We start from the raw sequence: 72,089 nt of genomic DNA on the forward strand, positions 1-72,089 counted from the left end.
ACGCCAAAGGCAAAACAAAACAAATGAAATATAAATTAAGTGACTGAAACTCAGTCGAGAGGCAAGAATCAAAGTCAAAATTCAGGCAGGATATCAAAACCAGGCAAGATATGAATATAATTAGCAAAGATTTACAGATTGATAAAGCTTGGTGCAAACGCTGAACTTTTATCCCATTGAGCTGATAAACTTGTGCTTATGACCCTGGAGACCACTCCCCTAGAAACATGGGATATGACCCTAACTGCGGTTACACAAAATGACATATAGTATAGAAAAGGCCATAAGACCCTGCAATCTAGTCCTGATCATGACAATTAGTCTATGTAAAGTAGACTGTTTTGATTGGGGGTTGGGATGAGTTTGAGTTTCTAGTTAACATCGTGATGAAAAAGTGCAAAATTTTAAACTTTCCATTCAATATCCTTGTCCAGGTCCATTGAAATAAACATTGAACATAATATTTATTTATACACAGTATTTTTTCTTCTAAATTATCCTTATGTTTCAAAAGTGTAAAAATCACTTTTAGAACATAATAAAATACATACCCAAAATATTGACACTTGGAAATTTCTTGTCATCTCTACCTGTGCTACTTGCCTAAGATGGGAAGAAATCTAAGTAATCAATGTAGACCTAATGTTTTCTATTTGACATGGGTTATTTATTTAGTCTGGTATAATAATTACACCCAATCCCTTGTGGCACTGTTTTTCTTGTCAAATTGACCACTCTTATAGTCAAAGTGTTTTGCTGGGAAAATGCAGTGATGGTCACTACTGCATTGGCCTGGTTTAGCGACTCTAACATAGTTGTGTCAGGGCTTTGGTTTCTGGATGTGCACATACAATTTATTATTATTGTCACTTGTTCATTGTCCACCAAGTGAAGGTATCAGTCATATAACTACAAACCTCATTCATGTGGCCTGAGTGGGTGCAGGAAAGTTGCAGCTGTGTTGGTGTCAATGGCATATAACATCAGACAACAGAATAGGCCAAAATGACCAATTTTCTTATTTTTAGGCTCATATTTTGTATTTTTGTTATTTTTTATTATTCTTCTACATATTTTGTCTATTTTTAAAAATGTCTTTATAACCATAGCCACTGGATAGATGCACAGATGTACTGTCACTTGTTCTTTTATTAAGACAGGTATTTTTGTTGAATTTAGCTAATTGTAAATATTATTAGTATTTGTAGCTGCATTTGTCTAGTTTCGAAAACTTCTACAGCTTCTGCTTTCTAAAGGAGTTCAGGCAATGAGTGTGACTCAATGACACATATGTAAATAATTCCATAGTTCAAATGTCTCTGTTTTAAAGTTTTAGTAAAAATTCAAGGCAAAAGCATTTATACAAAAATTGATAATGCAAAAGAAAACTTTTATAAACAGGCCAAATTCCGTTACAACCAATATCGTTACAATGAAATTTTCATTACAACAAAGTATTTTTACAGCTCTGACAGTTTCCCCATAAGACAGAGACTATAAAAATCTTGTTACTCCAAAATACATTCAGATACTCATTACAAGGAAGTGCCCAAAAGACCTTGAAATGCCTGAATGAATTATCCACAGAACAGTCAAGAGAATGAATCATCCACAGAGCAGTTAGTTCTGTAGTTGCAACTCAGTTGGGCACAACGATCCCTAAACAGAAACATGGTAAATTTTTCTCTTTCTTCGAACTTTCCTCATACTTTTTTTTGCTGTTTGTTTTCTGTGGTTTTCAGTGATACCTTTTGCTTATTGCTTATTTAACTCATTGTCACTCTTCTACAGAAATGATAGACACAAAAAAACAACAACAGTTCACATTAGATAGATAGATAGATAGATAGATAGATAGATAGATAGATAGATAGATAGATAGATAGATAGATAGATAGAATATTAAATTAAAGAGTGATAAAAATGCAGGTAAAAACAGACAATAACTTTGTATAATATTAACGTTTACCCCCCCCCCCCCCAGGTGGAACTAAAGAGTCGCCTAGTGTGGGGGAGGAACGATCTCCTCAGTCTGTCAGTGGAGCAGGACATTGACAGCAGCACCTGCAGTCTGTCTGGAGATGATACTGTTTAGTGGATGCAGTGGATTCTCCATGATTGACAGGAGCCTGCTGAGCGCCTGTTGCTCTGCCACAGATGTCAAACTGTCCAGCTCCATGCTTACAATAGAGCCTGCCTTCCTCACCAGTCTGTCCAGGTGTGAGGTGTCCTTCTTCTTTATGCTGCCTCCCCAGCACACCAATGCGTAGAAGAGGGCGCTCGCCACAAGCATCTGATAGAACATCTGCAGCATCTGCATGCAGATGTTGAAGGACGCCAGCCGTCTAAGGAAGTATAGTCGGCTCTGTCCTCTCTTGCACAGAGTATCAGTATTGGCAGTCCAGTCCAATTTATCATCCAGCTGCACCCCCAGGTATTTATACTGTAGGTCTGCACCCTCTGCACACAGTCACCTCTGATAATCAAGAGGTCCAGGATGGGCCACCACCAGCTCTTTGGTTTTGCTGGTGTTCAGCTGTAGGTGGTTTGAGTCGCACCATTTAACAAAGTCCTTGATTAGGTTCCTATACTCCTCCTCCTGCCCACTCCTGATGCAGCCCATGATAGCAGTGTCGTCAGCGAACTTTTGCATGTGGCAGGACTCCGAGTTGTGTTGGAAGTCCGATGTATATAGGCTGAACAGGACCAGAGAAAGCACAGTCCCCTACGGTGCTGCTGACCACAATGTTAGACCTGCAGTTCCTGAGACGCACATACTGAGGTCTGTCTGTAAGATATTCCACGATCCATGCCACCAGGTATGAATCTACTCCCATCTCTGTCAGCTTGTCCCTAAGGAGCAGAGGTTGGATGGTGTTGAAGGCACTAGAGAAGTCCAGAAACATAATTCTTACAGCACCACTGCCTCTGTCCAAGTGGGAGAGTGATCGATGTAACATATAGATGATGGCATCTTCGCTCCCACCTTCTCCTGGTATGTGAACTGTAGATGGTTTAAGGCGTGGCGGACCTGTGGCCTCAGGTGGTGAAGCAGCAGCCGCTCCATGGTCTTCATCACATGTGACATCAGAGCGAAAGGCTGGAAGTCGTTCAGCTCACTAGGACGTGATACCTTTGGGACTAGGGTGATGCAGGATGTTTTCCAAAGCCTCGGGACTCTCCCCTGTTCCAGGTTCAGGTTGTAGATGCGCTGTAGAGGACTCCCCAGCTCCAACGCACAAGCCTTCAGCAGTCATGGCGATACTCCATCTGGACCCACTGCTTTGCTAGCACGAAGTCTCCTCAGCTCTCTGCTTACCAGGGCTGCTGTAATTGTGGGTGGGGGGAAACTCTCTCCTATGCTGGTTTTTCCATTAGGAAAAAACTCAAAATTTTTGCTGCTCTCGATTACATAAAAAAGAAAAAAGACGTTGCTAGTGAATTCAGAATTTTGCCATCAACACTGTCAACTTTCTTGGAAGACCAAGCAAAAATAGAAGAAAAATCTCGGGTTGCAAACCTTGAGCCTTGGCACAAACTTATGCAAACTGCTGCATTTGAAGATGTGGTTCAGTGATGCTCGTTCAAGAAACATTCCTATTAGTGGGCCATTCATTCAAGAAAAAGAAAAGTCACTGTCTATCTCTTTGAGCCACAAGGATTTTACTGCCAGATGGGCTTGACTAATCCGCTTCGGAATCGTTTTGGAATTGCAGCCAAAGCAGTCTGTGAAGAAGAATCTCCAGTTCCAATTGAAAAAGCAAACAAATGGCGTGCAGGTGAAATCAGGAAAATCATTTCAGCTTCTGAGCCTGAAGACATCCACAATGCTGATGAGACTGGAATCTTCTACCAGCTGCCACAGCATTGCACTTTAGCACTAAAAGGTGATCCATGCTGAGGAGGAAAAAAATCTAAACTAAGGTTGACAGCTCTACTTTGCTGCAATTCAGTTGGCAGCCACAAAGTTATTCCTCTCATCATTCGCAAGTCAACTAATCCTCTGTGTTTTAAGGGTGTTACTCCTTCCCTGGGAGTATAAAGCAAACCAGCGAGACATTTTGGGAAACTGGGGCAATAACTGGACAAGGATATGAAAAAGAAGAAAAGGAAGATTCTGCTTCTGACTGATAACTGTGCTGCCCACAGCATGCTTCCACATTTAGATAATGTTCGTGTTGAGTTTCTCCCGCTCAATTGCACAGCAGTGCTTCAACCATTGGATTTGGGCATCATTTGCATCCTGAAAGTGTATTATCGCATGGAAATGCTGATAAAAATTCTCGTCACCATAACTTGTAGACAGGAGGAGATGAAAATTAACGTGAAAGAAGGTATTGAAATGATTGCAAACGCCTGGATATAGAAAGCACTATAGCAACAAATACAGTATCTCATTACTATGAAATTTTCATTCCAACTAAATATTTTTTTTGGGCACTGGCACTTCGTTGTAACAGAATTTGACTTGTACATATTTCTATTCAAGTTTTGTATATTGTTACACTTGGGTCACAGATTTGCACAGAGACACAGGAGGTTGTAGAAAAAAAAGAAACTTTATTCAAAGCACTGCAAACAAACATTTGTCTCTTTTCAAAAGTTTAAACGTGCTCCATGACAAGTCAGAGATGACAGTTCCGCCAGGAGCAGAGAATGTCAGAGAGAGAGAGGAGCAAAACAATCAATTCCAAAACTGACAGGCGCTGTACAAGGCTTTTAAGTAAGCGGAGTACCGCGCGTTATAGCACAAGTAAGAAGGGTAAGGATCAATGTGAAGGTAGACTGTCAGCTGTTTCAGGGGTTTTCCCAGGGGCGTCTGTGTCCTCTGAAGGTGCGATCAGCCCTCCAGCTTACACCCCCCTCCTCAGCTTTATTCACATTCTCGTGAATCAAACGACTCTCTGTACCAGGTTCATACAGCCGTCTGCATTGACGTGCTCAGAGCCTGGTCGATGCTTTACCATAAAGCTGTAAGGTTGTAAGCCCAGAAACCATCTCATGAGAAAAGAGTTTGTATCTTTCTGATGGTATAACCATTGAAGTGGAGCATGATCAGTTACCAAAGTGAAATTTCAATCCCAAAAGTAATAACGAAGTGCTTTGACAGCCCATCTAATCGCCAAGCATTCCTTCTCAATTGTCGAATAATTGTGTTCCCTAGGAAGTAATTTCCTACTCAAATATATGATAGGGTGCTCTTCTCCATCAAAAATCTGTGACAGGACTGCGCTTACACCAAACTCACTTGCGTCTGTTTGTAAGACAAAATCCTTTGAGAAATCGGGATTCCGCAGAACCGGATAAGTAGACAAAGCAGTTTTCAAATCACAGAAGGAACGTTCACAAATTTCTCTCCATAAAATAGGGCGGTTTCTCCTGCCTCTAGTAAGTTTTGAAAGAGGAGCAGCCCTATGTCCAAAGTTAGGGATGAACCTTCTGTAGTAAACAGCAAGCCCCAGAAAGGCACGTATCTGTTTCTGTGTTTTTGGTTGCGGGTAAGCAAGTATCTCTTCCACTTTCCTTAACTGTGGCCGAAGTAAACCCCTGCCCATAGAATAACCTAAGTAATGAGTCTCAGACATACCCAGTTTACATTTCTTTGGGTTAGCAGTAAGGCCAGCCTGTCTCAAGCTTTCAAGAACAGCTTGAAATCGCTCTAAATGTGTTTGCCAATCATTGCTGAAAATCACGACATCATCAAGGTACGCCCCGGAATATTCAGAATGAGGATGCAGGATCTGATCCATCATACGCTGGAAAGTTAGAGGTGCCCCATGAAGACCAAACGGGAGTCTCGTAAATTCATAAAGTCCATCAGGAGTCACGAATGCTGTTTTCTCACAACTGCCAGCCTCTAGAGGCACCTGCCAATAACCCTTCGTGAGATCTAGCGTGGAGATATAGCTCGCCTGACCCAGTTTGTCCAACAGCTTGTCAACACGGGGCATCAGATAAGCATCAAATTTAGAGACCTTATTCAAGCGCCTGAATTCGATACAGAAGTGAACCGAACCGTCTTGCTTTGGGACTAATACGACAGGGCTACACCAGTCACTTTTACTTTCACGTATTACACATAATTCCAGCATCTTCTTGACTTCTTCGTGCACAATATTTTGTCGCACTTCCGGAATCCAATATGGCCCCATCTGTATGCAAACATCGGGTTCAGTAGTGATTTTATATTCTGCAAGGTTAGTCTTGCCTGGCAAGTCTGAAAAGACATCAGTGTTCCGTTCAATCAAAGATAACAGTTCTGTCTTCTGTGAGTCAGTCATATCGTTACCAATGGCAACATTGGTCTGAGAAACAGCAGCCAAGGAAGTGTAAACCCCTTGTCGGTCGTGCCATTCCTATCAAGAGATTAATTTGTAAAATCTGGAATGGTTTGCGCCGGCCTGGTATTCTAACCTTGTAATTTATCAGACCCATACGCTCCTCAATAATGGCGGGGCCCTGATATTTAGCTAGGAATTTGTGCGGGTCAGATGGAACCAGTACCAAAACACAATCACCAGGTTTAAATTCAAGGAGCTTACTGCGCCTATCGTGAGTTTCCTGCTCACGTTGTTGATGCTCCACAGCAATAGAAGAAAGCTTAGAAATTCTATCTTGCAACGAAACTACCCGATTTGCAAAGCTCGGCCCAAGAGCTGTTGACTCGTTTCCTATCCATTCCTCTTGTACAACATCCATGGATGCCTCTCGGGCACCTGCCAAATAACAGCTCGAACGGACTCAAGCCAGTGGACGCCTTTGGTGATTCCCGCACCGCGAGCATAACAAAAGGCAGGACAGAGTCCCAGGATGTAGGATCATTATGAGGGACTCGCCTGATCATCTGTTTTAAAGTCTTGTTAAACCGTTCAGTCAAACCATTAGTTTGTGGATGGTAAACAGTGGTACTCAATTTCTTAATAGCAAAGCTGTCACACAATTGTTTCATCACACGAGAAGTAAAAGGTGTGCCCTGATCAGTTAAAATTTCTCTAGGGATGCCAATACGAGTAAAAATCCCACACATAGCTTTGAGTACAGCGGAGGAGTTGGCCTTTTTCAAAGCAGCCACCGCTGGATATCGTGTTGCATAGTCAACCAACACCAGCAAATATTAGTACCCATTTTTAGTCTTAGGTAAAGGGCCTACAATATCTAATCCCACCCACTGAAAGGGGATTTCCAAAATAGGCATAGAACAAAGGGGAGCCCGAGGAGGCTTATAAGCGGAGACAATCTGACAGTCAGGACATGAAGTACAGAACCGTTCAACATCTTTTCCCATATTCAGCCAATAAAATCGTTTTGATAACAGCTCTTTGGTCTTATCAGCCCCCAGGTGCCCTCCCAAGATGTGAGAGTGGGCCAGCTGCAAAAGAATTTCCCTATGCACTTCAGGTACAACTAGTTGTTCAATAAATTCCGCCATTAAACGGTCTGAAATCATTCTGAAAAGACAACCGTCTTTTTCTAGAAAGTGTGGAGTTTTCAAGCCCCCGGTATCACGCTCTTGGTAATAAGAATCATTGGCAGAGTGAGCCTGTTTAAATGCATATTCTAATGAGCTATCAATATGTTGCAAGCGCACAAAGTCCAACTGCTTGCTAGTACTCGGTTTGTGATCGGAGGCATTTGCAATCTGAGAAGATGTAGATGGGCCTGCCTGCCACTCTAAGGAAGTGGAACATTCTGAGTGATTTGAAATACCTCCTCGGCATCCATCTGTGCAACCACTGCTGGTACCACTTGTCACGCTTGGGTCATAGATTTGCACAGAGACACAGGAGGTTGTAGAAAGAAAAGGAACTTTATTCAGAGCACTGCAAGCAAACATTTGTCACTTTTCAAAAGTTTAAACATGCTCCATGACAAGTCAGAGATGACAGTTCCGCCAGGAGCAGAGTATGTCACGGAGAGAGAGAGAGAGACAGACAGAGACAGAGAGAGAGAGAGAGGAGCAAAACAATCAATTCCAAAACTGACAGGGCTTGTACAAGGCTTTTAAGTAAGCGCGAGAGGGTTATAGCGCAAGTAAGAAGGGTAAGGAGCAATGTGAAGGTAGACTGTCAGCTGTTTCAGGGGTTTTCCCAGGGGTGTCTGTGTCCTCTGAGAGTGCGATCAGCCCTCTAGCTTACAATATCTTATGTTTCTTTGACTTCTCTATATAACAAACAGTCTTATGTTCATACATCAAAATTGCAGACATGATACATGAACGGTCAGAAAACCGTATGCAGTCGTCACCCCAAAGAAAACAAAGCAAATCAGACTGTTATGTTTCTAGCTAACTAAAGGCTGCCTAAAATTCTACTACTGCAGTTTAGAAAAAAACTGAGCACTAAGAAAGTTTCATTACAAGTAAGCTTTAGGGATTAAAAAGAATTATCAATTATCTATGAGAAACTCACACTCTAAACAAATTAAGCAATCACTCACTGTGCATTTTAACATTAAACATTCTATGATTGGCTCTTACTGTATTAACACTTGTATATAAAGGGCAAGTCTATAGTGATAAAGTAAAACTAACAGAAGCAAACCAAAATGATAAAATGCCTAACATGCCTTTCACAACTCACATTTTTCCTTATATTCAATTTAAATAATTAAAATTATGTGTACTATACATACTGATGCTTTTAGTCAGTCATCTAAAGTGGCAGGTGTACACTTTAAATTAAAACTATTCATAAAAAAATAAAAGTTAGCCATATGGATAGATATACACATTATAATAGGGATTGATGATCTGAAAGAGAGTCCTTGCTTTTACAGTACTTGTTTATATTGTGAATCTTTTATTTCACTTTTCCCAATCCCATCCAGATTTAATTCCTGCACTGTGCCAAGTTTTGAGGGTTTAAGGATTAGTCATTGGAATCAAAAGATTCGGCAGCAGAGGACTTTAGTGTTGATTTTATTTAAACTAAGGATTAAAACTTAATTTGAGGACCCTGGTCTTTGATACACAATGAAGCGGAAGGGTTTGAATTTGGCATTGCTGATTATTGTGATTTTTTTTTTCAGTTTCTGAAATATTCTTGCTATTTGGAATAAAAATGAAATAGATGTAAACTGTTTGCCTAAAAAGCTCACAGTCCAGTTCATTTGCTTTTTTTCACTCATATAAAACAGAAAGCAAACAGAATCTTAACTTTTCAAACCAAGTCTACGATAACCATTGCGTGAAGATGAAATCCTAATTAGTTTTTTTCTTTGCAATTTTATTTTTCTTTTGTTTTCTCTGTATTAATTTTGAAGTAAATTGTCAAATCTGTTATGTTTTTGTTATTTTATTGATGAGTAGCATGTCATTGCAATGTTCTGCTTTTCAAATCTAAAATATATATTAAAAAAAATTAACCACATCCATGCACACCCCACCTCCACCAAATTCAATTCCTGCATTGCACCCAGTGATGCTGGGATATAGTCAATCCCTTCAGATTCTTAACTGAATGTGTCTTAAAAAATTAATATTCATCCAAAGCTCCTATACCTATTCCAGACCATTTCTATATACTGTATGTTAGAAATGTGGAGAAAAATAATATGCAAAACTTTCCTTATCATTTGCATATCATGACCTCATCACTGTTTTTTAATACAATTAACGCTTATAAAGTATTTTAAAAATAAAAATGTGATAACTCTTTGATGATGTAAACAAAATAACTAAAAATGTTTCTACTTTTAAACAGTTAAGTAATAATGGTCTGGATAAAGTTCCCAGATGCAGTTGAATGTTATGCTTTGTGAACATTTCCTGACCTGTTGAAGATGTAATAACCTGCCGAGGCCCACCAATTTATTAATTGTGACCTGCTAGAGACCCTGAGGTAGCCCTCCCACTGAGCAAAACTTCCTCTCTCTCAGAACACTTAGTAAGATTAATTTGACACCTAGAGTGCTTTGAGAACTTGCTATTCTTATTAACAAATGTTTCTTTTCTTTTTAACTCGCCTACACAATTGTATTATAGAAAAATATACATAGAAAACTTTATTGGATGTACAAATAAAAAAGTGAATTTCTTTATAGAAAGAATATTCAGGTGTTCTTAAGAATCAGTTTTGCAGCAAACCCAATCGTGCATGCAATAACTACTTTTTTTTTCTGACTCCTCTCTCAAAAAGATCATGATGACAGATAATTTTTACCTAAATAGTAGATCTAAATATATAGTCCATAAAACAAGTCCATCTTTTAATACAGCCAAATAGAACAAAATAAACAAAAAAACTTTTGATAGAAGAATTCTGTGTTCAACAACCAGGATCACAATTGCTAGGTCTCCCTTTTTTAAACTTCTTGTGTTCACTGCCAGTGCAGAATTGCAAATAGGAATTTTTTTTTTATTTACGCACTCCTTTCCCAATACCAATGACAACTTATTTGGTGGAGTTCATATATTCATGTACCTTCTGCAGTGACCAGGATATGGCAGTATGTAAAAGCTGCATGTTTTTTCATATTGTGGTATACTGTAGGCGAATGGCCCCTCGCCTTTCCTTCTCTCTCTCTGTATCACCTCTTGACTTTGACTCGGCATCTTCAGGACATTAACATTGTTTTAAAGCTGTTCCTGTTGACTTTATACTTGGGGTCTTTGTCTTAGTGGAAAACACAATTTCCCCCAAGGTGTAGTTTTTTTGCAGACTGCATCTGCTTTTCCTCCAGTATTTTCTTGCATTTTGCTGAATTCATTTTCCCCTCTACCTTTATAAACTTTCAGTATTGGCAGCACAGGAGTATCCCTTTAGCATGATGTTTCCTTGAAAATGCATTTTATTCACATTCCTAGTACACAAAGCCATTTTACATTGTATATCATGGTTCTGGACAATAAAAATCTTCCTTTTGTGTGACGAAAGTCTAATGTTCAACAGAGAATGGTATCAGTTTATAATTTGTAATGGGTTCCTGAATTTTTGTCTTACAATAGCCATTTTTTCCGAGAAAGAAATCTTTCACTTAATGTGCTGTCATGTAAACTCCTGGGGCATCCTGGTTAAACAGTATGTACACACAAAAAATGTTGCATATGCTCGTTCCCATGCTCACATGGATAAGTACAAAAACTAAACTTGAAGCCACACACATTTTCACGGCAATCTCAGACCAAGCATATGCATGTTTCTGCTCAGTTTTGTAAACAGGCAGCACCCAGCGTCAAAGCAGTGCTACTATTTCTGTGTGCTTTCCCTTCCCTTTCTTTTTTAAATTTGCATCCATGACGCAAATCAAATCAAATACACAGAAATTAACTGCATATCATTTAAAAATTTAAGGCACTTGATTGTAATAATTCTTTAAAAATATAATGATGCACTAAATGGCCAAACTATTCCAACTACTAAGGCTGCATTAGCGTTATTTGAAGACATCACAAATGAAAGAATTAGAAGAGAGCATGTATTTAAAGACCATACAAATTTCTTGCCCCATGATGATGACTGGCTTCTAAGTCGGTTTAGATTTCCAAGAGCTATCCTCTTGGAGCTGTTAGAATATTAGGATGCATACTTGACATCATTTGTATGATGAAATTCATCAAAGTATGTATATTACATTTTACAGATAAATTGTTAACTTAATTTAAATAATGTATACTCTTAATAATTAAACATGTGGGAGCACGGTGGCCTGGTGAAAGTGCTGCTCCTTTGCAGTAAGGGTGTGTGGTGTAGCGGGTTTACAGCTCAACTCAAAAAGGCCACTTTTTAAATAAATAGTCACTGCACTCGTGACTTAGAGAGGGAGAGTGGTAGTGTGGAGGATCGGTTCCAGGAGCTTAATTGATGCCGGGAGCTGCTAATTGCCACACCTGATCCACATCCCCGTGATAAATAATAGAAGTGTGAGGCGGCTAGGGAAAAAAAAAAAGAAAAAGAACGTGAAGGGAGGTTAACCCCTTCACCGCCCTCTGCCGGATATATCCAGCACCGTTGTTTTAATGCTAACGCCATACTGCCGGAATTATCCGGCACATTTGCCTGTGGTTATATGAATGCCTGGCAAGTAGTATAACTGACGGTTTGGCGTGGGTATTATTACTACGTTGTATTTCGACAAGTCTGTGGTTGTTTTGGCCGGTCATGTGACGTGATTCGCATGTAACAGCTGTGAATATGGCGAAACGTAAACTGACTTCAAGTGAGGCTTTGCAGGCGATTTTGGACAGTTCTGATCATGATTGTAGCAGTTCTGAAGAAGATTTTAGTGACAGTGATGAGCAGCAACGTGCGCTGCATGATATTGTGAATGAAGACGCATCGGATGACGGCGCTGAGTGGGTGTATCCCCAGCATCTCAGCTGGGCTGCTGCCCGTGGTGAACTACCTTTTCTGCATTCGTTTGAGGCAACATGTGGCTTTATTGTTGATGTAAACAATTACACTGCTGAGCAGTTTTATGAGCTGTTTGTGTCACCTGATTTGATCAGACATTTTGTTCATCAGACAAATCTGTATGCAGCACAGTTTATTGAGAAAAATCCCAATTTACCTCCACATTCCCGTGTTCGTGCTTGGTTTGACACTGATGAAAACGAAATGAAAAAATTCATTGGGATTTTGATGTTGATGGGAATAATCAGAAAACCAGATATTGAGATGTACTGGTCTACAGATCCTATGTATGCAACACCTATTTTTGCAGCTGTCATGACACGTAACCGATTCTCTTTGCTGCTGAAATTCTTTCATTTGAATGACAACAGAAACGAGCCAGATAAGAAAGATCCAAACCGCGACCACTTGTTCAAGCTACGTCCTTTGATTGATCATTTATTTGAAGCATTTCAGTTGCCCTACATGCCAGGACCGTCAGTTGCAGTTGATGAAAGTTTATTGTCGTGGAAGGGCCGCTTACAGTTTCGACAGTATCTACCATTGAAAAGGGCACGGTTTGGTATTAAGATGTTTTGCTTAGCTGAGAATTCAGGTTACATTTATAGATTTCGTGTATACACTGGCAACTTGCACAACATTTAGTGGTCAATACTGCTTGAATAAATGTAAAAAATGTAAAAAAAATGTAAAAAAGTAAAAAAACAAAAATTGTTCAGATTTCGCCTGGCGTGGGGAATATTTAGGGAGTTGGCGGTTAAAGGGTTAATGGAGAAGGAGGCAGGAAGGAGAAAGCCGGTGCAGGAGCGTGAGAAAGAACAAGAGCAGACTTGCGCTGATTGCAGGCAGCTTGGGAGAGCTGAGCCCGAGTGGGATGTTTGGTCGGCACCCTAGGGCCGTTGGTAGTGGTCGCTCCTGCTGAGCACTTGTTTGGAGTAGGAGTGACCAGGAGAAGGTTGGCTCACCGCAGCGAAGGTCGCGGGAGTCAGGGTACTTGGGAAGTGGAAGCCCCAGCGTGAGCGTCCTGGTCGCTGGGGAGCACAAGTCTCGTCTGGGTGAGCAGAACCAAAGCCAGGGATTGAAGAGGCCACCAGATCAGTACAGGGAAGAAGGTCAGCTGCATGTAGGGTGTCTATATGACATAGACATATTTTTCTTCACTGTGTCCCTATTTTTTTTTCTCTGTGACCCTAATACACTTCCGTATAACACTCAGATGGTAGGCTGCAACTCACCTTTTCACGTTGACTTTAATATCTTACCACTTCTTTTTATTTTGGGCACATTGTGAGTTTCTGAACTTAAACTTTTGAGTGCCTCTGCCACGCTGTGCCACTCCATCAGTTACCTTTTATTGCTTTTATCACTGCTTCAGCCACCAAACAATACGTTTTTCCTTGCCTCCACATCACTGAGCAGGACCTCCATTTCACATTTGCTGAAATTCTTCTTTTTTTTACACATTTTTGACAATGAACGGAAGAGGCTATTTATACTGATTTGCATATTCAAATAGGTGAAATTCTGGGAGGAGTTTTCCATCTTTTTTTAGGTCATTTTTTAAAATTTTATTAAAGCAACATGACATGAAATATTAAATGTACATATACCATTAGGTTGTTTAGATTCATGATCCATGATGGGAGAGTAGAGCTCGGCCAACATTGAAAAGTATACAGTATATTGTAATGTTGAATATCTGGTTTGTATTCTAGTTTTGATTTTTAGACCTAGGAGAATTAATCAGAATTACTTTATAATGGATATGCAGGAACACCTAAAATGCTTCATTTGAAAACATTAACCTAAAGATTGTTTTTGTTGAAATGGAGCACTTCTGTAATAGCTGACAGTTGTGCCCCCACATGAACATGCTAGATTTTTACTGCATCCATATTGCCTTCTGGGAGGTCAGAAATTGTAATAATTTTAGTTGAAGTCAAATACCACTGTGGCATCTCAACACAGCAAACTGTCATGTGGAGTCAACTTTATATGCACTTTAGAATACCAGCACTGGATCAATGTGTATTTTGTAGCACGGATATTTCCATTTGATGTGTAACATAAAGAATAACAAGTCAGCAAACCTATCTGAAAAATGAGATGAATATTAATACAACATGCACACTTGACCTGCATCATAAAATAAAAAGCAATGGTAGGGTGTATTTATAGTGAAAATTTTAATTCACTCTAGTCATTTTTCAGTATCACTGATTTATTTTTATATTTTCTTCACTGAAACATCACTTCTGTGGCTGATGCTCCCTAAGGGATGTCAGTGGGATGCATTCTGTTCTTGTGCTGAAGATAATAGGCACAGCTGTTTGCTCCAGGAAATTAGATCATGTAGCAGATTCATTCTTATCACACCAAGACACTCATTTTAATCATGTCACAGATTGGTCCAGTTTAATTTTAAATAAATCTATTAGTCAAATCAAGCATTTGTTTTCTGCATTAAGATGTGTTTAACATAAATTTGTGATGATATAAAAGAAAACATAAGGGAATATCTCTTTTGATCCTTCATCATCTTTACACTTTAGTTTGCAATTCTTTCAGTATTTGGAAATTAAATGTATTTAGCATTCTTTTGGTTGAACATGCCCTGCTTTAAAACTATGAAAGTGTGATCCATAGAGCTGCATTTATGTGCATGTTGAGGTTTATAATTTAATGTAGTTGATAATTCAAATTGACAGATGTTTTAGGCTTAGTACTGCTTTGTAAAAAACATTTTTCTGTATATGATTTCACTTTAACAGATATCCTTTTTCTTGAGTATTATACAGTATTTGTATCCTTTTCCTCATAGTTAATGTATTGTAAATAGTAACAACAATGTATAATGTAGATACTAGGACATTTATTCCAGAATGGCAAATAGTAAAATATTGCTAACAATAAATTAACTTTGGCAAACATCACAGTCTACGTGGTATTACCTAGAGTATGCACTACATACTGCAAGCAACAAAATAGTACAACATAAATTATATGACTAAATCCAAAAAATATAAAAGAAAAGGTTTTTAGTTCCTACAAATTATATTTTGAGAAAAAACTGTAGATTATTACTATTAAAAGATAATGCAGTGTTCTAGAAACATAAGCTTTGGTCATCAAATGTCAGACACTAGCCATGAGTTCTTAATAAACAATTAATAAACCGTCAATATGAAGATCTTTAATGATTTTAATATAGCAGCTTATTTTGTTACAAAATGTTGTGTATTTCATTAGTCAATACAACACACAGTACATTGATGTCAAGAATGGGCTAGGACTCCACATCCATTCCATCCTTTATATCTGGTATTGGCTGTGACTCTGTGCTCAGCTATTCTCTTTGTATATCATTGGACCCAGTCTGTGTTATTATGCAGCAGGCATGTGACAGAGGGTATGGGACATAAACTGAGGGAACGCTGTTATTGCATTTCATTCCTCTTGTAACAGCCCTTTAATGAAAACAACCCTGTGTCTAAGAATTTTAGTGTTTATTGACTTTGGGTTTGCCTTTGGACTCTTTGAGTTTTGATTGATATTTGCTTTGATTCCTTTAACTTCTTTTCTGCTTTTGGATCTCCAAAACATTATAAGACTGATTAGAACCATCTACTCTTCACTTCTAGGATACCAATGCTGAAGGAAATTTTTTGTTAAAGTTCATTTTATAATGCTCATGCTTTTGGATAAATAATTAATTTATTATGACTTTATCAAAATTTTCCCCTGTAGTTTAAGTATTCTTTTTCCTTAGCTCCAATTTCTGGTTATTCCTCACAGGGATATATTTTTCCTTTCTAAAGACTGAAAATTATTGAAAGCTTTTTTTGTTTTTGGTCACATATTTGTGTAGTCTCCAGGAGCTAAAATTTTACCACTTGTCATGAAAAAAAAACTTTTCTCTATCTTCAAAGAAAGCAGCAACAGAGTCCAGATGAGAATGCGGAATATTTCTTTATTTACAGAGTTACACACAAATGTCTCTGTCCATGGAGTGAGCCACCAATTAAACAATTCATTTCTTTTTATGCTTTTTTTCTAATTGCAACACCTTTTCTAATAAATTACATTATCTGACTTAATATGCAGAACTTTATTATGTCCTCCAATCAACTAAAGCTGCCAATAATTTCTGACTCATGTCTGTCTTTTGTCATGTCTGACTCATTATTCTTAACACCATTTCATTAAGAGGGGTGTTTAGCACATTCTCCCATTGATCCTAGCACCGCTTAATAGGATGGGTATATGGGCTTTCCCTTCAGCTTATCCACGTTTTCTGGAAGGGTGTTCATTACTCATTACTACATTGGTGGCTTCTCCAGGATAAGGAAAAGACCTCACTCAAGTTTTAAGTTACATTTAGTTAACTCTAGAGTTAAATTCAGTTCTTTTTCTTATATTTTATATATTTTCATACACATGTGCATAGGAGGCATTCAATGGGCTTAGCTGAATGTTGTTAGCCGGAACAAGGGTTGACTGGGTGCAGTAATGCTTTTTCTCCTTCCCCAGTAGATCTACGGAACTACAACCAGGCTCTGACATTACTTCCAGCAATGCAGTAGACACGCCTCTTCCTCCCCTTCCTCTATAAAAACCGAACCTCTTCAGATTCCCAACAATCCTGTTTTGGAAACTGTCTTTTAAGATTACTCTGTTTGAGATTCTTTTTTACCCAGACTTGTCAAGTATATGGGTTGGATCCCTAAACCTCTTTAACGTCTCTGTCTTTCATTACAATATATATATATATATATATATATATATATATATATACCCTGTACATATATATATATATATATATATATATATATATACTTGTGACAGATTGTGAAATATTATTATATAATAAGCTAAAAATTACATACACTCAAGTTCAATTCAATATCATGTGGCCATAAAGGAAAATTTATGACTATTTTTGTTTAGCTGAATTGCGGAACTTTCAAAACTTTTCTGATGCAAATATCAACTGCCCACTTCCAAGTCACTGTCTATTTCAATGCATGTTGAGAAGAATTGTACTTTATGTAAGCCCTCAACAGAGACCACTAATTATATAACTATAAAATTTATCTATTTTACCTTATGCTGCAAGTCACTTAAATAAAAACTTTGAGCTGATATTATCAAAACTCACCTTAAACTACTTAGCTGTAGTAGTGAAGATTTCCCTCTGTTTGCTAAAGTATTGTTGAGCCCTGATTCTATCTGCTCTTGGCTGCAGTTATCCTGCTTACCTGCATGTATACCATATTTAGTAAAGGAAGCTATTATCAAAGACTATGCAGACACAAACATACACACGTATGTCTGGTAATGGTGGGCTACATCAAAAAAGCAACAGCCTAAATAACAACCACTAAACATGGACAAAACAGATATAAAGAATAAAATTAAAAAAAATAAATTTTAATTTTAAAACTTCTAGAAAATGAAAATTGGGATCTATGGAAACATAGATTTACCCAATCCTGTGTTTCTAGAATTGATGGAGCCTGAATGACATGATCCGTGAGGCTGGTGATTCAGATCATTCACAAATTCTTCTTTCTGGAACAGGCTCACGTTTCTTCTGTTCCAAGAACAAAGGCTTGACAAAACCCAGCATAGTTACTGGGGCATGGAACACCCTGAAACTAACCTGCAAAAGAACAGGTTTAATGTGAAAGAGTAATGGTTTGCAACCATAAAAATAAGGAGAAGAGAATTCAATAATACAGCCAAATGTCACACCGGAAATGCCTATCCCAGTTGCACTGTTTAAAGAACCAAGAAAGCCAATGAAAAGATCCATTAATGTTGAAAATGTCATACCTTTCCTGAATTATGATTAATCAACATAGAAGCATAACTCTTTCATCAAATACTGTACCAAAAGAGACATTCTGGCATGCCCAAAGGAGTGCCTGCATGAGTATTAATGTTTTACATCAGAGACATAAATATACTATATCTGAACAACCTTCTGAAGCTTTCTGTATAACAGTGCACAGGGAAAGCAGGGAAAACGTTTTCCTGACTTTTAAGTGACATACGTAGGCACACAAATGTTGCCTTCCTGGAACAGAAACCAATAAGCACCATCACAGATGAACTCCATAGAATTACAGTACAGGTAGGGAAATCTGCTTTGAATAACTGTAGCATTTATAAGAAAGAGTTTCTGATTATAAACTTGCTGATGGTACAAGAACCCCAGCTTTAACCCTTCTTTTAAAGATATTCCTATGAAGACTCTTCACTTACACAAGAACCTACATGTTTATTAATGTGTTTTCAATTCAGGATTTTGCAGTAGAATAGACAATGATGTTTCTTCTGCATTGTCTTGTAGTTTATTTGGTTGATTGTTTTACTATTATCTATTACACTGTTCATTACTGACTTAGTTCCCTTTTTTCCCCACATACTTGTTTTTACTCAACAAGAATTTCAGTGTACTCTGTACATATGATAATAACCCAAAAAACTATAAGCTTATACTCATTTACCTATCTTGCACTCTGGCACTTATTTGCCATAACAGGCAAACTCAGTAAGCTACTCGACTAAATTTTATTAATTTAAGGTTGCTTTTGATAACATTGCCTGCGAAATATAGATAAGTATAGAATTTCCCAGTGTTTTTGGCTGTGCGTATGCAACACACATCTGCATCAACACACCAAGTATAAATAAACAATATTATGTGAAAAGAAAATCTTTTCACAGCACCTACGGTATGTTCAGATACAGACAGAAGTTCAAGTGCATAAGTTAAGTGCTCCATATAAATATCCACATAACTTCTTCCCTAACCTTAAGATAATATGAGATGCCACACACATTGTTACAAATGTTGGGGCTAAATATCCAGGGTTTGCACATGACTCAAGGGTGTTTGGAAAGTCAAACTTGTCACACATATTTGATCAGTGTAAGTAACTATGTAACAAGTGGGTGCTTTTCCAAGTCTTCCTGTTGCAGATTTGAATGTGAAAGTAATACATCTTTGGTCTCTTACACTTAAACAATTAATTTAACACTAGTCATTTTCTGTGTAGGCCTCCACAAGGCCTGAATCCAGTCAGTTCAGAAAGGGCCTGTGTGTGACATCATTGTGGTACATGTTGTATTGCACAACATTGCCACAATGAGAGAAGAGACAGATGAGCACCAGTCATCATTAAGGAAGAAAATTACCTACCCACTACCACCACCACCACCACCACCATTATCAGAGATGGCCAGGCACTAAAAGATGCAGTATATTTTGTCGGGGGATGAATAAAGACCTTTCATTTGGTCCTTGATATACTTCCAAAAAATACAGTGGTGTTGAGTTAACAAAGTGGTGTTAATTTGCTAGGGACAGCATGGTTACTAAGGGCCATCTTAATGGCTTGCATCCTGAAGGCTTGATAATATCATTCTATTATAAAAAAAATTACGAAACTTGATCTTTGGAAGAGAGATCTTTTGAACAGACATTTTTGAACTGTACAGACTGCATCTCTGCTGTTAGTCATTAGCACTAAAACATAAGTAATGTGGACTATGGCCGGCCATTCATCCCGGCCAATACCCCCACGCCGCTAGATGGAACCCTTTTGGCAGCATGGAGGTGTGCCGAATTCCAGCAGGGCATCATGGATATTGGAGTTTTCCTTCACAGCCCTGCTGGATACCATGGGGGCCGCAAGGGGACGCTGCAGGGAGGCTCAGAGACTTGTATTTGCCCTATAACCCGGAAGTACGTCCTGGTCACAAGGACAGAGGAAATGACATGCTTCCGGGATGAAGAAAAGAAGTTTTTACATGACCCGGAAGTGTTATTTAGTCACATGTACTGAGGGACAGAAACACTTCCGGGTCAAGAAGTATAAAAGGACTCTGGGAAATCCCAGACAAATGAGCTGAGCTGGGTGGAAGGGTGGCAACGCATCTGGGAGTGGAGGATTATTGATTGTGTATTGTTTATTGGAGATTTGTGGAGTGGTGGTGCTTTGTGCACTTATTTATAATAATATATATTATTATTGGACTTTTATCTGGTGTTTGGCGTCTGATCTGAGGGTTCAAGGGAGCGAGAGTGCCTTCTATCTGCCACAGTTGGCGTAGTCTGCAGGATTCTCTGGCCATCGGTTTGGCAGAGGACCTGTATTTAAAAATTTACTGTGGACAGAACCCTAAGAAGGCAGAGTCACGACACGCGGAAAAAATCGCCAAAAACCCATTTACCGAGTCAGTCATAGGTAAAAAAAAGGCCAAGCAAAACTGCAGTACCAGCGGAAGTCCAGCGCCTAATATTGTCAGCGCTCAAGACGAGCCATGGAGCGGCAACGTGCTTCGGGAGAAGCATCCGGAAGAGGACAATGGCAATGAGGTGTGTGCCGGGAGCAAATTTGAAAACTTATTTAAAATAATGCATTTTGTCCCATGCGCATACCTCCCAGGGGTCCATCCGGAGGTTCTGCGGGAGGCAGGAAAGAATCCCAAAGACGGTGGGGTACTCACAACCATGGAGCCGATGAGCGAGAAAGACTTCCGCATGTCGGGTGCCGGCGACGGACACGTGACCCACCCCGAAGGATTGTGGGAAGGAGAAGGTCTGTGTCCAGCTGCTTGTGGCTTCACCCAGGAAAAGAAGGACTTGGTTTTTCCGAAGTGGAAAGAAGAGGCGAGCGAAGCACCGCTCTCCCTACAAAAAGGTAAGGAGGTCTGGAAAATGACTGATCGGTCCATCGATAAATTGAGACAGATGGATCGCAGTCAGCCAAAAGCGGCACTGCGGACCTCCGAAAAGAATTCCAAATCCCAGTCTCCCTTGTGGAACCCGTCAGAGCACGTGCCAGGAGCAGGCGTGCTCATTGGCTCCCAGCCGGAGGGTAAGGCTAGTGATCTCCTGAACATACCTCCGGCTGAATTAAATAACTTTTTGGACATGCGCGAGCTGGAGAAGTTGCTTCAGCCCATGCACAGTTTCTTACAGGTTGTGCAGACAATCCAGAAGATCGTCACGGACGTGGGAGCAGTGCCTGAAGCTCCTATAAAAAGACTTGACGAATACCTGTGGCGATCTTCTCAGGAGCCACCTGTATAAATTAATGCGGTGGTACAGGTAAGCGAGACCCGTACCGTAAATCATAGAGAGACACAGTGTGAACCGGGCCCGCGATTAATTAGTAGCGGGTACCAAGTCACTGCAAGCCCTACACGAGAGTATGGAGTGATAACAGAAGGGACGGGGGAAGCACCAATCGAACCGGAGCAGCTGAAAAGTACTGTGTCCCGGAGCGACATGGTGCTGAAGATGCCGCCCCATGTCAATTATAAATCAAAAGGGGTTCAAACAGGGAAGGGTCTCTCTCTGACTAATAGAGAGACTCAGACTGTGGGAAAACCCCAGATTAAAAAGGAGATCCCAAGTGAGAAACGGGGGTCTCCTGACACAATAGAGAAGGGAGCTGAGAGCTCAACTGCGGCGGTGGAGCCATCCTCAGCGGACAAAGGGGCAGAGGAAAAATTACCACACTTTGTCCAGTCACGCAGAGGGAGACCAGTAGGAGAACGGCGGCTGTGCTATGAGTGCCGCCGACCGGGCCATGTATGGCGAAGTTGTCCTGGGAGGACTAGGAATAACAGTTCTTATTTATATAATATTCCCCCAAGGTTCTCTCAGGAGTTTTCTGGACATCGCCAAGGCCCAACCAATAGCTCCTCCTGGAGGACGACGTCCCTCGTGGGGCTGGCCGCTTTGAACCCTGGTTCTTCACTGGGGGGGGGGGGACTACTGTGGACAGTGGCCAGCCGTGCATCCTGGCCAATACCCCCACACCGCTAGATGGAGCCCTTTCGGCAGCATGGAGGTGCCCCGAATTCCAGCAGGGCATCATGGATATTGGAGTTTTCCTTCACAGCCCTGCTGGATACCATGGGGGCCACAAGGGGACACTGCAGGGAGGCTCAGAGACTTATATTTGCCCTATAACCCGGAAGTACGTCCTGGTCACAGGAACATGAAGAAAAGAAGTTTTCACATGACCTGGAAGTGTTATAAAGTCACATGGACTGAGGGACAGAAACACTTCCGGGTCAAGAAGTATAAAAGGACTCTGGGAAATCCCAGACAAACGAGCTGACCTGGTTGGAAGGGTGGCAACACGTCTGGGAGTGGAGGATTATTGATTGTGTATTGTTTATTGGAGATTTGTGGAGTGGTGGTGCTTTGTGCACTTATTTTCAATAATAAATATTATTATTGGACTTTTATCTGGTGTTTGGCACCTGATCTGAGGGCTCAAGGGAGAGAGAGCGCCCTCTATCTGCCACAGTAACATGATAGTTATAATTGGATAGTAACCCTCACCTATTCTGTTTCTCATCTCGGTACTCAAATGTGGCACTTGGTGCCACGGCCCACCTGTCAAGTTGTTTTGCCTGCCTAAGGTAAAGTCATCCCTGTTGGAGGATTGCAGGAATCATGGGAAGGAGGGGTCCTTTCATCGGATTGGCTGGCCCGGCACTGTTTCAGCCATGGAATGGCCAAATGGGGGAGGCAGCTTGATGGATGAGGTCTCCAGGACTCTAAATATACCCAAATCTTCTTATGTGATATCATCTACTGCTAAATTCTGCTCCGTACTTCTAAAATTTTTATTTTTATACTGTATTGAGGATTTGTTCTGTTCTGTGTATTGTATTGTATTGTATTGACCCCCTTCTTTTGACACCCACTGCATGCCCAACCTACCTGGAAAGGGGTCTCTCTTTGAACTGCCTTTCCCAAGGTTTCTTCCATTTTTCCCTACTAGGTTTTTTTTGGGAGTTTTTCCTTGTCTTCTTAGAGAGTCAAGGCTGGGGGGCTGTCAAGAGGCAGGGCCTGTTAAAGCCCATTGCGGCACTTCTTGTGTGATTTTGGGCTATACAAAAATAATTGTATTGTATTCACATCTCATGAGATGGTCAAGTCACATCATACTTACAACCTTTGGAGCAAGTCCCGTGATACACATGCAGAGCAGGTTAGAGATAATGGAAGTAGGAAAATTCAAAAGTCTCAAAAAAATGAGAATAAAGATCACAGCACAAACAAACGGAAAATATTACTCGGTGAAATAACGGAACAGCAAAAAGAGATTGCATTGTGTTAAAAGGACAGGTGCTGTAAAGGCTTTTAAATGTTTGAAGCGAAATGCAGATCATGCGGCACGATGGCAGCAGCAAGCCAAAAGGAGGTAAAAAAACAACTGTTATTTATTTCCCATTGTATCACCATTTAAGAGGGGTTTCGGAGGAGCGACCACGTCTCCTTGGACTGTGTTCAGCCCACTTCTTCACAACGGCGCATAGCGCTGGCAGGTAGGTGTAAGTAAGCGAAGTGCAGATCATAGAGCAAAGTGGCAGCAGCAAGCCAGCAGCTGATCAAGCAAAGAGGAGGTAAAAAAAAAGTATTTGTTTCCCATTGTATCACTGTTAAAGAGGGGTTTCGGAGGAGTGGACACGTCTCCTTGGGATGCATTCAGTCCCTTCTTCACAACGGCGCGGAGCGCTGGGTGGGAGGGTGGGGGGGATAGGCAAACGAAGTGCAGATCACGTGGCATGGCAGAAGCAGCAAGCCAGTAGCTGATCGAGCAAAGAGGAGGTTAAAAAACACTGTATTTGTTTCCCATTGTATCACCATTTAAGAAGGGTTTCAGAGGAAGTGAAGCAAGCAAGGGGCAAAGCTCCCTAGTATTCCAATAAAACAACAGCCCTTTTAGTCTGAGATTTCAGATTTTTCGACATAAGTGCTGAAGGGTTAACACCTTTAGAGGAAAATACATTTTTGGGTCTTGCTTTTTGTGGTGAAATGCATTTAGAGGTGAGGGCACTTTTGAGTTCAGATTTTCTGGCAGAATGTATTTATAATGACAGTGTTTTTTCCAGTCACAGAAAATTTCCAAGATTTGATTTTTTTGTCTCAACCACTTACTTTTGAATCTCAGCGCTTTTTTTGAGTAGTGTAAGTTCACCTTTCAGTCACAAAGAATTCTCTTTTGATTTTTGCGATGGCTGACTGTTCTTTTAAATGTTCGTTTTAATGGCCTTTCTGTGGTGATATAATTGTGGAGCATTTTTGTGTTTTTGTCTCGTTTGCCTTCAGTTCCTCATATAGTACTGGTACTGTTGTTTACTCTTGCTCTTTTGTTTTGACTTGGTCTTCATTTTGGCTCTACTTGTATTGTAGAATATCAGTAGAAAACTCCTTTTCCGGATACTTTTGGCACCAACTATGGTATGCTCAGTTCCACTGGGACTACACTAGGAATTTAAAAATTATATGTATACCAGTATGACAAGGTTCAATGCAGACAGAGTACTGTCAATCATCTCTCACAGTACTACCTTACCATCTAGAAAACTTCAAAGCAGGCTAGACACTCCCAACTTCTTAGGTCTTACACTCTTTAAATGCCCTTACGGTATATTGCAAAAACTAAACACAATGCTTAAGTTCATCTGCTGTTTCAAGTAAGGTTATATTTTTGGGGTACATGCTGCTCAGTCATTTTCTACACAACATTTAGACGGATTTCAGTAATTAACTGTCTTACATATTTACTTTCAGCAGTATTCCTTCAGGACATTTTCCTTTCCTTGTCAGCTGATACTGTATTGCACCTCTTTTGGAAGATATGCTTGTAATCTTCATCCACTGGCACCAGGACTTCTTGCTCTTCTGGTGTAAACGTTGTTGCCCTCGGTTTCTCATACTTGTCCATGGTTGTCCGTCAGTTGTTAACTGAGGGTTTTTAAATTTTGCCATGTACAAACATAATTCTGTAGGAGCTAATTGAAATCCTGTATTTTGACACCAAATAATCCACTTGTGCAAAATCATGCTTTAGCATGCCAGGATTCTTTTTAAGATGCAGGATTATCCAATCTCTCTTTCTGTAATATGGCCATGGTTTAATATAAGAACATAAAACTTCACAAGCTAAACAAGGTAGAAGTACATGATTTGATGTCATAAGCCACAATCTTGTATACCAATAGACCATCTGCTAGACAAACAAATATAATAAAGTGGGTGAAGCAAATAGCAAAATAAATGAGGTGGTGTAAAAATGGAAGAACCTAACAGAAATATTAAAACGAATGTTTCTTTTTCTGAGAGACACATTTACTGTACCTGGGTAGTACTTTTGGAAATTTGATGGATGTTTAATTTATTTTGAAACTTGGCTGACTGGCATAATTTCTTTTGTTATGATATTAAGCTTCAGACCTAAAATTCTATTCAAAAATTATTATTTTAAGATCATATGTGTGATGCCTCGTGTGTCTGTACCCGTACAAACACTCAGACTCCAGGCATCTGAATATGTTACTAAATGGATCAGTGGTGGGGGAAACAAAAACACAGACCAAACTAGCACTTTCTTCCATTATACAAGTGTCAAAACAAGACAGTTCTGTGTCACACATTAGTAAAATAGAATCCACTGCAATCACAATGAAATATACACAAAAATAAGTGCAGATGAGGCTGTACGGTGTTTACAGTAGCTTACGCTGAAATGAAAAAAGAAAAAATAAGAAAAACAAACAAACAAAAGGAACTTCAAAAAATATTAGGACAAAAAAGACATGTCAAAATCAAAAAGTGAGAAAACCATAATCACAAAAATATAAGAAGCCACGACTATATAGTTTTTGCAACATGGAACCTCACCTTGTATCACAAGATAGTTAAAAGATGACCCCTGCTGGTTGGCCATCTATTTAAATGTCGAGCATTGCCTACGTAACCAATCATATCCAAAATCTACTCAGCATAACCAATTAATAACAGCTTTGCAACATCCACCACATGCACACTTCCCTTCAGGTGGGTGCCCTCTATAAATATACATCTATTTTTCACATGTGTCTTCTTGCCACTTTGAGAATGCACAAACAATTTCATCTTTCAGGTATCTTCTTCTGAACTTTAACCAGCACTTTAATTCTCTTATAGCTCTCTCTTTCTTCTGGTAACCTCTGCAACTCGTATGAACTTTAAAGGATGTCCTTGCATTTCAACCTCCATCCAAAGTGTTATTTCATTTTGCTGCTCTTTGAACCTTATCATTAATTATAAAAGAAAAAATGAAAGTTATAAATAAACAGATAGAACGTTGTTTGTCCCCAGGGGGATATTTGGCATTTTACAGAAGAGAGAAGAGAGGTTAGGGGCATGTTCTGATACAGCGCGTTGCTGTACACACTACATGACAAACCAACTCAAGATTCCAGATTCTGACCCAAGTGCAGCCATGCAATGGGTGACACCTCAGCACCACACTAGTCCAAATGGAATGAAACCGTGTGATGTTTTTTATGGTGGCTGGAGTGCCAATCCTGTCACCAACCCTCAGGTTTTTTCCTGGTGGTTGGAGGGCATACTTGTAGGATTTATAGGATTTGAACCAGCAACCTTCCGATTGTCAGTGCAAATCCCTAGCCTCACAGCCACCACTCCTGCCTCAGGTCAGGGTGTACGAGCAGGGCACGTACAGCATCGCTTCTCTGGATATTCACTTTGGTTGGTTAACTTGCCCCAGAGGTTAAAAACCTGTGGATGCATGGGTTTCTCCTGGTTAAATCTCCAGTCACAGCAATGCTGAGCTTGGGAGGTGGTGGTCAGCCCATAGCTGGTGTGGCTCTGCTGCCGCCTGTTCCTCCAAGTCATAATAGGCTCTTTGCCCCTCTCCGGTAAAGGATGGGTGCCAGCAGGTGAGTCCAGTAACGCTGGGGCTGTCATTGTCAAGAGGCAGTCCACTTGAAGACTTGTAGGAAGGTTTCAATGTTGTCCCGGGTTTTTATTATTATTATTATTAATAATAATAATAATAATATAGCAACAACAATAGTAATATTAATAATCTTCCAACCAGAGTTGTATAGGAGACACAGCAAAATAAAATAAAATACATCAACACAAGATGACTGTAACTGCATACTTTGAATGCAAAATATAAGCATTTCTCAAACAGTCTTAAAGTAACAATTGCATTAACCCTTGTAAAATATCATTCTTCTTTGTTTACTGCTTTCTTTGAATTCATTGACGGCTGAAAGTTCTCTGTAGTTGGCTTCTAGTTGACAGACTCTTTGATGTTGCGCATTGAGCAGGTGGTTATACTGCACTTTCTGCATATGTTGGCATGGACACAGTAAACAAGAATCATGGTTCAAAAATGATTACTATAGTTTAGTTTGGTTTATTTTTGTTTATTTTAAATTATATTAAATACATATGTTTTTACTTTAGTTTTGGTAAGATGATGATTTTGCTGTCACTGTCATAGGCTACCTGTTAGGCCGATGGGTCAAGTGCCAGGTAAGTCTGTGGCAAAATACAGTTTTCTTAGAACAGTTGACAAAAATACAGTGCAAAAAATTATAGAGCAAGCAACATTATCTCTCCATTTACATTGACATAAACCACTTATACAAGGCCACCACAAAGTAAAAACACACATACACACTACAGCCAGTTTATCAGCACCAATTCGCCTAACTTGCATGTCTTTGGACTCTAGAAGGAAACCCATGTGGCCACAGGAAGAACATGCAAATTTATGTATTATATATATGTGTGTGTGTGTGTGTGTGTGCGTGTGTATAGTAATTCTGTGATGGAAGACACAAATCACTCCGGAATATGTTGGGGAACCAACTGGATGAAAACCTTGTTTAATTGTCAACTGTAGTAAATGTCTGTCTGAGCAGATAATAAAGTATGTGGGAACTGTGTCATGATGCAAGGTCAGGTCTCACAAGACACCTCTGTTCTAGTTGGCCATCCAGCTTTATAACACCGGTCTTAAGGGATGGAATTTATCCTCAAAATTGCAGGCAGGACTACAACTTTACAACTTCTGGGTAGAATTTGTCCCAGAACCTGTTGGTATGAGTGCCAATGGTCCTGCACCATTTGTCAGAAGGGAGGAGTGAGAAATGTGTCTATTAAAGATAGATAGATAGATAGATAGATAGATAGATAGATAGATAGATAGATAGATAGATAGATAGATAGATAGATAGATAGATAGATAGATAGATAGATAGATAGATAGATAGATAGATAGATAGATAGATACTTTATTAATCCCAAGGGGAAATTCACATACTCCAGCAGCACCTTACTGATACAAAAAACAATATTAAATTAAAGATTGATAATAATGCAGGTAAAAAACAGTCAATATCTTTGTATAATGTTAATGTTTACCCCCCCGGGTGGAATTGAAGAGTCGCATAGTTTGGGGGAGGAACGATCTTCTCAGTCTATCAGTGGAGCAGGACAGTGACAGCAGTCTGTCGCTGAAGCTGCTCTTCTGTCTGGAGATGACACTGTTTAGTGGATGCAGTGGATTTTCCATAATTGATAGGAGCCTGCTGAGCGCTCGTCGCTCTGCCACAGATGTCAAACTGTCCAGCTCCATGCCAACAATAGAGCCTGCCTTCCTCACCATTTTGTCCAGGCGTGAGGCGTCTTTCTTCTTAATGCTGCATCCAGCACACCACCGCGTAGAAGAGGGCGCTTGCCACAACCGTCTGATAGAACATCTGCAGCATCTTATTGCAGATGTTGAAGGACGCCAGCCTTCTAAGGAAGTATAACCGGCTCAATCCTTTCTTACACAGAGCATCAGTATTGGCAGTCCAGTCTAATTTATCATCCAGCTGCACTCCCAGGTATTTATAGGCCTGCACCATCTACACACAGTCACCTCTGATGATCACGGGGTCCATGAGGGGTCTGGGCCTCCTAAAATCCACCACCAGCTCCTTGGTTTTGCTGGTGTTCAGGTGTAGGTGGTTTGAGTCGCACCATTTAACAAACTCATTGATTAGGTCCCTATACTCCTCCTCCTGCCCACTTCTGATGCAGCTCACGATAGCAGTGTCATCAGCGAACTTTTGCACGTGGCAGGACTCCGAGTTGTATTGGAAGTCCGATGTATATAGGCTGAACAGGACTGGAGAAAGTACAGTCCCTTGTGGCGCTCCTGTGTTGCTGAACACAATGTCAGACGTGCAGTTCCCAAGACGCACATACTGAGGTCTGTCTTTAAGATAGTCCACGATCCATGCCACTAGGTATGAATCTACTCCCATCTCAGTCAGCTTGTCCCTAAGGAGCAGAGCTTGGATTGTGTTGAAGGTGCTAGAGAAGTCTAGAAACATATTTCTTACATCATCACTGCCTCTGTCCAAGTGGGAGAGGCATCCATGTAGCATATAGATGATGGCATCCTCCGCTCCCACCTTCTCCTGATATGCAAACTGCAGAAGGTCGAGGGCGTGTTGAACCTGTGGTCTCAGGTGGTGAAGCAGCAGCCTCTCCATGGTCTTCATCACATGTGATGTCAGAGCAACAGGCTGGAAGTCATTCAGCTTACTAGGACGTGATACCTTTGGGACTGGGGTGATGCAAGATGTTTTCCAAAGCCTCGGGACTCTCCCCTGTTCCAGGCTCAGGTTGAAGATGCGCTGTAGAGGACCCCCCAGCTCCAATGCACAGACCTTCAGCAGTCGTGGCAATACTCCATCTGGACCCGCTGCTTTGCTGGCACGAACTCTCCTCAGCTCTCTGCTCACTTGCGCTGTTGTAATTATGGGTGGGGATGTCTCTTCTATGCTGGAATCAGCAGAAGGATTTGTGGAGGGTGCAGTACTCCGAGGTGAAAATGAGAGTGGGTTAGGGTGGTCAAACCTGTTAAAGAAGTTGTTCATTTGGTTTGCGCTCTCCACGTCTCTCTCGATGGTGACACCCCGCTTCGAGATGCAGCCAGTGATGATCTTCATCCCATCCCACACTTCATGCTGTTATTCTGCAACTTCTGCTCCAGCTTTCTCCTGTACTGCTCCTTCGCCGCCCTGAGCTAGACTCGGAGTTCCTTCTGCACGCGCTTGAGCTCATGCTGATCACCGCCTTTAAAAGCCCTTTTCTTCTGGTTCAAAATGCCCTTGATGCCACTTGTAATCCATGGCTTGTTGTTAGCATAGCAGCGTACAGTTCTTACTAGAACTACAATGTCCATACAGAAGTTGATGTAGTCAGTAGTGCAGTCAACAACTTCCTCAATGTTCTCACTATGTGATCCCTGCAGGATATCCCAGTCTGTAGTTCCAAAACATTCTCTCAGAGCCTTCTCTGCCTCCGGGGTCCACTTCCTGAATTATTGTGTGGTTGCAGGTAGGACCCTCACTTTTGGTTTGTAGTGAGGCTGAAGCAGAACCAGGTTATGATCTGCTTTCCCAAGCGCAGGCAGCGGGGTGGCGCTGTATGCGTCTTTAACGTTTGCATACAGTAAATCAATAGTCTTATTTCCCCGGGTGTTACAGTCCACATACTGGGAGAAGGCAGGTAATGTTTTGTCCAGCATCACATGGTTAAAGTCTCCAGCGATTAGCACAAGCGCCTCAGGGTGCTGCGTTTGTAACTTAGCAACAGCAGAATGGATGATGTCACTCGCTGTCTCCACGTCCGCCCGAGGAGGGATGTACACGATGACAACAATGACATGTCCAAACTCTCTGGGCAAGTAATAGGGACGCAAACTTATGGCCAACAGTTCGATGTCCCTGCAGCAAGTGGAGACTTTGACGTTAACATGTCCAGAGTTACACCACTGTGTATTAACATAGAGAGCGAGTCCTCCTCCTTTGTGTTTCCCACAGGTACTTGCATCTCTGTCCGCTCTAACTGTGCTAAACCCAGGTAGCTCCATGTTAGCATCTGGGATGGTGGTAGTTAGCCACGTTTCGCAAAAGCACAACAAACTGCATTCTCTGTAGGTTCTGACATTTTTCACCAGTGCAGCCAGTTCGTCGATCTTATTTGAAATTGAGTTCACATTTCCCAGAATCACAGAAGGCACCGAAGGCTTAAAACGCCACTTTCTCGCAAGCCGCTTCATTTTTAGCTTAGTGCCGGCTCTGCTGCCACGATACCGCCTTCTTCTTACCTCGTCAGATAAATAGGGAACCACACCGGCACTGGCATTTGTTCTCAGCGCTCGAAGTTGAGTACTTGAATAGACGAGTCTCGGCGTGTAAAAATCCATGCCCACGTTGTAAAAGTAAGTGTGTCCAGGGAACGAATCCACATAAAATAATGAGTGATCAATAAATAAAAATAGAAATACAGTAATCCCTCGCTATATCGCGCTTCGCCTTTCGCGGCTTCACTCCATCGCAGATTTTATATGTAAGCATATTTAAATATATATCGCAGATTTTTTGCTGGTTCGCGGATTTCTGCGGACAATGGGTCTTTTAATTTCTGGTACATGCTTCCTCAGTTGGTTTGCCCAGTTGATTTCATACAAGGGACGCTATTGGCAGATGGCTGAGAAGCTACCCAGCTTACTTTTCTCTCTCTCTTGCGCTGACTTTCTCTGATCCTGACGTAGGGGGATTAAGCAGGGGGGCTGTTCGCACACCTAGACGATACGGACGCTCGTCTGAAAATGCTGAAAGATTATCTTCACGTTGCTATCTTTTGTGCAGCTGCTTCCTGAAACGATATGCTACACGGTGCTTTGCATACTTAAAAGCTCGAAGGGCACGTATTGATTTTTGATTGAAAAACAAACTCTGTCTCTCTCTATCTCTCTCTCTCTCTCTTTTTGTCTGTTCCTGACGGAGGGGGTGTGAGCTGCTGCCTTCAACAGCTTTGTGCTCGCGGTGCTTCGCATACTTAAAAGCCAAACAGCCCTATTGATTTGTTTGCTTTTTTCTCTATCTCTGTGACAGTCACTGCTCCTGACACGCACTCCTTTGAAGAGGAAGATATGTTTGCATTCTTTTAATTGTGAGACGGAACTGTCATCTCTGTCTTGTCATGGAGCACAGTTTAAACTTTTGAAAAAGAGACAAATGTTTGTTTGCAGTGTTTGAATAACGTTCCTGTCTCTCTACAACCTCCTGTGTTTCTGCGCAAATCTGTGACCCAAGCATGACAATATAAAAATAACCATATAAACATATGGTTTCTACTTCATGGATTTTCTTATTTCGCAGGTGGCTCTGGAACGCAACCCCCGCGATGGAGGAGGGATTACTGTATAGAAGTAGAAAAGTACACCTACACATACAGTCATACACGGAGCTGCTGAAAAGGCTGCCACTCTCGGCGGCACCGGAACTAGACCACTGATAACTAAGGTTAAAAGATTACTAAGGCTTAAACATATTATTTCATTTTCTAAAACAGTGAGTTTTGAAAATGTCCTGAATAGAAGGCAGCAGGATGCCAGTAGTATTCTGTGCCAACTTGAACCACCATCTGCAGTGCTTTATGTTCTTGAGCTGAGCAGGTGCCATACCAGGATGCAGTACAGCCAATGAGGATGGACTTCACTGTGCACCTGTAGAAGATATGGGAAATTTTAATATGATCACAGCAGGGTTTGAACGCAGTTTCCTGGAGCTATAAAATACAAGTGCTAACCACTGAATTACTATGCAGTCCAAAAGAAGAAACAAAATTTTAATAATTCCTGGTAATGATGTCTTTTTACCTAATAATGTTTTAAGGTCTAAGTGGTGCTTTTATGAGATGCGTTATTTGTTAAGTTAATTGAGTCAGTTCAAAAAATATCATTGTACAAGTATGACTTCTTTTATGATTGTACCATTAAAAATATGCTATTCAATACTTTCCAAAAAAATTATAGAAAAAGGTGATAGACTATAACATAACATGATGAATATGCACAGCAGTAGATTGACTCAGGTGTGAACAGAATGGATTTTGTAAGATGCTCTGAAGAATATTTCAGTTTTCATTCTTTAAACTGAGCATCTGAAGTGAATTTGTTCAGTTTAGTACAACAGGCCACAGCTTTATGGGGGGGTTATATGGGGGGTCACAACTACAAAGCTTACAGTAATATTTGGATCTCTGATTTGGGCAAGTTTAATAGCACATCAGCACCTGGGCATTGAGAAAACCTTAGGATGCCTGATTTAATTCACAGGCCATAGTTTAAAGACCTTGACCTTCTGAATTACCTAATATAAAACCTCAACATGCAGTATTTAACATTTGTATATGGAGAAAAATTACTATTCACTAGCTGTCAAAGCTGAGCTCAATTAAGGATGGGGTGATATTAGAAGAACAGAAATTAACAGAATGTAACAATATTCATTTACAGATCCTAACATTCATTACTTATAAAAAAGTAAATTGGCTTTTAATGGATTGCCAACATTTGAAATATAAAATAATTTCTATTTATTTTAGTGACATATTCTTACTAATAAAAAGGATATAAATTAATAAAGAGACAGTCATTCATGCACAGGTTCAAGCTTTCAACATTATCATAATTAACTGACTTTGTATGAAAGCCATTTTTTTGTCTTTTCAAGGTTCAGAGGCTCCCAATTTGTTCATGCTTTAATGGCCAGCTTTGATTTTTAGCTTGTTTTGCAGAAATAAGCCAAAGCCTTTAGTAATAGGTAAAGAATTGCTTGAAACATGACAGTTTTATAGGGCTGAATAATGAATGAGCCAAGAAGGTTGTCTATAATGTACAATCAAACATCAAGAGTGCAAAATAAAAATGAACATTTATTTGTATTTTATTTTCTAAACTTAAATAGAACTCTTAATTCAGAGCCGCTTCAACAAAAGTGCACATCTTTTTCACTGTGCTGACAATTAGAGAGCTTTAAGATGAAAGATGTGCCATTCAATTTTCATGCAAGATTGCTGAAACTGGTGCAGCCTCATTAACAGCCTGTTGTAAATCGAATGTGAAGGGCATGAAGTGGGAAATTGACTAAACTGCTATTTTATAATGGTGGTCTGGAATGATGAACACTTGTGAAAAGTGTAGAAATCTGTACTTCAGATAACATGGTCATGTTCATCATAGTTTTGATACATAAACTTATACAATATATGGTTTGCCTTTGTTAACTTTCAAACAGCTACCTCTGAGCCTCTTAAATTAAATTACATAAAGTAAAAAAAAATCTTTCCATAAAATGATTAGTTGTGAAAAATTGTAAATAATTGCAAACTACTAATTTGTTTGAGCTGGTTCTAAGAAAAAGAATGTGTAGACTGTTTTAAATCCTGACCATCTTTGACCAAGTGCATACAGTTATGAATGGGTACTCACATTCATGTATTATGTTAATCATCTGCAATTAGATTTTAAAGAGTGTGGTTTTAAGAATTAATTAGAAAAGGCACACAGCATTAGTAATACTGCCACATGCTGTACTTCCAGAGTTAAATGCCAGCCCTACAAGTACCTTACACAGTTTGACACAGGTTTGTGTCTATGAGCTCCCATTTTTACATATTTTTTCAACATTTGCAGCATAACAATATGCAGTCCATTGTGTGTCTGATGATGTCTTACATAGATAATTCTAAATATGAGGAGAATGAATTAAGTACATGCTAAAATCTGTAATGTGCCCCCAAAACAGAATAGTAGGGTTTATAAAATGAAGTAATTAATGTTTAAAATTTTGTTGTTCATAAGAAGGAGACCATTCACTCCATCAAGCATGTTTGTTTCTTGTAGATATATACAAGACAATATACTGTATATTTCAGCATTTTTTTATATAGTTTGAGAAACACAGTAATAAATCCTACCAAAGATAATGAAATGAAAATGATATATTTTTTTAGCTTTGCTCTCTGAAAACAGTGGGGTCAAAGGGGGTGTGTGGGGTGACACCATCAGAGAGGCAACACCCAAATGACTGTCTAAAATGTTTTGTGAAGTATTTCTCTCTGCAGTCACTTAGGGGGACCTCAATGAAACAATCAAGAGTCTGTGGGCTTAAATCACCAAGGGGGAAACTCTTGATGAAACAATCAAGTGATTGAGTGACAATAATAGTCGTAATTACTGTGCTGCATTGAACAACTGAGCGTCCATGCGGTGCACTGTTTTAAGTATGAGCAACTCTCTTTTACAGAACTCTGTCCATCAAGTCACTCCATGGCCTATGGTGGTCTTAATATGGCTTTCGTTACTACACTGGGTGACATCAACCCTAGTGACATCACTACCTTGTGTGACAACTCTACTGGGGCGTAGCAGCCACCCAACCTGACACAGACATATGCTGGAGGCACACTTATAAAAGCACACAGATTTTATTTTTGTTCCTTCACTTGTGGGCAATGTCTTCCTTGTTCTTACAAGTACAACAACTTCTTTATCTTTTTTCTCCTCCACTCCTCCTTGGCAAGCTTCATCCACCTTTCACCCGACTTTGGCTTGCTGAGTAGAGGTTGCTGGCTACATTTATACTCCGTTACTTGGAAGTGCTCCAGGTGCTTGATGACCTACTTCTGGCACCACTTCTGGGTGTGACGAATCAGAATCAGGAGCATCTGTAGCATCTCCTGGCGACGTCCATGGATCCCAACAGGGTTGCACCAAACTTCAAATCTCATGAAGCCCTGCGGGAGGTATATGCACCGCTGCAACCCAGGTGGGCTGCCATCTAGCACTCCGGGGGAGGTAACGCTCTGACCATGCTTGCTTTCCCGGTCCTTCCAGCTTGGAGGCGTCCCAGCCATCCACGACACTGGAAACAGTCCAGCCATGTACACAATTAAAAACCACACACATGACTGTTTCATTGTATGCTAGAACTATAGTTTTCTATTTTCTTCCCTGCTATAAGTGGCCTCGTGTAATGCCACTGAGATGAGCACTGGGACACTGACTCCTCACTTCGTATTCTGCCCACTCTACGCACACTTGGGAAGATCACAAGCCATTCTCTGTCATGTTCCTGCTGACTTGTGGCCACCTCTTTTCAATCCCTTTTCTCGCACATGAATCGTCAGGGATCCTCGCTGTCACCTTCTGCAGTTGCAAACACCAGACCCCCTCGACCTATGTGCCATTCCCATTTAAATAACCTGAGCCACAAAAGCTGTGGAATAAACAGGATGGATCTAGAGAGTTTGCAGTCAACCTATCAAGCTTCCTATGCATTAACACTGCAGGCACTTGGCCCCATGTGATTTGCTTGCTGCTACAATAATGATTATACAACATGCAACAGGGAAGAAATCTAGAATTGGAATATTTTTGTTCCTCGTCTGATGCAGTTAAATATTGTGAGGATTCATAACAGGAACAGAAAAGATCTTTCTGAAACTGCTGGCAAAACACTCTGCTTGCAAAATAATAATGAACCAATTTGAAAGAAAAATATATGTATGAAGCACAAATCTACTTCAATCAAATGCTGTAAAAAGAATGGAAATAAAACAAAAAACAAACCAGCTGAAAGGGAAAAACACAACAAAAGTGAGGCTGCAAAGTTGTACTTGAAGAAAACTTAGAAACAAAGGCATTCAGAGTGAAGAGAACCTTTGTGCAGATGAATATGATGTATTCTGTGATTTGGAAGACCAAATGTAAAGATCTTGTGCAGGTTATTAGATGCTGGTATTATGCTGAAGCAATTTAATAGGGTTAACGGAAGTTGGAAAGTTGTATTAAGTCAGAGTATTCACATGTCATGGTTGGTATTATTTAAAAAAATGCCACTCCCCCTTGATTATGCCACTCTAGGAGACCACTTAAATGGGAGAGCCAGCCCTGGGAAGGATTAAAGGAGTACCTTTCTATCATAACCCATGCTGTTTGGACTTAGGAAATAGATGAATTAGTGTCTCTCTCTCTCTTTCAGTAATCTAAGTGACACAAAAATGATTACAAATACTTCCTCTATTTCTGTATTTTTTTGTTTTTGTAGTTTACCAGCCTGTAGATAGGAAACATTTTCTAACAAATATTTTAAAGCAAGAAAAACTACTCTCTAAAAAATATGTTTCAGACATAATATTTCAGATATTTTTCTTATTACATTAGTATTATACAGGTATATATATATATATATATTTGTTCCAGAATGATGAGTTACATTGGTTGTCTGATCTGACATGTGATTTTACACCATTGATTTTTTTGAAGTAGCTATTCGTTTTAATTTTACATTTCATTCTGTTACTGAATGATGTTATAAAGGAATCATTCATATAATGTTTGCCTTATTTTATATATTTATTTTTGTTCTCAGGACCAGTATAAAGTGCCTTGTCCATCTGCATATGTCTGACCTAAGAAATAGTTATATAATTATATAACTATTATATTATACTATTATAACTGATTATAATTGGTTGTCTATGATATTATGTCTCCTAGACTGGATAGTCAAAAAAATCCTCCCAAACCTATAAATGGTTCATTATGTATTTATTTAGCAATAATTTCATTAACCAGAAATAAATTACCAATTAAACAAAATAAAAATAACAACAGTTGATAATAATTAAATAAATAGGAATGAATGAACAACAATTACCCAAACAAAAGAAACAACAAAAAAATTAATGGGTATTGTCAAAAAAGAGCAGAATAATAAACTGAAACAAGAAACCCTTAATGAACACAGTCCAAATAGAATCCTAAAACATAAACCTCAAATCTAAAAGAATGGACAAGCCTACAAAACTAATTCAATATTTTGTAACACAACCTAAATTACCAAAATCCAATATAAGAAACTGTTGCAGTAAAAAAAAATACAAAAAAGTCTAAACCAGAAGATTTTACAGAAATAAAATGCCTTTTAAGGTACAGAGCCTACTCAGAAAAGGAATGGGGCAATGAGGCAATGCCACAGCAAAGAATTATGGACAGGGCAGTTCTTAAATCTCCCTCCAGTGACTGTGCAACTTATTGCAGCAGCATCTGAGGGAAGTAGATTAACAAGAGGAACTGTCCCCTTTGGGATTAATTAATAAAAATAAGAAAAATTAAAATGGAATCGAGAACAAAGGGAAGAGGAAGGTCCAATTAGCAGTGTCTTAATAAAAACATGACAACTAGACTGAAAATGTTTGATGGTAATACTGTATGTTGAAAAATATGGTTTGAACATGAGCTAATGGTAATAAATATGCATATGTATATTAAAAGAACACCTCAAGAAAATGATTTGAAAGAGCACAGATACTGCCCACTAGAAACTGAAGTTTAATGCCTTTAACAATTAGCCATTCTGGTACAGTATTTGACCAGTATGTGCACAAAGGCCTGTGGGAATTAATAAACTTCTTTGTTTTACAGTCAAACTAGTAATCAAAATCATTGAGACAGTATCTGTTTTAAAACATGCAAAGGTTTGTTCAGCTCCAGGAACAACATTTTTTGGTGCTGCTTCTGACACAAAAGTGTGGATGAAATCATTTAACTGAAATTTTAATTTGGGCATTTTTAATGGAAAAGATAATGAAAAACTGAAAAATATGCAGTTACACCTATACAATACAATACAATACAGTTTATTTTTGTATAGCCCAAAATCACACAGGAAGTGCCGCAATGGGCTTTAACAGGCCCTGCCTCTTGACAGCCCCCCAGCCTTGACTCTCTAAGAAGACAAGGAAAAACTCCCAAAAAAAACCTAGTAGGGAAAAATGGAAGAAACCTTGGGAAAGGCAGTTCAAAGAGAGACCCCTTTCCAGGTAGGTTGGGCATGCAGTGGGTGTCAAAAGAAGGGGGTCAATACAATACAATGCAGTACACAGAACAGAACAATTTCTCAATATAGTAAGAAATAAAAAATATTAATTTTAGAAGTACAGAGCAGAATTTAACAGTAGATGATATATCCCATAATAAGATTTGGATTTGTATAGAGTCCTGGAGACCTCATCCTTCAAGCTGCCTCCCCCATTTGGCCATTCCACGGCTGAAACAGTGCTGGGCCAGCCAATCCGATGAAAGGAACCCTCTTTCCTGCGATCCTCCATCTGGGATCACTTTTCCTTAGGCAGGCAAAACAACTTGGCAGGTGGGCCATGGCACCAAGTGCCACATTTGAGTACCGAAAAGAAAAACAGAATAAGTGAGGGTTAGTATACAATTATAACTGTCATGTTACTTATGTTTTAGTTCTAATGACTAACAACAGAGATGCAGTCTGTACAGTTAATCAGCAGCTCCAGTCAGGATATGCTAAACTGAAGTAGTGAGTCTTCAGCCGGGATTTAAAAGCTGAGACCGAAGGGGCATCTCTTATAGTAGCAGGCAGACCATTCCACAGTTTAGGGGCCCTGTAACTAAAAGCTCAACCTCCCACTGTTATTTTATTAATCCTTGGAATCATAAGCAGACCGGCATCTTGAGATCTTAATGTGCGCTCTGGTTTGTAAGTCATGATAAGTTCAGACAAGTAAGCCGGACCTCGACCATTTAATGCTTTATATGTTAAAAGAAGGATTTTGAAATCTGCCCTAAACTTAACCAGGAGCCAGTGTAAGGATTTAAGAACTGGAGTTATGTGTTCGTATTTTCTTGTTCTTGTAATAATTCTCGCAGCCGCATTTTGGATTAACTGGAGGCTGTATAAAGAACAGTTTGAACATCCAGTGAACACCGCATTGCAGTAGTCAATCCTACTAGAGATAAATGAATGAATTAGTTTCTCAGAATCCTGTTTATTTAAAAAGCGCCTTAATTTCCTAACATTTTTAAGATGGAAGAAACATGTTTTGGACAACTTTGTAATATGCGCTTTAAATGACATGCTAGAGTCAAAGATAACTCCTAGATTGCGGGCTGATTCAGTAAAATTGACTGGGATTCCCAATGAGTTAAATGATGACAAAATATTGTTGTGATCAGCATCATTCCCTCCAACAATTAACATCTCTGTTTTATCTGTATTTAAAGACAAGTAGTTCTTATTCATCCACTCCTTTAATTCACTAACACAACTAATTAAAGACAACATTGGAGAAACTTCATTTGATTTAAATGAAAGGTATAACTGGGTGTCATCTGCATACGAGTGACCTATGGACCCAACCTTTTCCAGGGTGTGCTGGAAGGTCTGATTGCTGAAAATTTTTCACTTGTATGAAAAGCTTGAAGATGTGTCAACACATTAAGGTATACCGAGTTAGCTTATTTATTTATACTCCAGAACTATGTCATGTGTACAACACTTTATTGAATGCGGCTTAGGCAAATAGTGCTGGTGATAACCATAGCTACTTTTCTGTGCCTGCTTATCTCAATTATTTCTGCTCAAATAAATAGTTTGTTCAAACCTGTCATCCTCTGGACTCCAAATATGTTGTCTAAAATGTACATGTTCAATTGCCTGAGAAATGGGGGGGATTTAAACTAAAGGTTCCTTTATTTGGGGCTGATGGTTCTCAGAAATGTAGCTTCTCCACTGCATGTTGCTTGTTCTTGATTTGAAGAAAGGCTTAGAAAATGATTTAATAACATAATTCATTAGTTCAGGTAAAAAAGAAATATAAAAAATAATATTTTTTTATTTGTCCATGTTACCATTTTGATAGACAGAGGTCAGACTCTTCAATGCTAGAAATGTAACCTTTAAATTTTGTATTCCAAAGTATTTTTCAGAGAGAGAACCATAGTTAGACAAAAAAAAACCCATAGACAGAATAGCTGCTGCTATGAAAGAAGATGCTGGCAGACGAAAAGAGATGCTGGAGGGGCAAGGTCAGCAGCATAGACTAATGAAGAACATGGCAACTACATACAGTAGAGACAAAGGAAGTTACACCAAGGGCCATAAACTGTTCTGATCAGTGCTTTTTATTAACTTTATTGTAGGTTGTCATGGATTAATATTTAAAAATTATGTATCCATTTAGATGTTTTGGAACACAAAGATTAATAACATTTTTTTTTTTTTAAAGGTAGTTTTTTATTGTTATTTCACAGCATAATTCTGTATTATGTTCACCAGGACAGGAACCTTAGAACAAAACAAAAACAAAATTCATTAAACTTGATAATTAGAAACGAAGCAACCCAACATACAAAGCACCGGTGAAGGTCTAGTGCTTTATATCTCAATTTATGGGAATAGTACAGGCCCAGAGTGGCTAATCGGGAGAAACGGGAAAATTCCCGGTGGGCCAGCTGGGTTTATGGGCCGCAAGGGCCGGTGTTAAATCAGAATCAACATACATGTCACATATTATGCGGCACTTACTGCTTCTGCACTCACAGGTACTGCCAACCAGCGCTTACTGTATAACCTGCTTTAACGTGTGCCATGTGACCACAACCAGCCAATCCCACAGAGGCTGGTGTGTAGGGCTGATTGCCTGTTACCCAGAGCCTTATAGTAGAGAGGATCTGCAGTTACTGAGCTGCGTTCCTCTGAGAGACGCCCAAGAGTAGATGGATGGTAAAAAAAGCAAAGGTGGTGCCGAAAAGGCGAGAGTAAAAAACGGAAGGCACTTGAAAATGACACAGCCAAATGCGCCAAACTGAGTGGCTTTTTAATTAAAAACCCTCAGTTTGAGAGCAAAAGTCTAAGTGGAGACAGTGAAAAAAGTAAGTAAGTTACAAATTTGCAATGCATCTGTTCGCATCACACAGACTACATTATACGCCATAACGCCACATAATTAATTTACATGATTCATAAATTTAAGCAGTAATTTGCAGGCAGTGCTGTATTTTGTTTAGAGCACTGCTTATTGTGACGCCGATGCCACCTGAGAGACACTTTTGTGGCCCCTCAGCAGCAGCCTCCATCCCAATTTGCTGCTGGTGATACTGAAGAGGCAGAACCAAGCAGCAGCCATAAAGCCTTCATTTCAAAGGGAGCAGATAGGATTACTCTCTGAGTGAACATTGTGATAAAGTTTATTATGCATTAAATGCTGTAATATTTGCCTATATAAAAAATGGCCAGAGATTATGAATGATTTGGCATCACAACTAAATCTGCTTTGGCCTGATCAGAAAACTTTCTAATTATGGTTGATTTAGGCTACAAATGTTTACAGTTTTTATGTGCCATCAGAAGCCAAGCCAGGAGGGGGTAGGCCTACTGTGTCCACAGAAAGTGCTGCAGTCACTGTGAAGGGTTTATGTGAGGAGCTCATTTTAGGATGGATTAGTTCAGTTTCACTATAACCACCTTTTATGCCTCATATTACTACAGACTGATTATACTTTTTCTACATGTTAAAACCTTCCTCTTGTGTTAGGATCAGCACCGACCCGTTTTACTTTTTAAATGCATAAAACTACTACCTAATTTTGTTTATTGCATCAAGGCTTTTTGACTTTGTCAGGAATCTGTATTTAATTAAAATAAAACAAAAAAAAAACAATTGTACTAAATTATAAAATGCTGTGGTGAAAATTATTACCTTTGTGTTGGTAGGGTCAGTTTTGACCCAGTTATAATTTAAGGTTATAAAACAATAGTTAGGGTCAAAACAAAAACCATAAACACACTTTGAGGGGCTTCTCTCTTTGCCTGTGTGTCTCCTTACCTGAACAAATAAAACAAACAAACAAAGACAGACATGTTCAGACATGTAAGGCTTGCATAAGACAAATTTAGTTTAGCGTTGGTGACTTGCAGAGTATACATCTCCTGTTTGCAGCAGTCATAAATGAGAAGAAGATTTACAGTAAGCCAAGCTCTGGGTCATATCTTTTCTGAAAATGAGGCAGAGGACACAGAACAGCATAGTGATACAGATGAGCAGGTTTCCGAGAAGGAAGACATTGTAGAGTATCTACCAGTAGGCACAGACACATCTGATGAGTCTGATGAGGAGGTCACTGATGCTGAAGCTGCACTCACTCCTGCTGAAACGTTCAAATCCAAAAGTGGTAACATCTGTTGGAGCTCAGTACCTCCTGACTTACATGGCAGGGCAGCTGCTGCAAATGTCATCAAAATGACCCCTGGAATCACAAGGTTTGCTGTGACGAGAGTAAGTGACATCAAGACATGTTTTGATCTGTTTATGCCATTGTCACTAAAGAAAGTCATGATTGCTATGACAAACCTTGAAGGAAAAAAAGTTCATGGCGACATGTGGAATGACATTGATGAGGAATACCTGGATGCTTATATTGGTGTTCTTCTTCTTGCTGGTGTTTACAAATCCAGCAATGAGGCCACTGATAGTCTCTGGGATGCGTCGACAGGCAGAAATATTTTCCGGGCAACAATGTCACTTCAGTCATTTCGAATGATATCAAGAGTCCTTAGATTTGACAACAGAGAAACTAGAGAAAAATCTGACAAGCTTGCTCCCATCAGGGATGTCTGGGAAAGGTGGGTGCAGCTCCTTCCACTGATGTTCAACCCAGGGCCAGAGGTAACAGTAGATGAACGTTTTGTCCCTTTCCGTACATGCCTAGGAAGCCAGGGAAATACGGCATAAAAATTTGGGCAGCCTGTGATGCAAAAACCAGCTATGCATGGAATCTGCAGATTTACACAGGCAAACATGCAAGTGGCATTCCTGAGAAAAATCAAGGAAAACGTGTAGTCCTCGATATGACTACTGGACTGTGGGGTCACAATATCACATGTGACAATTTCTTTACCAGCTATGACCTTGGACAAGAACTTCTCAGGTGGACACTTACCATGGTGGGCACAGTAAAAAAATAAAATAAACCTGAGCTGCCTGCCGAAATTTTGCAGGTGAAGGACAGGGCTCCACTTTCTTCAAAATTTGCTTTTACAGACACCACTACGGTTGTTTCATATTGTCCAAAAAAACACAGGAGTGTGATACTTATGTCCACTTTTCACAAAGACGCAGCTGTGTCATCAGCAAGTGACAAAAAGCCCATAATTATCTTGGACTATAATAAAAACAAAGGTGGAGTGGACAACCTGGACAAGCTGACTGCCACCTACACTTGCCAGAGAATGACCAGGAGTTGGCCAATGGTTGTGTTTTATAACATTCTAGATGTGTCTGCATACAATGCATTTGTGTTGTGGACCCACACTCACCTAGGGTGGAACTCAACCAGAAAAAACAAGCGGAGAATGTTTCTTGAGGAGTTAGGAAGTTCCCTTGTCAAGGCACACATTGAGCGAAGGGAACGGGTGCCCCGGGACCCAGCCGCTGCAGCCTTGGTCAGACAGCTGCAGAGCTCACGTAGCACTCCTTCCACACCATCAGTAACACAAAGAGCATCAGTGCCAGCATCCTCTTTGGCCAGCACTGCCTCAACATCAACCTACACAGCCACAGCCACAACCCCACTGAGGCGACCTGATTCTAAAAGAAAGAGGTGTCAGGTCTGCCCTAGGAATAAAGACAGAAAGACAAACGTTCTCTGCTTCTACTGCAAAAAATATATTTGCAAAGAACACACTAAAAGTGTCACTTTTTGCCACACATGCATCTAAATGCACATACATGTTTTTGCACACAAAGACGTTTTTTGGAACTAGTGCCTCATTTCTATTGGTTTGATTTGCTTGATTGTTCGTTGTTTGTTTGACCTTGAAAATCCACATTTTGAGATTTACTTGTTTAGCTTTCCATTTATATTAAAGTTATTTTTGAAAATACTTTTTTGCCTTTTTCTTTGAAAGAAATATATATGGGTCAAATTTGACCCGTAACACCATAGATGTTACTATAGTAATTAATATTATAATAAAAAATATACATAACAAATTTATTTAAGAGATGTGTCCTAATACCCCTCAGTAATAGTCAGGTGACATAACAACCTTTTATTTATTTAAATAATTCTCTTGAGGTTCATTTAATCATTTTTTAAAATTTAAAACGACAGGTATGCTGTTAAAGTAAAAGCTCATGAGGTCACAGCAAAAATATTAAAAACATTCTTTTAATGGACAAGGAAGCGTAACAAAGGAACCAAGAGGTAAGGAAAAAAATTGGATGATAAATAATTGTTTTGAGGGTAATATGGCTGATTAAAGACATGGGTCAAAACCGACCAGTTAACATAAGAGATAGTAACAGAAAGCTAACATAAGAGGAAGGTTAAGTTTGTAAATACACAAAATCCACTACTGAAAGTGAATAGAAGGAAAATATGACTATTTTTCAGTGAGAAAAATCTTAATTATTTTGTTAAAAGCATGTTCTATGTCACTCTTGCTAAAGCCTTACAGAATGTTATTTTTTATTGTAATTCAGATGCAGATGAGTCTCATAGGGATAGTGATACTGAGGGAAGTGTGAATAAAAAAGAATAGTCTACCCAGGGGCAGATTAAACAGGCCATGGCAACTCAGCAGCAGAAATCTGAAGATGAGACTGTTGATCATAACTTTGATTACTTTGCTCGTCCTCAGTTACAGGACATAAATGCATTTTTTTCATTTCATCCACAACAATCTCTAAGTTGTCCTACCAAAAGTTTACAACAGAAAAGATGCAGCCAACCGTAAATGGATGACTTTCTGTGAAAAAATCAGTCTGTCTACTGTACTGTATATTTGGCATTTGCTCCGTTTTCTAGTGAAAGCCCTTTCATAAAGGGAGGCATGAAAGCTTGGAAACATGTTCACCAAAGAATAGAGGAGCATGAAAAAAGTAAGATGCACAAAGATAGTGCAGATGCCTACTTTCTGAAAGCACAAATGGCAGATGTCAGAAGCCTATTGATCAGCAACCAAATGTCATTACATGTTGAACAAGTTAAAAAGAAACGTCAGGTGATGGAGCATGTAGTTGATGTTATAATAGTTATTGGCAAATGTGGCCATAGCTTCAGAGGTGATAAAGAAGAGGCTGTTTATAGCTTAGAAAACATTGCTGTTTACCATGGAAATGTCCTCAAACTGATTTTGCTATTAAGCAAATATGATATTTGCCTTCAGCCACATGTAAATGCCTGCATAGAAAGTAGCAAAAAGTAGCATGAAACTGGCACGAAGGGCAGAGGCTGTTTAGTTACCCTGCTGTCTAAGGGCATGTTCAGCAAAGTAGTGCATGTAATCAGTAAACTCATAAAGAGAACAATAGCTGAGGAAGTTAGACAGGCTGGCATGTTTTCTGCTCAGATAGACACAACGCAGGATATCAGCTCTAAAGACCAGTGCTCTATCATATTTAGATATGTAACAGATGTCATCCATGAAAGACTGATTGCCATAGTGGACTGTGAGTCATCTACAGGGCAGCATTTTGCAGAGGTCCTGAAGAAAAGTGCTAGAGAAGCTCAATATTGACATCAGCACATGTGTGCCCAACTCAAAAAGATGGTGCAGCTAATATGCAGGGTTAGTATCAGGGGTTTTCTGCACTTCTCTCTGAGCAGTCTCCCTCTCAGATTCATGTAGGGTGTTATACACATCTTTGAAATCTTGTCCTTGCATCCACAACAGGCAGTGTTATGGAAAGTGCCTCCCTTGTCTCACTGCTTAATGAAATAGTAGTTTTCTTGAGAGAGTCGTACAAGCTCATGCAGAAGTGGGAAGAGATGAGTTAGGACACACAACACAGAAGACTTTGCCCAACAGGGCACACAAGGTGGTGGGCTAAGGATCAGGCACTAAGCAGCCAAGTATTTGAGTGTTTTGGGAATCCTAAGGGAGCCTTGTTTTTTGAAGTGTTTTTGACTTAGAAGGTTTTCTGCTAATGCAAAACTTTGTTCAGATTTTGCCAATCTGGATCCTAGAAACTTTGCTCATGTGAGAGAAAATGGGCTTCCGAGTTCAGCTCTGGAAGAAATAAGCAAATGTCTGCTTAAGTTTGACAGTAAAGCTACAGCTGGCACATTATGGGGTGAAATGTGCAGCCTTGCATTCCAGTGGGAGAAGTTAAAGATGTCCCCCATGCAGTGTTACATTGTCAGGACAGCCAGTGAAATGTCACAAGGAAGTCAGGAGGATCTTTCCACAGAACAGCAAGATGCTGAATTAGAGAACAAAACCTATTCCTCCTGTAAAAACTGCGCCATTTCGCCATTTGTGTGTATCTCATTCTCTCCTAGTACAATCTTCTAACTGATGCATACCATGTGATTGGACTGGCCTACAAATTGTTATTAACAGTGTCCATCACACAAGTAACCTGTGAGGGAAGCTTCTCAACAGTAAAAAACAGGCTCAGAAGCACTTTTGCCCAAAAGAACCTGGAAGCATACATGCTCATGTGCATTGAGAAAGAAATCCTCATGTCTTTGGACAATGATGTGATTATAAACAAGGTTACAGAAATCAGTTCACTGCTCAGGCATTCATTAATCCTTTAAAGTTAGCCATGTGTTCATGTAGATACAGAGGAAAAACATTTTACAAGAAAGTTACACTGTATAACAAACAAGCAGAGAACAGTGCAAATATTTTTGTTTTATTGGATCTATTTGTGGTTAAGGGTTGGATATTTAGAAATGTAAAGCACAGAAGGAAGAAATTTATGTTGTCATAAAAGACATTGTTTTTGACAATGTGTCATTGCGTCATTGTGTGACTCATTTGCTTACTTGTGAAAATAAATCAGAATTTGTAAAGTATTATTTTTTTTGGTAAGTGCTATTTAAGAAAAAACATTGCTGGAGAGGATAATGTAGTGTTTTTATATATATTATATATAATATATATAGGAACAACCTCAGAGAGCTCTGTCCAGAAGGGCGCAGTCCCAGGAACAGCCAAGACACAGCAAAGAACCCTCAAGCTCCCAGACCTCTGGTAGCGGACCGGAGCTTGAAGTGAATATGCAACCACCCATGTGAAAGAAAGGGAGAGCTGAGAGTTTTAAAATTAATATGTGGGTGTATACTGTATTTAGTGGGCCAGTCTGAGGCATGAAACTCCCGGGCTGAAAATGAGACCCACTCCGGCCCTAGAATAGCACCAGTTATATCTTGTGAATGGCAGGCAGTGCAGCGTAGTGGTTAAAGCTTTGGATTTCAAGCCCTGAGATTGTGGGTCCAAATTCCCTTGCTGACATTATGTGATCATGGGCAAGTCACTTCACCTGCTTCTGCTCCAGCTGTAAAAACAAAATAAATGTAACCAGTGGTATCTCAAATTTCACAAGTCGTCTTAGATAAAAGCATCAGCCAAGTAATAAGTAATAATAATATTCTAGCAAAATTATATAATTGGTATGCAACGTTATGATAACTAGGAACTAAATGAAACGCTGAATGGAAACAGCATGAAAATGTGTCCAACACTTCTACATTCTGACAATGTGGTTTTGAATCCTCAAGCTGCTATTAAATAACTAGACAATCTCTGTGGTAGACTTTGTTTTCAGCAAGATCTGCGTGACTGTTGTGTTTTCTGCCTCATGCCAGATTCGGCTGTCCAACCAGATGGCTTCTCTATCCACCGTGCTGATTTGTCAGTCTCCTCTGGAAAAAAGAGAGGTGGCAGGGTATGCTTCCTCATCAACAACGCATGGTGTACGGATGTGGAAGTCATTTCACAAAGCTGTTCACCGGACTTGGAGTGTCTGATCATCAAGTGCCAGCCACTTTACCTGCCTAGGGAGTTTACAGCTGTACACATGACAGCTGTTTACATCCCCCCACAAGCAAACACCAGCACCACACTTAAGGAACACACATGGCCAGGGACTTCAACAAAGCAAGCTTCATGTCTGTTTACCCCAAATACTATCAACACATCTCCTGCCCCACCAGGGGTGCTAATACATTGGACCACTGCTACACCGCACACAAAAACGCGTATTGCTCGCTCCCACAGCCGAACCTCGGGCAGTCAGACCACTGCTCTGTGCTGCTCCTCCCTGTTTACAAGCAGCAGTTGAAGCGCGCAGAGCCGGCCTTGCGAGAGGTGCACTGTTGGACCCCAGAAGCGAAGGAGAAACTTAGGGACTGCTTTGAATCTGTGGATTGGGATGTTTTCAAAGAGTCCTCAGAGAATCTGAAAGAGTATGCTGTAGTTGTCACAGGCTTCATCGGGAAATGTGTGGATGACTGCATACCCACAAAGTCTGTAGGCACATTTCCAAACCAGAAGCCCTGGATGTGTGCTGAAGTACGCCGGTGGATCCGTGAGCGCAACAGTGTGTTTCACTCCGGAGATACACAGGCATAGAAAAAGAGTAGGTATGATCTCCGAAAAGCCATTAAATACGCAAAGCGCCAGTATGCCCAGTATTCAGCTGATCACAGACTTCAAACCCTGGATGCACACGGCCACAGCTACCGCTGCTTCACTCCTGGATGAGCTGAATGTGTTTTTCACTTGCTAACACGGACAGGCCTGTGCGACCCCCCACAGTGCCACAAGACTCCAGCCTGAGGCTCTCCGAGTACGACGTGAGGAAGACTTTTTACCGACTCAGCATCCGCAAAGCACCCGGTCCAGACGGAGTCTCAAGTCACACTTTAAAAACATATTGCAACCAGCTAGCTGCTGTCTTTACAGATATTTTTAACACATCTCTGAGAGTTTCATCTGTCCCCACCTGCTTCAAGCACACAGCCATCAGCCCTGTCCCAAAGAAAAATAAAGTAGACTGCCCTAATGATTACCGCCCAGTAGCACTTACTCCTATAGCCATGAAGTGCTTTGAGAGGCTGGTGCTAGAACACATCAAGGACATTATCCCTGACAGTCTGGACCCCCTCTAGTTTGCCTACTGTTGCAACAGGTCCACTGAGGATGCCATCTCCATAACACTTCACACCACCCTGTCTCATCTGGAGAACAAGAACTGTTATGCCAGGCTGCTGTTTGTGGACTACAGCTCTGCATTTAACACCGTCATTCCATCCCAGCTCATCGCTATACTCCTGGATCTGGGGCTTAGCTCTTCATTGTGCAACTGGGTACTGGACTTCCTCACCGGCAGACCTCATTAAGTACGTATTGGTGGAAAAACCTCCTCCATCATCACCATTAACACTGGCACCCCGCAGGGCAGTGTGCTGAGCCCCCTGCTTTACTCTCTCTACACCCATGACTGCGTAGCTAAGTACAGCTCTAACATCATGCTCAAGTTTGCTGACGATGCCACTGTAATAGGTCTGATCAGCAAGGACGATAAGACGGCTTACAGGGAGGAGGTCAGACTCCTGGCAGAATGGCGTCAGAACAACAACCTTACCCTCAGCGTTAGCAAAACTAAGGAGATGATTGTGGATTTCTGCAAACAGGCAACAGAGCACAGCCCCATCTACATTGGAGGTGAGGCGGTGGAGCAGGTCAGCAGCTTTAGGTTCCTCTGAGTCACTCTCACTGATGACCTTAAATGGTCAAGTCACACTGTCAAGAAAGCCCAACAACGCCTCTACTTCCTCAGGAGACTGCAACCCTGTGCAGATTCTACAGGTGTACTGTGGAATCCATCCTGACAGGATGCATGAAATCCTGGTACAGCAACTGCTCAGTTCAGGACGGCAGAGCTCTACAGCGTGGGGTGAATACAGCACAGCAGATCACGGGCACACAGCTCACTGAAATCCATGACATCCACACTACACGCTGTCTCAGGAAAGTGAACTGTATCACGCGGGACCTCAGCCACCCTGCACTGTCACTTTTCACCCTCCTCCCATCTGGGAAGTGACTAAAGTCCATTTGGACGCGCACCTCCAGGTTCAGGAACAGTTTCTATCCAACTGCAATCAGACTCATGAACAATCAGTAACCTTGTGTCACCTCCACTGCTACCCGCACATATACTTCTGCCACTGTCTTCATTTATTCCTAGGATTCTGGTTTTATTTATTTACTTATTTATATTCATTTATTTATTGTGTGTGTGTGGTTTTTTTTTGCCTATGTTCACTATCTGCGGGGGCACAGGCAAGCAAGCATTTCATTGTACATGGTACTTGTACTTGTACACATGACAATAAAGAATTGAATTGAAATTGAATATCCTTCTTGGCTACTAATAGTAAACATATGTTTTGGATAAACCATCTAGAACTCTATCCTCTAACCCTCTTTTAAAGGCAAATATTAATGGACAAAAAATTCCAATAGGGTGGATGAAATTACTTCGTCATGACAAACTATTGTTGAAGCAAGGTACTGAAATTGGTGGATTCTGGAAATACATTATAGCTAGTCAAAGTTATTGTTGGTTTTTATGCTGTCACTATCTACTTAACAGAATGTTATTTTTCTAAAGAAATGAGAAAATAAATAAAAACCTGAGTGGCAGAACTACAGTTCAAGCATTAATAAGCAAAGGATAGCAACAAACTAAGTTTGCAAAATAAATCAGATTTTGAACATACATCTGTCAATGACAAAATGCCCTAAATGCACCTGCTATTTTTCATGAAGGAAACACTAACATTTACTGTGCAACTTAATTAACAGTAGTAAAACAGATCTAATATATGTTGACTTTAGTCAATATATTTGTAAATTTCTGATTATATAATTATAAACATATTTGGGCTTCATCACTTTTAATCTTTGAATTTGTTTAAATGTACGTGTTCAAGTTTTTTTTTATTTTTGTAACCATTTTACTGGAATTTTATCATGCAGTACAGAGTAATACAGAAAATACCTCAAATTGTTTTATTAATGGGGTATGAAACATTTAAGCCTTTCAACCATGCTCTCAGAGACAACCCCATTTATTTCAAAAATTGTAAATTATGAAGAAAGGAGAATGAAAGGACAATACTTGTCAGACTGCTGCAACACAGCACACAGTTTTGGTCTTGTATCTGTTAATGAAGCTTGCAATAAAAAAGTTTGCTATCTTTAGCACATCTATCACTTTCTATTCTGGATTCAAATACTCAGATATCTTCTTATATTGATATACATTTTTCCTGTGTAACGAGGTGAAAATGATTTATATTCTGGTCATCTACTTAGAAAACACAAAAAAACGTTTCTTTTTACAAAATTTGTAGAAAAGAATGAAGTAAGAAACATGCAATTAGTGAGACAGCTATTTTAAACCTTCTGTTGTCTAAATATTTAGAATTACATAAGAAGTTGTAAAATGTGCTTATATTAGTTTGTGTACAAATTGTAAATTACAGCATAATCTATAATTTTGATTAACATTTTATCATTTATATTTATTTATTGGAAATAGATATACAGAATTACAAATGTTTTTCTTGTATGTTTTTATCTTAAATTTCACTTATGTTTTTACAGTGCTGTTTTTTCATCAAACATTTTTCAGCTGCATTTTATTGCATAATATTTCTGCTTTAATTGCAAGATCAGTATATTTTACATTAAGCCTCAAGGTGTTAACTATTTGTAGAAAATACTAAATAAACAAAGAAGAATTGTGTGCCATTATTATATATGAAATCTAAACATAGATATTTTTTATTTGCACGTATAGGTGCCCACCTCTGCCTTCTACACGGCATCATGGCAGACTAAATAAATCTAATAGAAAGCTTCCTTTTATAAGTTACTAGCAAAATACCCACGCTTCACAGCGGAGAAGTAGTGTGTTAAAGAGGTTATGAAAAAGTAAAGGAAACATTTTAAAAATAACGTAACATGATTGTCAATGTAATTGTGTTGTCATTGTTATGAGTGTTGCTGTCATATATATATACATATACACATATACACACACATATACACACATATACAGATATATATACATATACACATATATTTTTTATATATATATTTTTTATATATATATATATATATATATATATACACACATACATACATACATACATACATACATACATACATACATATACACACATAGATGCACTTACAATAACATAGAAATCAATATAAACAACATTAACATCATTATCATATGAGAATATGAAGTAATATATAAGAAGCACATTTCATATAAATATAAATTATTAAACAGTAAAATCTTCTTCTATAATTTGCTACCGTGGCTTTTCGTCTGTCCAGGATTTTAAATCACCTGTAGCTTGCAAACCGTTTCACCTATTGACTTGAAATCTGGTACACATATAATACGTCACGTCTGCTATCCGCTTTATGGGTGATGATTGTATTACTCTTTTTATGTTTATTTTATTTTAGAATCAACTCCTATCTGCGCACACCAGGGCGGCCGTGGGCAGATGCGTATGGTGTATTCACTCCATGTTATCGTGCATTGCGCTGTCACTGGTATTTTGATAAAAGAATTTGAACAATATATAAGAAGCGTATAAATTATTAAACAGTAAAACATTAACATTTAAGAAGTAAAGTTACATTGAGTACTACTGCAGTGCCTTCGGGTATACCTCATTTTTTGTTTGCCCATTACATGCTTAAATGTATACATTTTTTGGTGTACCTACCCGAGAACAAGCGACATATAACTGAGCGTGGGAGAAGCATGGATTTTAAACACGCGTTGAGTTCATCTGCTGGTCTCCCTCGTGGAATAACTGGTAATGTTTGACTAAAATGTACAGAGAGTAAAATGACATTACCTCCTTTTTTTTTTTTACGATCTCTGAGATCTTGCTTTTTTCGGTTCAAGGCTTCATAAGCTCTTTTATGTGCCATGGTGTACTTAATAAGTACTAATTATCCCAAACCATCATCTTTGAATGTTGCAAGACTTTCGCCTTGTATGTAGATCGGGGTAATTACATTCATTGCATTCCTAGTCTGAATCACAATCTGATTGTATGGGTGGTTACCTGGCACTGTAGGGTTGCCACCCGTCCTTTAAAATACGGAATCGTGCCGCGTTTGAGAATGAAATTGCGCGTCCCGTTTTGAATCAATACTGGACAGGATTTATCCCGTATTTTTTTTATCATTTTTTTTTTAAAGCAGCGTGTCATGCAAATCATCCCACACGCATTTTATGAAGATGCCTCCTTTCCTACTTTTGATTGGGTAATACTTGATGTCATCGTTAATTTGATTGGTCTTTTTAACTGTCCAGTGAGGAGGGCGTGTCTTTTAAGTAGAGTCTGCAAAGTGTTGGCACTGAGATGTGGCGTCAGCGCCATAGTTGAAGCCCCTAACGTTGCGGTCAGCAAGTCGGCTAACATCCGCCATGTGCCGTCTTTCAGTTGCGAGAAGCAGATCATAGAATGGTTGAAACTGTTGCCCCTAACGTTGCGCCACGGCGTGTGGTTCGTTTATACCTCGTGTCTTCTCATTAAAGTTTTATCTCGCGAATATGTTATTGCAATCCGCAGCGGGAGCGTTTCTATAAACTTAATTTAAACTTACATTTTACACCGTGCTTTGTTTCCCTTATGAACATGCTTGTATGCTTCACTCGCTCCGTTCTCAATTGTTTAATTAATTTTTTGCTCTTCGCTGTTTCCGGCTCTTCCTCCATTTCCCCCTACTTCATTCTTTTATCTCGCGAATATGTTATTGCAATCCTTAACGGGAGCGTTTCAATAAACTGATTGAAAATAGTTTTGCATTTACCTTTTTAGTAAAAGGCGAGCTTTTAAGCCTGAGAAATCACCCCGTAAATGCACACGTTTAATTGCACATGTGTTAATATGTATGGTTACACAGTATTAAAAGACAGTGAACAACGTCAGTTACCTTTGTTCCCGCGTTTGATAAAAGGTGAGCTTTTAAGCCTGAGAAATCACTTAGTAAATGCACACGTTTAATTGCACATGTGTTAATATGTATGCTTACACAGTATTAAAAGACAGTCAAAAATTAACGTCATTTACCTTCGTTCCCGCGTGTGACTCGTGCTGTAAATCTCTTCCTTGTTTTTAGTTCACGTGATTACGTAGGAGGCGTGATGACGCAATACGTGACTCCGCCTCCTCCATTACAGTGTATGGACAAAAAATATGTTCCAGTTATGACCATTACGCTTTGAATTTCGAAATGAAACCTGCCTAACTTTTGTAAGTAAGCTGTAAGGAATGAGCCTGCCAAATTTCAGCCTTCCACCTACACGGGAAGTTGGAGAATTAGTGATGAGTCAGTCAGTCAGTGAGTGAGTCAGTCAGTGAGGGCTTTGCCTTTTATTATTATAGATGTTCTTTTACATAACACATTTCAATATATTTTAATATTCACTAATCAGCTTTTGATAAATGGGATACTCCAGAAATAAACCTCTGATTTAAACATTATGTAAAGTCCCAAACTAGTTGAACATAAAAACTACATAAGTAAGACTTCCCATATGTAAACTCTTATCAGGGAACAAAACACTTTAGCTGCAGGTGGAAGCTCCTGTCGTTCTGAAACCGTAACAACAGTTGCGTAAAATGCAACAGGAGCTTCCACCTGCAGCTAAAGTCATTCGCATACTGAAGTAGCATTACACATGTACTTTGACATCATGCCTGTGTCGATCAAACACAGGAAGCTGTGCAGTCTACCTGTGACTTTACACTGTAGGATGTGTCACACATGTGCGAGTAGGAGGCAGCTAAACGGTCTGAGTAATGATAGATAGATAGATAGATAGATAGATAGATAGATAGATAGATAGATAGATAGATAGATAGATAGATAGATAGATAGATAGATAGATAGATAGATAGATAGATAGATAGATAGATAGATAGATACTTTATTAATCCCAATGGGAAGTTCACATTCTTCAGCAGCAGCATACTGATACAATAAATAATATTAAATTAAAGAATGATAATAATGCAGGTGAAAAACAGACAATAACTATGTATAATGTTAAATGTTAACGTTTACCCCCCCGGATGGAATTAAAGAGTCGCATAATTTGGGGGAGGAACGATCTCCTCAATCTGTCAGTGGAGCAGGACAGTGACAGCAGTCTGTCGCTGAAGCTGCTCTTCTGTCTGGAGATGATACTATTAAGTGGATGCAGTGGATTCTCCATAATTGATAGGAGCCTGCTGAGCGCCCTTCGCTCTGCCACAGATGTTAAACTGTCCAGCTCCATGCCAACAATAGAGCTTGCCTTCCTCACCAGTTTGTCCAGACGTGAGGCGTCTTTCCTCTTAATGCTGCCTCCCCAGCACACCACTGCGTAGAAGAGGGCGCTCGCCACAACTGTCTGATAGAACATCTGCCGCATCTTATTGCAGATGTTGAAGGACGCCAGCCTTCTAAGGTAGTATAACCGGCTCTGTCCTTTCTTGCACAGCGCATCAGTATTGGCAGTCCAGTCTAATTTATCATCCAGCTGCACTCCCAGATATTTATAGGTCTGCACCATCTGCACACAGTCACCTTTGATGATCACTGGGTCTATGAGGGGTCTGGGCCTCCTAAAATCCACCACCAGCTCTTTGGTTTTGCTGGTGTTCAGGTGTAGGTGGTTTGAGTCGCACCATTTAACAAAGTCATTGATTAGGTCCCTATACTCCTCCTCCAGCCCATTCCTGATGCAGCCCACGATAGCAGTGTCATCAGCGAACTTTTGCACATGGCAGGACTCCGAGTTGTATTGGAAGTCCGATGTATATAGGCTGAACAGGACCGGAGAAAGTACAGTCCCTGTGGCGCTCCTGTGTTGCTGACCACAATGTCAGACGTGCAGTTCCCAAGACGCACATACTGAGGTCTGTCTTTAAGATAGTCCACGATCCATGCCACTAGGTATGAATCTAATCCCATCTCTGTCAGCTTGTCCCTAAGGAGCAAAGGTTGGATTGTGTTGAAGGCGCTAGAGAAGTCTAGAAACATAATTCTTACAGCACCACTGCCTCTGTCCAAGTGAGAGAGGGATCGGTGTAGCATATAGATGATGGCATCCTCTGCTCCCACCTTCTCCTGATATGCAAACTGCAGAGGGTCAAGGGCGTGTTGAACCTGTGGCCTAAGGTGGTGAAGCAGCAGCCTCTCCATGGTCTTCATCACATGTGATGTCAGAGCAACAGGCCGAAAGTCATTCAGCTCACTAGGACGTGATACCTTTGGGACTGGGGTGATACAAGATATATAATAATAATAATCCATCCATCCATCCATTTTCCAACCCGCTGAATCCGAACACAGGGTCGCGGGGGTCTGCTGGAGCCAATCCCAGCCAACACAGGGCACAAGGCAGGGAACCAATCCCGGGCAGGGTGCCAACCCACCGCAGGACACACACAAACACATCCACACACCAAGCACACACTAGGGCCAATTTAGAATCGCCAATCCACCTAACCTGCATATCTTTGGACTGTGGGAGGAAACCGGAGTGCCCGGAGGAAACCCACGCAGACACGGGGAGAACATGCAAACTCCACGCAGGGAGGACCCGGGAAGCGAACCCGGGTCTCCTAACTGCGAGGCAGCAGCGCTACCACTGCGCCACCGTGCCGCCCGATAATAATAATAATAATGGTAATAAAACATCCGACCAGGGGGCGGCGGAGTGCGCTGACTGTCTTTCTCAGTTCCCTGCAGACCTTTCCAGGGAAATCCTGCAAGGTTCCGGCGCCTCAGAAAACATCACTTCCAGAGCCAGCCCCTTTGCTGACGTCACTTCAGAAGCCAGCCCCTTTGCTGACATCTCTTCTGAAGCTGGCCCCTTTACTGACTTCACTTCTGGTTCCGGCCCTTTTGATGACGTCATTTCTTCTACAGGCCTTTAAAGCCTCCATCTTTGTCTACTGTAGTCAGTTCTCTTGTGGACTCTGTTCTATGCATATCATGCTCAAAAACTTAAACTTTTGCAGCTGGGAAAACAATATATGGGTGGCTGTACCCAAATCTTTATGATGTCTATGTTGTATTATTGTCACAGAAGATAAATAAATAAATCAAGGTAAATTGGTAAAATAACATTCAATGTGGCTTTTATATAAGTAACATATAGATGTTTTTCATATAAAGACCATCACAAAGCATAATCACAAACAGAACTTTGCACGATACCTTAGCGAGCTCAGCATGCCCTGCTGTTTCGTTGAAGGACATGCATGGCAGATTGACCAATAATATCCATTGGCAGGATAACACCCAACCTCTTGCTGCATCCAAATGGTGCCATCTTTTACATTTACGCCTGGTGCAGCTGCGTTGTTCTTATGTGTGAGTGGCCTGATCAAACACACCTTCTCAGCTGGCAACAAAGCCAAAAAAAGTGCAGTTCTTAAAACTTTAACTCACTTCCCTGTCTTGCTGCTTACAAACCAGTGGCAGCAAGTAAGCGACTCTGAAAGAAATGGACGGGCGGTGGCTGATGCAACACCCTAAGGGCCCTTCTATGAGAGACGCCCACAATGCTGTCCAAAAATCTACAAGGACACGTTACCCTGAGGCCTCTGACATCGTCCTATACCCCTTCATGTACACCTGAAAAGATGCAGGTTCTGCCTTTCCTCTACTCTTTATTTCAAATACTGAGGTTAACAGAACATAGTTAATTATATTCAGCAGGACACCTCTGGGAGAATCTATACTGTCCTGCTGAAAGCTGGTGAAGGTACATATAAAACTAAACTGTTGTGAAGAGAGTTGCTCCTTCACAAGGTGCAGCAACCATAAATTCATTGAGCCTTGAAGCTATACATAAACATGTACTTGCAAGATAATGATAACAAGATTATCAGCGTAGAGAATTTAAATAGATTTTAGTAAGTGTGTGACACTTGTTCAAGAAACACTTTCTTGTGGCTCCAACAAGTTACTAAAATGTTATGTGTGTTTTGAAATGCAAGGTCTCTTTAAATTTTTGTGAGCAAAAGTGACCAGAAGATGAAAATGTGAGCCAAGAAATGTAGCCAAGGACAAGAAACGATTGCTACCTTGACAGAAAAAGATTTTGGTACCAGAGCCATAAATGCTAAACCTGAAATGAAAGTCAAAATCAAAAAATCTAGTGCTAGGGTCTACTTGGATTTGAAGCTAACTATCACTAAGAAAAATTACAAACATTTGACACAGTTTGACTTACACTTTATTATCCCAGAGGGAAATTTTTTGCATCCCTTCCTCCGGCATTAGAGACATGACCAAAATGGGCAGGTGACACTACTTGGACCATCATGTAATAATAAAGACAAGATGTTTAAAAAAAAAAAAAAGTTAAAATAAATAAAAATCAAAAACAGACTTCAAATCAGCAAAAATTATTTTAAAAAAACAGAAAACAAAATGAAATTCATGCATGAAACACAGTGTGATTATGTTTTAGAGTTATATTGTGTTTTCATATAGATATCAATAAAAGTAACAACATCAAAAAAAAGTAATGTTGGGCACATCTTTCTATCAAAGCAAAAAGATAAAGCAAGTTCAAAATCGAAAAACATTGAAAGTTTAAAATATTATGTGTTAATATAAGGTATAGCCGTCCTGCATACTGATTAGTTATTTCTTATTGGTCTTTTTATATTCTCAAAGTTTTGTGTTTCTTGTTTTTAAACAATTACCTCTTACAAATATACTGAAAAACGTTACTAATAAAAAAGGTATAAAATGCCAGTAGATGGAATATTCAAGTCTGATTTTATACAGTACATTACATTTATGTTTGTAGTTACTCTGTAAGTACATGATCCAGAAATGTACAGTTCAGTCATAAGAAATGAAACTGGATATAAATGTATACGATGAAAGCTATGTATGGTTTCATGAGTGCTTTGATAAAACAGTTTAAAATATATGTAGTAAATATAGTATAGACAGCCAAATTAATGCTTTTTTTAAAAAGTCTTTTTCTGTATGAACATTTTTGTTATAATTGGCTAGTGTTTAAGTTGTATCTTTACTTTATAAGTTTTAATTTAATGTTCATTTTTTAAAGTTTCTAATAATTATTTCGTTATTTAATTTATATCAATATATATTACTAAAACAGATTTCAAACTGCAATTTCAAGCTAAACCAATAGTGACCATAAGACACTTGAGCTTTTCCATTATGCAAATAACCATGCAGATATTCAAATAAAATAAATTATACTTTTAAAAAAATATATATGTTTGTATTGCATACAACCTGAGAAAACTCTGCAATTACAGAAACATGCAATGTTTTCGGTAGTAAAAGTAATTTTTAGTAAAATGAAAATACATTAAAGTAATAAGCTCTGGTTTCTACTAAGCCATGAACATGGATTAAGTGGGTCCAATAATAGATTGGTGATTTCTCACATAGATGCCATGTGTACTATCAAAAGAATGAGTAGTTTTGCATGATCAGTTTGCTTTTCTTTTTAAAGTTCTGACAAAAATGCAGCCCTTGTCACAAAGCAGGAACATTGTACTGTGTGTGTAGAGTTCTTTAGGATTATGTTTACTTTGAATGCTGCAGTTTAAAAGTGGCTCTACCGATGAAACTATGCTATTTAATATACATAGTTTTAATCTATAATTGTATGATTCAAAAATATACACATACATATACAAATAATGAACATCCTATTCTTTTTTGGCATAGTGAGCCAGTACATGTAGAAAAAGGTTGAATTATACTAACTATTCAAAGGAAGTCATGACTTGTATAATAATTCAGAAATTATTTGGAATAAAAATTGCAAGTCAAGATCTACCCAACTGGAATCAGAAGTTCAGGCTATAAAAAACAAAAAAAAGAGTAAAAACAGTAAACTAAATGCTTTATTTATGATATTTTATACACAGATATCTGATGAAGATGTAAGGGTGGGGAAGAGTAATTAAATTATTAACATTTATGATTTGATTAAAGATATCGCAAGGGTTTGCATTTGCATGTAATTGCTCCAAGAGCATCACACCTTACGAAAATTTTTAATAAAATAAATTTGCAGGGGAGATAGCCTAGCATGCATACATGCTTAATTATATAGTAAACCAGCTATTCTTTAGCTTATTGCAGTGTGTAATGTATCTATGAAAAAAGAGACTCGCAAAAGAAAAGTTCAATGACAAGCACTGACTCCAATTGCCTAGTCATCTGTATTTGTGTTTAATTTTGAGGGTTACCCTAAGGCAAAAATTGCAATATGACCTGATCCTCTGAGAGAGGATGAAGAGAGGAAAAGTAGAGTCACAGGGAGTTTTTTCCTATCAAGACACATCAATGTGACGCAATTCTATAAGTTAACATAGATTAAATTAATCAGAATATTTTTAATAAGAATGTATATTCATGGTACTGTGTGCTCACAGACTTACATTTCCTAGGCAACTGAACCCATCTATCTGTTTACTAACAGTACTGCAGCAGGTTGTGTGCCATTTGGTTTACTAATTATGAAATGACTTTCTGCTGGTAGATGGTATCAGCAACTCATCAGATTGCATTCTGTTTTCATTTTTTTTTTGATGATTGTCCATCAAAAGGAACATGCATACACTTAATTTAACAATGCTAACTTTAATGTCTTTTTCTGAACAGTGTTTGGGAAAAGTGAATGAAATAAAAAAGACCAGAAATAAATAACCTTCCCTCATTTATGGGGGCATGTAAATCTTAGGGTCAACACTTTTGTCTAGTTGAAATAAATCAATAGGTCCTCTCTGTAAGTTTAGCATATCCTCAAAATAATGCAGTTGATAGTGGGAGTAGGACTCTACTGCCTTCAGAAATTAGTGTCACTTTACACATGACAGCTAAAGTAATCATTAACTAATTATAGCACAGAAATTGCAAAACATTCCATTTGGTTTTTTCAGTGTGGTAAATTTATACTGTAATGTCGGGTAAATTTTAAAATAGTGATGTTGGCTGTATGTCCACTTTAATGTTCACATTGTGCTGTTACCCTACAATGAATTGATGTGTGTCCTGGGCTGGTTTTGGCCTTATAATTAATGCTTCAAAATGCATTTTGATTTCATACAACCACAAACTAGAATTACCGTATTTTTTGCACCATAAGACACACCTGACCATTAGACGCACCTAGGTTTAAAGGAGGAAAACAAGAAAAAAAATATTCTGAACCAAATGGTGCACTAATATGTTTAATAAAATATAGCAGAATAATATTTCAACCATGTAAATTCAACAGCGGTATTAAGAAACATCACTGTCATTAACAAATAAGGAGAGACTTTAAGGTTCAAGCACTCTTCTAGTTTTATGGAAACCCCAAGAACTCCTCATCACTAGTGTCAGAATTTATTAAGCTCAGTTGCTCACAATCACTTTGCAGTATCACGTACCTATCATCACACGACATAACCTGTCCAAAGCAACCAGGGGACAAAGCACATTTGGACCAATGCTCCCTGAAGTTATATCGCCAGTCTAGTCCCATCTATATTTGTAATGCCACAAAGCCCTTCATCTCGTGTTTTGTTGTGGGTTTCCAGTTTGAAAAATGAGAATGCGGTGCAAGCACAGCCCTCGATTAAAAAAATTGCTCTGCATACCTGTTTGTCTCGTCTGACAGTAGCTGAAAGGCAGCTTCAGGAAAGAACAGCCTGAAGTAGTCCAGCGGCTGGTAATCTATTGAGTCCAGAGTCCAACTCAGTGATAATGCGCAAAACATATGCGCTGAGTATTTTGTTTTCAGCACTCGCTTCGCTCCCTCATGAGATGTAGATGCTATCTTGCCTTTGTTTATATTTGTTTAGATTTCGCAACTCACGCACACGCAAGGATTAGATGCCGAGTCAATGAGTCTAACATTCCTCCAAGCACAGAGGGAATGCCTGTAACGTAACAGTGAGTTTTGTCGCCCTCTACCCCTGGATGTCGACTTTTGTCAGGTATTACACATCATGGTCTGTGATGCAATATTCGCTCCATAAGACGCACAGACATTTCCAACCTTCTTTTGGGGAAAAAAAAGTGCGTCTTATGGTGCGAAAAATACGGTAAGCAGGTTTGAGAATATCAAGTTACTTTACATGTTTGACAAGAATTATATATAGGGCCTGTGATGGGAATCCCACATACGTCAGGAGACGTGAAGTGCATGTATGCATTTTTAACTATTGTTGCTCAAGTGTGCTCCATATGTCTTTTGCAGCACATGGAGTTTACCTTCCCAACTAAATGTATTAGAACTGTCATTTGCTCTTTTAGGTAAAGACACAAATGATAACTAACATTTACACAGACATTGCTTATTTGACCCATCTTGCTAAAACACAATAAAAATTGTCAGGCTAGTCCGTTTATAGTAAATGGATCTCTATGTTTATCTTATCTAAAGACTATACTATATACAAAGCAACATCATTTGTAGATTTGTCTTTTTCCCTTCACTTACAAATGTGCTGTATTTCACATGATAAATTATTATCAGGTGTCACTTCTGAGCCAAATCTCATTCATTAGGGTTTGCCGATTCTGTGCATTTTTGTTATATTGCAGCCAGGGTTCCTTCCCTGGCTCCTCCCCTGGCTGGGATTTAAATCCTTGTTTTATATGTTCTTTGTTTATTTTTGATTATTCTGTTTGTAATAATTTTATCTTTATTTATTTTCATCATTCTTGGTATTTGATTTTATTAAAGTATGTATGCATCAGTTACATTCCGTATGTTTTGTGGGTGGTTCTCCAAGCTTTGGGGCAACCTGCACATCATCACAAAGGAATCCCCTCACCCCTGTAAAGGCAGGGGTTAACCCACAGTCTCTTGCAGTTCATTCAAATGTATTGGGATTTTTTTCATACTCTGCTTTTGAGTTTGTTTCTCGATTCTGTATTGGGACTTTGCTGGGATTGCCCTGTATTTCAGGCAACTCTTTTTTGCCTATTTTACTCCAAGGAGCTTGCTTTTTGTTCAGAGCATTCTTGTGAGAAATACACAAATCCTTTTATTTTATAAAAATCCTATGTTTGTCCTTACTACTAAGTACAAGGTAAACCCTCTAAGTGTGCATTTTTTGAAGTTTTTAGAACTTATGTGCTTGGTAACTCTTGAGAATCATGACCATTTCTTCTCTGTATGCCACAGTTACTGCATTCCAGATACTAGATTGGCCTTTAACAACTGTGTTTGTTTTCTGATTTTTCATTTCCATTTTTCTCTTTTTAAGGTTTATGTGATTTAATGATAAAGTGTAATACTTTGGATGTACTAAGGTATGACAAAAATGATCTGTAAAGAATGATAAATTAGTTACACAAGAAACATGGAAATTGAGAAACACACTTGGTAGCGCTGCTGGCTCAGAGTCGAAGGTATTCTGGATTTGAATCCCACATCGGATTATTGTCTATATGGAGTCTTCAAAGATGTGTGTGTTCTAAACTGGTACTATGTGAGTGTGTGTGAGAGTGGACTCTAGGATGGACTGGTGGTCTGTTGTAGCCTCTTTCCTGTTTTGCAGCCACTACATTTGACCCTGAATAGGTATAAGTGAGCTTAAGAAACAGAATGGTAAATATGAAACTGAAAATGTTTTATTTATGAAACTGAAAATGTTTTTTTACCCAAATGTAAAAAGAAAGCTCACACTTACATAATTTAACAAATTTCACATTTGCTGTACTTCATCTGACATAAAAGTGAGATAGAAATGTAGTCTAATAAATCTTCAAGAAATATCACATCTACTACTGAGAGTAAACTTTTAATCTAAAGTTTATTTTAATTTAGAGCAAAAATATATTAATTAACTCATGTTCAAACACCACAATTTTTTACTTATATGTTCATGACAATTTCCAGATGTTTAGTGACAGTGTGGTAGAGTAAGCAAAGAAGTTATGTTATATTAAAATTTAAAAGTACAAAATTGAATTGTGAAATTTGTGTAGTGATACCCACACGTCACACCCTTACTAAAAGACTACAATGAGAAGTGAACTGTAACCTCCCTTTAGTAGCTTAGCTGAGTATGTATTTGCAAACAGCCAAAGCACAGACTTTCTTTCTTGTGCAGCCACAACTGAAATGAGGCATCTGCTTATGTAAGGAATTTGGAATTTGTTACATTGCAGAATTCGGGAAATGTGAAAGATTTGTCCACCTAACCTGTTTATGTATTATACAGCACTTAATGCATTACATGCTAAGCTTTGGACAGCTGAACAGACATTATAATTGTACTATTACAATCAAATTCAGTGAAAATTTCTTGCTGAAGTCCATAAACACAGAAGTATCAATTGTTTTATTCAGAGAACTTTGTTAATGTGACAATTTTCCAAAAACAATAAGAAGCTGAATAATTTCAAGTAAGTACCATATATTTATGTTCTAGTGTTCAAGCCTAGTTAAAATGTCATGTGAAACTTTTCATACATCTCTTGAGAACACAGCTGGTAAAATATTGTTTTTAAATTTATGAATCGATATTTAAGATCAGATTAAAAAAATATTTTAAAAATATATTTAAGTTTCAGTCAGTTTTCTTATTGATTCTATAAATAAAGTGAACAGGGTTAGAAATGACTATACCTGGCAGTTTTTATGAAACATTTACAATATTAAACTGAAGCTGGCTGGACCCGATAGAGCTATTAAAATAGCAACAGTTATAAGCATCTTGGCATAAAGTTTATATCACAAACTTGCTATTATATTGTGCCAGAGAGATTTATCAAAGCTTGACACAGGACGAGCACAGAGAGCATAAAAGATAGAAGAAAAGGTTATGAAAGCATATAATGCCTGGAGTCAGTGAAGAGTGGCACCAAGTGAATTTTCTGAGTTATAAAAAGCTGTGCAAGGGAGTTTGAAAATGCAAGATGCCATTTACTGTACCTGCAAATACTTACCCCGCAACTAATCATAAAAGCTTAGTTTTTCACAGATTAATTTATCTTATGTATTATGCCAAATTTAATAGGGTTTTTTTCTTTGTTTTGGAATTTTCGTTGCTTTCTGTCCCATGTATTTATATGTGTTTTGGTGTTGTTAGCTATGCAAATCAGTGGTGTTAATCCTGCCTTCAGTGTCATATGAGAGAGTCAAGGCTGGGGGGGCTGTCAAGAGGCAGGGCCTGTTAAAGCCCATTGTGGCACTGCTTGTGAGATTTTTGGCTATACAAAAATAAATTGTATTGTATTGTATATGCATTCCTCTGCAAATATGTGAACTAAATACAGTGCCCTTGCTGGTGATTTGTCTTTCATTTTGGACAATCAAAAAGAAAGAAAAGAAAAAGAAGAGTTTTTTATTTTCAAAATAATCAGTTTTATTGTTTAGTATTAAGCATATGGATTAGTAATCTGTCTTGAGTAGGTACTCTGAAAAAAAAAATTAGGTTGCTTTTATTTTATTTCTGTCCATTTAGTTCACTCATCCCATATCTATCTTATTTTTGTGGGCTGTTTATATTCTTGACCAGCTACTATCTTGTCTAGTAAAGTGTGCCATGTTTTCATGACCAATGGATTCAACATGTGTTTATACAGTGTATAAATATTGTCTATAAGTACATTCTAGAACCCACTTAGTTCAGTACAGGGTTTATGGCTGGGAACCATATTGGGAGTGTCAGTTCATTACAGAACACACATAACATTTACACACCTACAGTGCACTTGATTTCGGTGAGGCAATGTTAAAGTCACCAGCACACGTGTATTTAAGGATGTTTGAAGAAAACTAGAATCCCAGAAGAAACCCTACCCAGAAATTGCACACACAGTCTCTACACAGACAATGACTGGTACACAAAATTTAAATTCATGATGCTGGATCCATTATCAGTTTTTTTTTTTTTGCATCCATCTTTTGTGAGTCAGCCAACCACATCCTGGCAGGTGTTTTTTTTTTCTTTTTTTCCCCTAATCACTTCTCTGCTAATATTCCTATACATATGTCCAGCTAGCTGAGGTTACAGGCAGCTGGGTTTTTGTTTATCTATGCACCTGCCCAATCACAACCAATTCACAATGGCAACTGTTCAGAAAAGACAAAAAGAACGTTAAGTGAGGGTGAGTTCAGTCATGGTAATGGAACCAGAATGCTAACATTGATGCCTTCCAAGAACTAAAAAGCTGCAATTCAAAAAGAAGTGGCCTTCTTGAGTGAAACACAAATTGAATTCAGTCCAAATATGTTTCTGATTAAACATACTTCTACTTAAGAATCCAAAACATTATCAAATAATTTAAAATTATAGTATGGGTAAAATGTGCAACATAAACATAAAAGTATTAAAACATGAACAGAAACATAATTGAGTAGAAATCTATGTATACAATACATACAGTATGAGGTACTTTTAGGTCTATATTCCAATTGTCCCACATTATAAACTGCATTACACTACAGGCAAACAATAATCTCAGTAAAATGTAGCACATTTGGACATCAACAATTACAACAGGTAGTTAAAAATGTTATTATTAAATATTTATAAAATATATATATATATTATTAAATATTAGCCTCAAAAGTATGCCATTGGTGTTTGATTTCATGTGAACCAAAAGCCACAAAGAGTGAAAGCAGAGCAGAAATATCTTAAATTGTTAGACCTCTGCTCCAAGTAGGGTTACACCTGGAAAAAAAAACATTTAAGCTTAGTGCCCACACAAAGAACATCCAAACTTAGACACATGTGATAGTTTTCAATAACTCAGTTAGAACATAGATTAGAAATGATATCAGAACTTACTCCTGGAGTCTGGATCGTGTTCATTAGCAATGACCACCTGCATACTTGCACAGACTGAATATGGCATTTGGAATGTTAATGAGGGCTCACCAACCATAAGATGAAATTTAAATATTTGTAACTGTGACGATGTAGGTCCTGCTCCATGTTCCCTTCTCTCTTTTGGTAGCCTCTGGGTAATGTAACTGGATGAGCTGGACAGTGAGGACACCAAACAAAGCAAGGGGATGGTGCAAAATGCAAAAGTGCTTTTATTACAAAAAAAAACGGTCAAAACCAAAAACAATGTCCATTGTGCAGTGATTCAAAACGTCAATAAATAAATAATCCATAAAATCAGGTGCAATGTGGAGGTTAAAAATAATTCTAAAAACAAATCCAGTTAAAAAAAACAGCAGGCTGGAAATAGTCCTTTAAAAGCTTGGTGCCTTCTTTTAGCTGGCGGCTCCCCTGCTTCTCCCATCCGGGCCCTGCAACAGGGGAGTCACCCTACCTGCAGCTGCAGCTGTCTTCTCCACTGGTCTGGTAGCTTTCCATCCCCTGGCTTCGTACAGCTCCCTCCAGACTGAGACTCGGGCTCCCCAGCAATCAGGGCACTCATGCTGGGGCTCACTCTCCCAGGCCTCACTGACTCTCACTACTTTCCGCTGCGAGCTATGCTTGATCCTGGTCACTCCTGCACTTCTGACCTAATCCATCTGCCCCCGAGTGCCGGCCAAACACCCCGCCAGGGCTCTCCTCCCAGCTGCCCCCAACCACCAGTGAGCCTGCTCTTGCTTGCTCCCTCCCTCGCTTGCTCACATACACACATGCACATGGGCTCTCTGTACCTTCTGCTTTCCTCTTTCCATTAACCTCATTTCTTTTTTTGTCCTCCCCTTCGCACTCACGTTCCTCCTATTTATAATGAGGTCATGGTACAGGTGCGGCGATTAGCAGCTCCCAGCATCAATTACGGACACGGGCAACCCCACACCTGTGCACTTCAGTGCGGAAACACCCATGCCCTCATCGCACCTGGGAACGTGTAACACTACCACGCCCCCTCTTTAAGCCGCAAGTGCGGCAATTATTTATTTAAAAACTCGCCATCCTTTTCGAGCCGCGGACCTTGTGATTGGGCAATTGACCAATCACTGTTCAAGTCTTTTTTTTTAGTGAATATCGGCCTATTTAGATCGGCGGACGATTTCTAATTATTGTTAATTTTTGTTTATCAGACAGGATTATGATACATTTCATAATTTCATAATAATAAGATTCCAAATTTGATGATATTGTTGCAGTTTTTGCAAATCACATTAATCTCACTTCTTCCTTTCTTACTCAAAATTTCACCAGTTTTCTTATTAGTTTTGTGTTAGAATGGCACTACATTAAAGACAGGAAAAGGTAAGATTTATAATACTTTACAACACAGCTAACAAATGATTCCTTTTGTTAGTTTAGTTGTGAATAATTTGTTTGTAATAGTGTAAACATCAGTGCAACCTACTATGAACTTAATGCATGTGTTAATACATTTAATTTAATACTGGAATCAAAAGTAACTCTAATTACAGTAGATTCTCGCAGGTGTTTTTGAATATTTTAGCTAAAATTAGAAAATTGAGGATATATTTATTTGTTAGTAAACTATCACTATAAAGGGCACAGCCTATTTAATTGTGAGACCAGTATTAATTTTCTCTGCAGTTTTCTTCTATAATTTTCAATAGATTTTAGTTTCATTAAATCTTTTTTTGAGTAAAATACATCTGTTTCTGTCTCCCTCTGTTTTTCTTTAGGAAAAACTGGAAGCACATATTTTAAGAAATAAAGCTCTACCAATAACCAAAAGCAGTAGATAAGTAAAGAGACCATACTAAACCAGTAGAAACATTTCAATACCTTGATAATTGTACAAGGTGTATATTTGGTAGTACTTTGAGACAAAGATATGTGACTAGAATTAAAGCAACAATATGTGAATTTGCAGAAACCTCAAGTCCTCAAGGTGCTATTTCATTTGTATTATATTGTAACAAATTTATACCATACATGAAGAAGACTAGGTCCTTCTGGAAAACGAAAGTATCTTTATTTGCATCCCATGCTGCCTGCTAAGATAAAAAAATATAATCCTTGGGAAACTATTGCTGTTCTTCTTCAATATGTAGTGGTATCATTAACTTCACAACTTACCTTGGCTACAATATTAAAATCAGAAACTTATTTTATAAAGTAAAATGCATTTTAATTTAAACCAAAATATAAAATTCAGAATTGTACATTACAAATTACAGATCAATTTCTTGGACAAGTTAAAAAAAACAATAAAGTTAGATAAAATGAATTACACTAGATTACTGAACAGATGTGCAATAATAGATAATCCAGTCAGATTGTATTGTATTGAAAGTCTGTTTGACTTAAAAATGGAAGATGTTTGATTTCTTTTTAAAAAACAAATATAAGTGATACATCACATAAAATGAGTCCAACTGTATCTCACATTGTTCACTAGCAAATGTCCTTTAGATTTTCATATATCTTAAATTAGATCTCTACTCTGTTTGTTCTGTAGTTTCTCTCAATCTACAATATAACATTAAAATAAGTATGTTCTTAATTTTCCAAAATATGAGCAAACATTGTATGGTTTCATGCATTTTTATCTCATTTTTATCTCTTTTCACTACGTTTACAACTGATCTTACTCATAGAGCAAAGTAACAATAATGAGAGTAAATCACAGGAAACAAATTACATTATAAATGATCTTAATTTGCGGCAGAAACATTGGAAAGAATGTACTGTACAAACACATTTTTCTTAAAACCATCACTACACAGTAAGATTAATTAGACAGAATTCCACTAATTAGTTATCCTATGATCACTTTAAAGTGCCAAGTAAAGTACTTCTAATATCTTGGCACTTCTTTTTCAGTGTACTGTATATACATTACTGTGAATCTTTCAATAAAATGCTTCATAAAAATTTTGCTTTGTAACTAATAGAACAACATGACTGCAATGAAAATTTACCAAAATTTGGTCATATATAGCATATATGGTGCATGCACATGACATACTGTATATAGTATATAAAAATGGACATACATAATGTTCGTAATTTTGTACTTTTTAGAAACTTAAAGCAGAGTAACTAGAGCATGTAATACATTATGTAATGCATGTGCATCGGAGAATCTCCTCATGGGCAAGAGGGTGCACTGTCGCTAATGTTCTCTTCTCCTTCTCTCCCTGCAGCTCCAAGAAACTGCCTAGTGTGAGCACTTGGCCCTGTCCCTTCCTGTTAATCCACTATAAGAATCCTGGCTGGCCGGAAGGAGACATCTTTTGCAGCCTGAGCAACACGCCACATAGAGCTCCTGTGAACGACCCTTATTTCTTTGGCTGAGAGATGAATCTGTTTGTTTACATTTCGCCTAAGGACTCACAATATAGCGCCAAGAGGCATTTCCTTTGTTGGGCTTTTTCTGGTTGATTAAACAGGATGACTTGGTTGGCACCACAACTTTTATCACTCCACAACCTGTCGCTCCTGCTTCCGGCCACAATTAATTTAAAGCTAATATAGAATTTGACCAAAAGGTCAATGTAATTGAATAAACTTCAGGAGAAAATCTGCTTTTGGGTCACAATAACACATAAGCTTGTCCCTCTGTGTCTTTAAAACGTAGTAGTTGGTGGCCAAAGCATGCATCATGTTTTACTGAGAGTAACATTGTGTAAAAATATCATTCTGTGACATTTGTTAATTTTTATGTATGTGCATATATGAAATACAGAAATATGATTTTGAAGCTCTAGAATATATGATTATTTTCGATTATAAGCAGTGATGCAGAACCAGACTGCAGAAAATTAAGAAAGAGAAACCAAAGATTAGGTACAGAATTCTATATCCTAACAGATTTAGCCTGATTATTTGGGTTACAGAAAGAAGCAGCAAAAGGGAGGGTGTGCAGTGACAGGAGACTGTATTTAGCCAAATGAAGTAAGGTAATAAAAGAAAACGAGTGGTCATAGGAGTACTGCCACATTTCCGACATAGAGTGAAAACTCTTACTTCCATATTCAACAAACAGAAAACATTTATAAGGGGGTGTGGCCCAGCTACACCCTTTTATTGGACCAAATTCAAAGGAATTATTTTAAAAAAGACACATACAACATACTGAAAAAACTTGTGCTATTAATATAATAAATGAAAATGAGTTGGTTGAAATTATACATTTGCATTGTTAGCAGGATGCACATTTACTGCAACGTTTTGTTCCCCAGGTGAATGGCAATGCAAACTACTGATCATGTTAAAATAATTAAATCTGAACTATAAGCTCCTTAAGCAAAATAACAACTTGACTAGATGATTTCAAATATGCAGTCAATTAAAGGAAATAAAAATCTCTACTATTACTGGTTTCCTGGTAGTACATTTGTACAGTGGAGTCAGAAAGTACTCAAGTCCCCTTACATTCTGCACAATTTACTTTGTTGTAGATTTCATTTTAAATGGATAATTTACTATT

At 39.0% G+C, this 72,089-nt stretch overlaps 1 pseudogene; it reads left to right on the forward strand.

Moving 5' to 3' along the window:
- The first annotated feature begins 3,355 nt into the window (after positions 1 to 3,355).
- LOC127527556 (tigger transposable element-derived protein 6-like) lies at positions 3,356 to 45,455 on the forward strand (annotated as a pseudogene).
- The last annotated feature ends 26,634 nt before the right edge of the window (positions 45,456 to 72,089 follow it).

The sequence above is a fragment of the Erpetoichthys calabaricus genome, chromosome 4 (assembly GCF_900747795.2).
Source record: "Erpetoichthys calabaricus chromosome 4, fErpCal1.3, whole genome shotgun sequence".
Classification (NCBI taxonomy): Eukaryota; Metazoa; Chordata; class Cladistia; order Polypteriformes; family Polypteridae; genus Erpetoichthys; species Erpetoichthys calabaricus.